The sequence below is a fragment of the Ranitomeya variabilis genome, chromosome 1 (genome assembly GCF_051348905.1).
Source record: "Ranitomeya variabilis isolate aRanVar5 chromosome 1, aRanVar5.hap1, whole genome shotgun sequence".
NCBI lineage: Eukaryota > Metazoa > Chordata > Amphibia > Anura > Dendrobatidae > Ranitomeya > Ranitomeya variabilis.
In genome coordinates this window covers 716241710-716313574 of record NC_135232.1, presented here as the reverse complement: position 1 = coordinate 716313574, position 71865 = coordinate 716241710, and the positions used below count along the sequence as shown (strand labels likewise).

The following is a 71865-nucleotide window of genomic DNA, read 5'->3' as shown; positions in this document are numbered from 1 at the left end:
CACTATATACGGTACATAGGATAAAGGCCGCACCATGATTTACCAAGAATGATTACTCCAGAACATACTGATGGGGAATTTAGATTGTGAGCCCCATCGGGGACAGCGATGATAATGTGTGCAAACTGTAAAGCGCTGCTGAATATGTTAGCGCTATATAAAAATAAAGATTATTATTAAAAATAAAGACTACTAACATTGAAACTGCATCACTGCCATAGATAATGGGGGGGGAAGCGCTACATAATGTATAATAATAATAATAATAATCATCTTTATTTTTATATAGCGCTAACATATTCCGCAGCGCTTTACAGTTTGCACACATTATCATCGCTGTCCCCGTTGGGGCTCACAATCTAAATTCCCTATCAGTATGTCTTTGGAATGTGGGAGGAAACCGGAGTACCCGGAGGAAACCCACGCAAATACGGAGAGAACATACAAACTCTTTGCAGATGTTGTCCTGGGTTGGATTACAACCCAGGACCCCAGCGCTGCAAGGCTGCAGTGCTAACCACTGAGCCACCGTGCTGCCCTATATGAATGAATAAATGTATAAATGAAATATTGATCTGCAAAATTGCTATGAAAAATACTGTAAAAAAAAAAGAAGGTACTTGGTTCATAAATTGGCCAATATATGTGAGCCCAACTGCCACGTCAAGGCGTCCTTCAAAAGTTGGGTCCCTGTCCTTATATGTCACCACTCCTGTGCAAAAAAGCCTACAATTTATGGGTCAGGAATGGACCAGCTAACTACCTAAAATCTCCCGTGGCTGATGGGAGGGGGAGTGCACGGTTTTTGGTTGGCACCTGTTCACACTAGTTTGAATGTGCTGGTCTCTATTTCCATTATATACATGCCCCATGATACGTACAAGCAGTAACCCCCTTCCCCATACATGAAGTGACATGGAGTTCTCGTTTCCCTCTGGATAGACTGAGAGGAGCCTATGTGAAGGGCACACGGGGGGCATGCGTGGGTAAGCAGTCGCTGGTGATTTACCCCTAACAACTTCTGTTTTCCTAGGATGAAGACATTGACCTCAAGCTCCTGACCAAAGTTTTGTCTCCGGAAGTGGACGTGCGGGAGGTGAGTGCCCTGAGGGGGCTTCAGTGGACGATGCACACTGTGTGGTAACCTGGTTCTCCTCTGCAGGATGATGCCCGCTGGGATTGGGATTTGCTGTACACTGAGGTGTCTTCAGAACTGCTGACAGAATGGGACCTGGGTAAGGCAGAGAGGGAGGACAGTCTGCCTGCCTGACAATGCTAATAAACTTCTTACCCTCACAATCAGTGCAACATCATTCACTCTAGTGCACCCAGCCACCAGGGGGCGACTTTCTGCGTAACCCTGAGACTAGCAGACCCATATCCAGATGTCCATCCGCGGCTCCATGGCATTTCAATGTCCTGTTTTCTAGACATTGGTGAGAAGAGGTCGGACCCCAGCGGTCAGCAGGTTTTCACCTTTCTTGCGGGATATGTCAGTGTACAATCTCAGGAATAACTATTATATAGTGAGTCGACCTTATTACCGGGAGTCGGGATCTTTTCGTCTACATCTTGCTTTCTTGGTAATTTCATGGTTGTCAATGACGAGCATCGTCCATGTGATCATTAATAATTGTACAGGACATGCACACGTGGACACAATCACCCCAGCGGTGACTGAAACAACCAGACATTGACACCAGGACGACGTAAACTTCCTGAATGTCAATAACGAAGATCAGACTTTCTTGTTTGTTTTTTTTAAATTTTGGTTCAACAGAAAAAAAAACATTGCTGCATCGGCCACTGCTACCTCGGCCACTGTGGCCACTTTATTTCTGCATCTGTGGTTCCCATTCATATTATCTGTCTCCTTGGTTTGTCATCAGTTTTCCTCTTGTGGCCGCACCCATCTACAGTCCCATATACCTTACATTTCTAAATAGTATATGCCGCTGTAGTAACAGGCCCATCCAGCTGCCGGAGACGTGTTATAGCCTTTACTTTTATCATGTTTGTCTATAATGTTCTTTGTAATCTCCTAAGACAGCTCTCTCCTCAACTTTCTATACTCCATGTTCATTGTTGTGCCCAGCATGATACCAAACAGCACAATGACTACTTTTCACCCATAGTCACTGACAAAATTGTTGACTCCTGTGGTGATAATTACAAGTTGCACCTCCGTGTAACATGTCTCTATGGTCATATGATTTTCAATCTTCTCTAGGAATAGCCGCATTTTTGTCTAGGGCATTTTCATTATTTTGTCTTTTTTTCTGTTGAACCACAATTCAAAATCAATTCCTGAGTCTCTTATTATTCAGTAAATTAACTTTGAAAATTAGTTTTGTCTGATTCAAGTTATTTCAGTGGGGTTTTCTTACTTTATCAGAGGGTACCAATGACTTTAACCATGTGTGTAAAGTGTAGGTACATGTATGGGCTACACACCCCTTTTACAATCCAAGGTTTTTGTTATGCTGAAGAATCCTCTCAAAACTTTTTCCACCTGTAATCTCGTCCATAACACGTTTCATAATTCCATCCCCCTTCACTGAAGCCCCAGTTCCTTCCCCTGCAAACAGCCCCAATGTGCAATGCTGCCCGCACCTTGCCTCACTGTGGGGATGGTGATCTGGTGATGCAGCGTTGGCTTCACATTTTTTAAATTATGACCAAAAAGTTCTCCCTTGGTCTCATCAGACAAAACACGTGTCACAGAGATAACGTGACAGGGAAGCCAGAAGATCGCAGCCCCTGGTCACACAAAATCCTTGCTGTTCGCTTTTGGGAGTTGCCAGTGATAGTTCTACTTCCTGGTTTGGCGTTGGAGGAGATATGTTAGTGTTTGGAGTTGGAAGGTTGTTCAGGAGATTTCGGTGTGGAGTTGGTTTGCATGTGTATCCTCATCCTCTCCTATTTGGTGTATCCTACCTATCCCTCCTCTGTGTTCCATTGTGGTTTTTTTCGTGAGTATATTTGTAGTTTTCTTTCATCCCTGTTTGTCTTCCCTTGTCAGTCTGTTTAGTGTAATTCTATACACTTCAGCTTCTTGCCTCCCTTGGTGCGGGAGGGATCATATAAGGGCTAAGATACGAGCATAGCAAAGTTCGTGACCACGGCATCTCCACCTTCTGGGGTAATCCATGGGGCAGGGATAGACTAGCGCGCCCCCTAGTTTGAGGGATCAGGTAGGCGCCCAGCATCCCTAGTCACTAGGTGACATTATTACTAGCCGTGCCTTTTTGGATCCATGATGGATCATGTGGCTGCTCTGGCAGGGCAGCTACAACAACTCGGCCTGTAGGTGGCGGACTTACGATCTACGGCTTTGCAGCTCCTATTAACGCCAGGCTTATTGCCCACGGCTCTAATCTCTGGTGGAGCCCAAGATCGCTCTGCCGGATATGTTCTCTGGGGGTCAGTATAATTTTGTGGCGTCAGGGAGGCCAGCAAACTTTATTTTAGGCTGCGCCCTCACTCCTTGGGTACCAAGGAGCAACGGCTGGGGATCGTAATCCCTCTTCTCCAGGCTGACCCTCAAGCCAGGGCGTTTTCTTTTCCGTCTGACATTCTGTCACTTGAGACGACTGAGAAATTTTTTCAGGCTCTGGGTCTTATCTATGCCGACCCCGACCGTGTCTCTCTGGCTGAGTCTAAACTACATCATCTTCAACAGGGAGACCGGCCAGAAGAGGATTATTTCTCCAGTTCCAACAGGGAGACGGCCAGCAGAGGATTATTTCTCCGAGTTCCATAGGTGATCTACAAATATTAGGAGGAATGACCTTGCGCTTCGTAGTCAGTTCTTTCAAGGGCTTTCTGATAGGGTCAAGGATGCCTTTGCTCTGTATGAGACCCTGGTTTCCCTGGAGGCAGCCATGTCTCTAGCTATTCGTACAGACCGCTGTCTACATCAGAGACCTAGTTTTTGATACCTCTGCAGTTCAAAGCAGAGAGAGTGTTTTTTGTGTGTATTTGTCCATCCATATGTAACCGCAAACGGCCACCACAAAACTTAGGAGCCCACATTGCAGGGAGGTTAGCAACTCGGGTGTACATATTTCCTCTGTGAGTAGGTCACAATTCTTTTCACCAGCGGAGATCCATTTTGGTGAATGTAAGGTCATTTCCTCCTTTCTGGACAGTGGGCAGAGTTTAATTTGATTGACGGACGGTTTGTCCAGGACCAGCGTCTCAATCCAAATAAATTGCCTAGACCTATACCTGTAATCACTGTAGATTCTGCACTCATGAGTCAGGGGTATTTTACTCGGGTCATTCGAGAGATACATCTGCAGGTAGGGGCCATGCACTCAGAATCGATCTATTGTTAATCAAATCATCTGGGCAAAGTGGTTTTCTAAACTGGACCTCTGGGGCATATAATCTCATCCACATAAGGGAGCGTGATGAGTGTAAACAGTGCCTTCAATACACCTGAAGAAGACTACGAAAATCTTATGCTATTTGGGTCACCTAATGCTCCCTCCGTCTTTCAACCCTTTGTAAATGACATATTTAGTCATCTGACAGGTAGGTTGGTTGTAATCTATCTTGATGACATATTGATTTATTAGCCTGACCTCGCGTCACATCTTGTGCATGTCAGTCAGGTCCTACAGATACCCGGAGACAATATATTATTGGTCAAACCAGGAGATCCCTTTTCTGGTTATTTCTTATCATCCACCAGTGTTTGCATGGATCGGGCGAAAGTCTGGGTTGTACTGGATTGGAATCATCCTGAAGACTTAGAAGCTTGAGGCCATGTTCACACATTGCGGTTTTTACCACGGAACCGCAGCGATTTTGCCGCTGCGGGTCCTCTGCAGTTTCCATTGCGTTTACATTAACATGTAAACCTATGGAAACTGCAAACCGCTGTGCACATGCTGTGGGAAAAACCGCGCAGAAACGCAGCGGTTTATATTCCGCAGCATGTCACTTCTTTCTGCGGAACTGCAGCGGTTCTGCACCCATAGACCTGCATTGTGAGGGTCAAACCCGCAGTAAGGCCATGTTCACACTTTGCAGGTTTTACCGCGGATCCGCGGCGATTTTGATGCTGCGGGTCCGCAGCAGTTTCCATAGCGTTTACAGTTACATGTAAACCCTATGGAAACCGCAATCCGCTGTGCACATGCTGCGGGAAAAACCGCGCAGAAACGCAGCGGTTTACATTCCGCAGCATGTCACTTCTTTGTGCAGAATCGCTGCGATTCTGCACACATAGGAATGCATTGATCCGCTAACTTCCCGCATGGGGCTGTGCCCACGTTGCGGGAAGTAAGCGGATCATGTGCAGATGGTACCCGGGGTGGAGGAGAGGAGACTCTCCTCCAGGCCCTGGGAACCATATTGGTGTCAAAAAAAAAAATAAAAAAAAATGATATACTCACCTCTCAGCGCTGCACGCGGCCGTCCGGTATCAGGGTTGGTGTGCGAGCAGGACCTGCGGTGACGTCGCGGTCACATGACCGTGACGTCGCGGTCACATGACCGTGACGTCACGAAGGTCCTTCTCGCACAGCATCTTTGGAACTGGCCCGCCGCGTGCAGCGCCGAGGAGATCGCAACGTCAGAGGGTGAGTATAACCATTTTTTGTTATTTTTAACATTAATATTGATGCTGCATATTGCTGCATATGCAGCATCAATAGTATAGGAGTAATCCCGCAGCGGAAACCGCAAAACAAACCGCAATAAATCTGCAGGGATAACCGCAGCGGTTTTGCCCTGCAGATTTATCAAATCCGCTGCGGGAGAACCCGCAGAGGACCCCGCAAAGTGTTCACATAGCCTTACAAAGGTTTTTAGGTTTCGCCAATTACTAACGTAAGTTAATCAAGAACTTTTCAGTGGTGGCCAAACCTCTGACGGATATGACCAGGAAAGGAACGGAAGTGGGGGTGGAAGCTCTATTGTCACAGGGCGCATCTCCAAGTAAATGACGTTCGTGTGCATACTTTTCCAAGAAACGTGTCCGCCGAGAGAACTATGACATTGATATTAGCAAACTCTTGGCAATAAAATAGGCCTTTGAGGAGTGGCAACAATTTTTGAAGGGAGCAGTTCACTGATCATAATAATCACTTGTATTTGGAATCGGCCATATGTCTGACACCTAGACAGACAAAATGATTATTATTCTTTACCAGATTCAACTCTGTTGTGACTTATAGGACGGCGGATGAGAACATTAAGACGGATGCTTTGTCTCTTTGTTTTCTGTGGGGAGAGGAGGTATTTGCGAGCTAGTTCCTATAATACAGAAAGTTGTAGTTATTGCTTCTATATGTTCTGATCTGGAAAAGGAGGTGGTAGAGGCTCAGGGAGACGCTCCTGCTGCCTCTCCTTTGAGGTAAACTGTTGTTTATTAAATCGTGACATTACATGGGATTCCATTGCATGTTGTTTCCGATCGTGGAGTTCAATTTATTTCCAAATTTTGGAATCCATTTTGCGCTTGTTTGGGGATCTATCTTTCCTGTTCTTCCGCCTTTCATCCTCTATCAAATGGACAAACTGAAAGAGTGAACCAGAAACTTGAGACTTATCTTAGGTGCTTTGTGTCCGGGAATCGGGATTTTCATATTTACCTCCAGCTGAGTTCGCTGTGAATAACCGTTGTCATGAATCTACTGGCAAGTCCCTCATCTTGGTGGCATATGGTTTTCATCCTCAATTCTGCTCCTTCAATAGGAATTATCCTTCAGGAATACCTGAAGAGGAACGGTTTTCTTCATCTAGTACGTTAGTCTGGCAAGGTGTTCTTAATAATTTTAAGGAGGCTGGGGTCCAAATACAAGTGTGTGGCTGATGAGAGATGCTTGGTGGATCCTGACCTGTGTGTTGGTGATTTGGTGTCGTCGTGCTTGAAAAACATTAAGTTGAAGATTCCTTCTTGGAAGGTGGAACTTGGGTTCAGCAGCCCCCTATAAGATAATTGCCTGTAGCCTTTTGCCTTGCTTTACCACCCACTTTTAAGATTCCTAATATGTTTCACCAATCATTTCTCAAAAAATATATTGTTTCCTCTGAACCATATCTACTACCGTCACCTTCCCCAGTCATTGTCGATGGGAATCTGGAGTTCCAGCTAGCGAAGATAATAGATTCTTGCTTTTGTTCAATGATCTCTTCAATCTTTGGTACATTGGAACTGTTACGGTCCCGAAGAGAGAATGTGGATACCATCATCTGAAGTTCATATGATCAGGTTGATCCGAACATTTCGCATGTCACATCCAGATAAACATGGTTCTTGGCTTCAGGAGGACCCTCTTAAAAGGAAGTGTACTATCATGGTGATGCCGCAACAGAGTGGGGCCGGAAAATTGCAAAGTCTGGTTATATGAAATCCAGCACTGATTAGAACTGCTTCACCATCCTATTAAACAGTGCAGGTTTCCTTGTAGTCATGGCAAGGGTTAATCAGTTAAGTTGATCTCCTGGAGCTTTCCAACCTGCATTTTCTCCGCTGTTCAGTGTTGGCAACTCCCCTCTGATACATACATATATATATTGCCTCTGACACTTGGGAATTAATTGCCAGTGATAGTGTCACGACTCTGTTGTCAGATCTTCCGTAACCAAGGCTCCTTCCCTGTCGCTAACACTAGGTGTGCCCTAGTTGCCCTTTTCCCTGGATTACTTCTGATAGTGAAGACGCTGCGGCCACGTACCTTGCCTTAACTCCTGAATCCACCCTGTGTCTGTACCCCTCCCCTATTCAGGAAAGAGTACCTGATGTGACTCAAGGTCAGGTGAATAAATAAATATGTCAAGATGGATTACAACAAATCTACCTACCAAGTGACTAAAGATGTCATTGACAAAGTGCTGAAAGACAGCAGGAGTAGTAGTCAACCCAAATTGCATCACAAAGTTCTCATCATGTCCATCAGGTATATTGAAGGCTGATTTCCACTATCCCCATCTTTAAAACAAATGAGATTTGAGCCCCCCTGAGATCCAGTTTAGAAAGCCATTTTGCTTCTACAATCTGATTAAAGAAGTCGGAGATTCCTAAAGAAGTTGGAGATGCGAGGGAGCAGATACGTATCCCAGACGTTGATCTGATTGAGTTTGCGGAAATCTAGGCAGGGGCGTAGCCCCTTCTTTCTTCTTTACATACAAAGTCTTTGCAGCAATGGGGGATGACGATGGTCTGATATGACACTTTGCCAAGTTTTCCGCGATATAGTGCTTCATGGCCTGCCTCTCTGGACGAGAGATATTATATAGTCTGCCCTTTGTCAGCTTATCCCCAGGAACAAGATTAACGGCGCAGTCATAAGGATGATTGGGAGGAAGTTCTTGGCACCTCTGCTCTGAGAACACATCCCCAAAGTCAGACCGGTATTTAGACACAGACAGGGTAACCACCCTAGCAAGCCAGGTGTCCAAGCAGTGTCCTTGACAATAATCACTCCACTTTAACACCTGCCAGGTCTGCCTATCTACCACAGGGTTATGCAGAGTGAGCCAAGGTAGTCCAAGAACCACAGGAGAGGGCAGACCCTGTAGCACATAAGTCAATGCCTTCGGAAGGTCAGAGACTCTGGTACGAGATACAGTAGGGCGAAACAAAAGTGTAGTCAGATAGATCGAGGCAGACAGCACAGGTTCACAGAACAAAGTCGGAGTCATGGATGGACAAGTTAAACACGGTAAACAGGCCGAGTTAACAGGAAACAAAATCTGGAGATATGCTTAAACAGGATAGAAACCAAATTCAGGCGAGGAATGGAGGGTGGAGTCTCCTGATATATCACCAGCTAGCACAAGATAGGCTGGGGAAGCAAATCTCTGAAGGACAGAGTGGATAGAAGTTCCTGCAGAGTTTGGCTGTGCCTCCGTATGACTCGCGACCAGCATAAGGCAACTCAGAGCGATGGTCAGGTACTGGGTGAAGCAGAGCGAAACACACGGGGAGTAGGGCGGTGTTTAGAAATCGTGCGAGTGGCCCGTGTAAGATCAGATCTTGGTTTCTGAAGGATGTCCAGTTGTAATGTGCCAGATTTCAGCCCCTTCTTGATGATATCTTCACATTATCCATGGTAGATCTAATGCCTTGGAAATGCTTTTGTACCTTCTCCTGACTGATAACTTTACACAATGAGATCCTTTGCTGTGTTGTGAGCTGTTTGCAGACCAAATGTCAGGAAAATCCTTCTAGAACAGCAGAACTTTCTCTAGGTTTAATCAGAATCGCTGTAAATGAGGCTTTCGATCATTGACTGCTGTATAACATGAGGGTAAATGTGATCAACTGATTCTGAACACAACCATACCCCCCAATTATTGGAGGGTGCTTACACTTATTCAACCACATTATTATAGGTTTCTTATCATCCCTCAAAAAATGATTCCAGTCAGTCTTTCTTTGGATCTCTACAGATTATGGGTGACATTAAATGTGAAGTTCAATTGACTGACAAGTTATGGATCAGGCTGCGGCTGCTTCTAATAGTAGATCGGTTATCGAGGAGCTAGCAGTGAGTGTATGGTATATACACCTCCGATTCCAAAACATGGAATATATATATATATATATATATATATATATATATATATATATATATATATATATATATATATATATATATATATATATATATATATATATATATATATATATATATTAGTGTGTGTATGTATATACATACATACAAACATACATACATACATACATACATACATACATACATACATACATACATACACACACTAGATGGTGGCCCGATTCTAACGCATCGGGTATTCTAGAGTGTTTTTTTTTTAGTGTATAGCACAGCCCACGCAGTACAGCCCACGTTGTATATTGCGCAGCCCACGTAGTACATTGCGCAGCCCACGTAGTATATTGCCCAGCCCACGTTGTATATTGCGCAGCTCACGTAGTATATTGTGCAGGCCACGTAGTAGATTGCGCATGCCACGTAGTAGATTGCGCAGCCTGTTATGATCCGGTGACCTTGGAGCCGCATGAAACTTTCTCTGGAGTAGGTGGAAACTATACTGACCGCAGATCCTGAACTAACACCGCAACTATAAGTAGCCGTGGGGTGTGCCTAACAAACCCTAGACACCTCGACACAGCCGGAGGACTAAATACCCCTATAGATGGAAATAGGAATACTACCTTGCCTCAGAGCAGAACCCCAAAGGATAGGCAGCCCCCACGAATATTGACTGTGAGTAGGAGAAGAAAACACACACGCAGGCAGAAAACAAGATTTAGCAAAAGAGGCCACTCTAGCTAAATAGGAAAGGATAGGACAGAATACTAGGCGGTCAGTATTAAAACCCTTCAAAAAATATCCACAGCAGATAATACAAAAAATCCACAATCTAACTAAAGACGTGGAATGAATATCTGCAACCCCAGAGAATCCAACAAGACTGAGAAAATACTGACACAATCTAAGCTGGACAAGAAAACACAAAAGAATAGCACTGAATCATGAAGCACACAGCATGTGTGCAACAGAAAAAAACCCAGACACTTATCTTTGCTGATTTGGCAGAAAGGCAGGAGGAACCAGGCAGAGGACAAACACCTCCCAACAACAATTGACAACTGGCAAGGACTAATGAATCCTGCACACCTAAATACCCCAGTCAGAACTGCAATCAGCAGAAACACCTGACCAGGACTGCAACTCAGGGACAACTGCATTACCACCTACTACCACCGGAGGGAACCCAAAAGCAGAATTCACAACAGCAGCCCACGTAGTAGATTGCGCAGCCCACGTAGTAGATTGCGCAGCCCACGTAGTAGATTGCCCAGCCCACGTTGTATATTGCCCAGCTACGTAGTATATTGCACAGCCCACTTAGTATATTGCGCAGCCCACGTAGTATATTGCCCAGCCTACGTTGTATATTGCGCAGCCCACGTATTATACTGCGCAGCCCACATAGTATATTGCGCAGCCCATGTAGTATTTTGTGCAGGCCACGTTGCATATTGTGCAGCCCACGTATATAGCAATGTGGGAATGATATCACTGTTAAAAAAAAGAATTAAAATAAAAAATTGTTATATACTCACCTTCCGTTGGCGCCTGGATCCAGGAAGCGGTTACCGACGTTTGGGATCCACCGAAGCTCCTGCCGAGCCGCTGGCGCCGCCGCCATCTTCCTTTCCCAGGATGTATTGCGAAATTACCCAGAACATTTAGCGGTCTCGCGAGACCGCTAAGTCTTCTGGGTAATTTCGCAATACATCGCCGGGAACGGAAGATTGCGGCCGGCGCCAGCGGCTCGGCGATCTACGGAGGGTGAGTATAGCAGTTTTTTTTTTGTTTTTTTTTTATTATTATTTTTAACATTACATTTTTTTACTATTGATGCCGCATAGGCTGCCTCAATAGTAAAAAATTGGGGACACACAGGGTTAATAGCGGCGGTTACGGCGTGCGTTACCCGCGGCATAACGCGTTCCGTTACCGCCGGCATTAACCCTGTGTGAGCAGTGACCGGACAGCGTAAGCGGGCGCCGGGCAGTGAGTGCGGGGAGTAAGGAACGGCCATTTTCTTCCGGACTGTGCGAGTCGCTGATTGGTCGTGGGCGTTTTGCCACGACCAATCAGCGACTTGGATTCCATGACAGACAGAGGCTGCGACCAATGAATATCCGTGACAGACAGAAGGACAGAGATTGAAGAAAACAACCGCACTCAATTTGTATATTTGCATCATGAATGTGAAGAGTCTTTTAATAGGAACACCACAGTGATACAGACAGTAGCTGAGGTAACGTTTCGACCTTATAGGCCTTTGTCAAACATGACGTGTGTCCCCCCTCCGGAGATGTCTCTATGGATTTAAATTTTTCTCTACAACAATGAGGATGTATTGAGCACGCACCTATCATATTGTTCAGTAAGAAGACACGTCCTTTATCTAGAGGTGGATATATATTTAATTTTGGACTGCAAATATTGTGCTATTATTATTCATTTATATAGCACCATTAATTCCATGGTGCTGTACATGAGAAGATATCTGATCATACCACCACACCTGAGCTCTGTGAGAGAAGGAAGTCAATGGTGGAGTCAAATTAGTGCTATAAGAGAGAACCTGCATATATATCGCCGCTCACAGGCGGCTTCATCAGGAGAATTAAAAGAAGCGAGAAAAAAGCAAGATCCAGCATCCAAAAGATTTCCTAGAAGTCCATTTTATTCAGTAAAATGTAAAAACAAGTATAATCCATAACATATCCCCCAAGTACCCTCACTTGTATTCCCTTCCTTTGAGGTCCATGCTGTCAGACTCTACGTCCCCTTCTCCATGCGAGTGGCGGTGGTGTATCGTCCTCCTGGCCCCTCTCATCAGTTCCTGGATCACTTTGCCACCTGGCTTCCACACTTTCTCTCCTGTGACACCCCCACCCTTATCATGGGTGATTTCAACATCCCCATTGCTTCTCCCCTTTCCCCGTCTGCTTCTCACCTTTTATCTCTAACCTCCTCTTTCGGCCTCTCGCAGCATACTAACTCTCCAACGCATGAAGATGGAAACTCCCTTGACTTGGTCTTCTCCCGACTTTGCTCAGTGGATGATTTCACAAACACCCCTCTCCCGCTCTCTGACCACAACCTTCTTTCATTCTCTATCAAGAACTGCCATCCCGCTCAGGTCACCCCCACTTTCCACACTTATAGAAACATACAGGCCATTAACACCCAGAAACTTATGAAGAACTTGCAGTCCTCATTGGCCCCAATCTCCTCCATCTCATGTCCTGATTCTGCTCTGAACCATTACAATGAAACCCTGCAAAGTGCCCTGGATGAAGCTGCTCCTCCTATACATAGAGCAACTCGACACAGACGGCGACAACCGTGGCACACGCTGCAAACACGCTTCCTGCAGCGATGCTCCAGGTGCGCCGAACGTCTGTGGAGAAAATCTAATCTACCCGAAGATTTCATCCATTATAAGTTCATGCTAAAAACATACAACTCTGCCCTTCACCTCTCCAAACAAACCTATTTCAACACCCTCATCACCTCACTGTCCAATAACCCTAAACGTCTCTTCGACACTTTCCAGTCCCTACTCAACCCAAGAGAGCAGGCCCCAACCACAGATCTCCGCGCTGACGATCTGGCCAATTACTTCAAAGAAAAAATTGACCACATTCGACAGGAAATCATCTCCCAATCTCTTCATACCAGGCACTGTCCTCCCTCCCCCACTGCATCTAGTTCACTCTCTGACTTTGAACCAGTTACTGAAGAAGAAGTAAGCAGGCTCCTTGCATCTTCTAGCCCGACCACTTGCACCAGTGACCCCATTCCGTCACATCTCCTCCAGTCCCTTTCCCCGGCTGTCACCTCTCACATAACAAAAATATTCAACCTTTCCCTCACTTCTGGTATTTTTCCCTCCTCATTTAAGCATGCCATCATACATCCATTACTTAAAAAACCCTCCCTCGACCAAAACTGTGCCGCTAATTATAGACCTGTCTCTAATCTTCCCTTCATCTCTAAACTCCTGGAACGCCTGGTCCACTCCCGTCTTACCCGCTATCTCAGATAACTCTCTTCTCGACCCTCTTCAATCTGGCTTCCGCTCTTTACACTCTACTGAAACTGCCCTCACTAAAGTCTCTAATGACCTACTAACAGCTAAATCTAATGGTCACTACTCCATGCTAATTCTATTGGATCTTTCCGCAGCATTCGACACTGTGGATCATCAGCTCCTCCTCACTATGCTCCGCTCCATCGGCATCAAGGACACCGTTCTCTCTTGGTTCTCCTCCTATCTCTCTGACCGATCCTTCACTGTATGTTTTGCTGGTTCCTCCTCCTCTCACCTTCCCCTTACTGTTGGGGTTCCTCAAGGATCAGTCCTAGGCCCCCTCCTCTTCTCTTTGTATACTGCCCCTATTGGACAAACAATCAGTAGATTTGGGTTCCAGTACCATCTCTATGCTGATGACACCCAACTATACACCTCTTCTCCTGCTTTCACTCCGACCTTCTTAGAAAACACCAGTGATTGTCTTACCGCTGTCTCTAACATCATGTCCTCCCTCTATCTGAAACTGAACCTGTCAAAAACTGAACTCCTCGTGTTCTCTCCCTCTACTAACCTACCTTTGCCTGACATTGCCATCTCCGTGTGCGGTTCAATCATTACTCCAAAGCAACATGCCCGCTGCCTTGGGGTCATCCTTGATTCCGAGCTTTCATTCACCCCCCACATCCGATCACTGGCTCGCTCTTCTTATCTGCATCTCAAAAACATTTCTAGAATTCGCCCTTTTCTTACTTTCGACTCTGCAAAAACTCTTACTGTTTCTCTTATTCATTCCCGTCTGGACTATTGTAACTCTCTACTAATCGGCCTCCCTCTTACCAAACTCTCCCCGCTCCAATCTGTCCTGAATGCTGCTGCCAGGATCATATTCCTCACCAACCGTTACACCGATGCCTCTACCTTGTGCCAGTCATTACACTGGCTACCCATCCACTCCAGAATCCAGTACAAAACTACTACCCTCATCCACAAAGCACTCCATGGCTCAGCACCACCCTACATCTCCTCTCTGGTCTCAGTCTACCACCCTACCCGTGCCCTCCGCTCCGCTAATGACTTCAGGTTAGCATCCTCAATAATCAGAACCTCCCACTCCCGTCTCCAAGACTTTACACGTGCTGCGCCGATTCTTTGGAATGCACTACCTAGGTTAATACGATTAATCCCTAATCCCCACAGTTTTAAGCGTGCCCTAAAAACGCATTTGTTCAGACTGGCCTACAGCCTCAACTCATCAACCTAACTATCCCTGTGTGGCCTATTAAAAATAGAAAAAAAAACCAAAACACATAATCAGGTTCCTTGCATCGTGTTCTCATACACTTTATGCAGTTAATAGCACTCTGTGTCTGTACTGCTACATACTTAGGCTGTTAACTGGTTCATGCAGCTTTACATGAACACCCGAGCCTTACACTATGGCTGGTCCAAATAACTAAAGCAATTGTTACCATCCACCTCTCGTGTCTCCCCTTTTCCTCATAGTTTGTAAGCTTGCGAGCAGGGCCCTCATTCCTCCTGGTATCTATTTTGAACTGTGATTTCTGTTATGCTGTAATGTCTATTGTCTGTACAAGTTTCCTCTATAAGTTGTAAAGTGCTGCGGAATATGTTGGTGCTATATAAATAAAAATTATTATTATTAAAACTTAGGCTACTTTCACACTAGTGTCGTGCACTGCACGTCGCTATGCGTCATTTTGCAGAAAAAACGCATCCTGCAAAAGTGCTTGTAGGATGCTTTTTTTTCTCCATAGACTTTTATTAGCGACGCAGTGCCACACGTCGCAACCGTCGTGCGACTGTTGCGTCGGACCGTCGCCACCAAAAAACGTTGCTTGTAACGGTTTTTGGTGCGTCGTCTGCAACATTTCTGACCGCGCATGCGCGGCCGAAACTCCGCCCCCCGCCTCCCCGCACCTCACAATGGGGCAGCGGATGCGTTGGAAAACTGCATCCGCTGCCCCCGTTGTGCGCGCATTCACAGCTAGCGTCGGTGCGCCGCAACGTCACATAGCGACGTGCAGTGCACGACGCTAGTGTGAAAGTAGCCTTAAATAAGAAATGTAGACAGAGCAGTCATAATGACGCGTTTCGATCCATTCTGCAACGCACTGCTATGATCGAAGAAAGAAAACTTTGTTATGGATTGTACATCCTTTTTTCATTTCTGTATAAAATAGACTTTTAGGAGATCTTTTTCGATGCTGGACGTTGCTTTTTCTTGTTCAAATTTCCCTGCTGAACCGCGGGAGTCCGAGCAAATGAATCAATCTCCAAGGAGAGTGAGCTTATTTTCTAATTAAAAGAAGCTGCTTATGATATACGTGTGGTTTCTCTTATGAAACCCTCCTGACAATGGAGTAGCTATGGAAAAAAATCAGGAAAGATTTTTATGACTTCCTCACAATAAGGCTGCTATAATAATCTCTAAAGTGTTTGGAGTACAGATGGAAATTCTGTCCCTATACCACAGACGTACTGGAAGTCCTTGTACCTGGTTGTGAGGAGCTGTGGTTATGGTGGCTCCTTGGATTTCCACCTTTCATGTCCCCCAGCAGAGCAGACATAGGGTCTCCCTCCCACATCAGGGAGTTGTGTCCTTTGCATGGGGGAGATTTTCCAACGAGATTACACCCTGTGATCTTATCTCTGCAGGTCGGGCTCTTGTGCTGTTATTAGCAAATAATAATTAGTATGCGATGAAAGCAATAAGTGCAGCTAATAATTCTGAGGAATGCAGCAGAGACTGCGCGATCTTTTGCTCTGCTGCTTCACATGTTCTGCAGGGGGGGAGTGGAATGGGGATGTTTAAGAACAGGCCATGTACTTTCCACATACCGGTAAGTCAGCCACTAAACACTAGTCTGCAGGGGTGGCGAAGTGTCGCACACTGGTCTGGGGGGAGGCGAGGCACTGCACCGCATGCATGTCTGCGGGGGTGGCGAGGTGCTGCACACTGGTCTGTAGGGGAGGCGCTGCACCACACGCTGGTCTTGGGGAGGCAAGGTACTGCATGCTGGTCTGTGGGGGGAGGCGAGGTGCCGCACGCTGGTCTGCAGGGTAGGCGAGATGCCGTATGCGGATCTGGAGGGAGATGGTACACGCCGGTCTGTGGGGAGGCAAAGGAGCCACTTGCTGGACTGCGGGGGAGACGAGGTGTCGCAGGCTGGTCTGCGGGGGAGACGAGGTGTCGCAGGCTGGTCTGCGGGGGAGACGAGGTGTCGCAGGCTGGTCTGTGGGGGAGACGAGATGTCGCACGCTGGTCTGGGGCGAGGCGAGTTGCTGCATGGTGGTCTGCAGGGGAGGCGAGGTGCCACATACTGGTCTGTGGGGGAGGAGAGGCGGCACACACTGGTCTGTGGGGGAGGCAAGGTGTTGGGATGCTGGTCTGCGGTGAAGGCAAGATGCCGTATTCTGGTCTGCGGGGAGATGCGAGGTGCTGCATGCTAGCCTGGAGGGAGGCAATGCGGCACATGCTGGTCTGCAGGGTGTGGCAAGGTACCGCACGCTGGTCTGCGGGGGAGATGAGGTGTCACAGGCTAGTCTGCGGGGAGATGAGGTGTCGCATGCTGGTATGGGGTGGGGTAGGCGAGATGCAGCATGCTGGTCTGGGGCAGAGGAGCCGAGGTTTTGCATGCTGGTCTGCGGGGGAGGCGAGGCGGCACATGCTGGTCTGCGGGGGAGGCGAGGTGCCGCATGCTGGTCTGTGGGGGAGGCGAGGTGCCACATGCTGGTCTGGAGGGAGGCGAGGCGGCACATGCTGGTCTGCAGGGGAGGCGAGGTGCTGCATGCTGGTCTTTGGGAGAGGCGAAGTGCCGCATGCTAGTCTGCGGGGGAGGCGAGGTGCTGCATGTTGGTCTGGAGGGAGGTGAGGTGGCACACACTGTTCTGCAGGGAAGGCGAGGTGATGCATGCTCGTCTGCAGTGGAGGCAAGATGCCATATGCAGATCTGGGGAGGAGGCGAGGTGGCACACGCTGGTCTACGTGTTAGGCGAGTTGCCGCATGTTGGTCTGTAGGGGAGGCGAGGTGCCGCATGCCAGTCTGCGGGGGAGGCGAGGTGCCACATGCTGGTCTGCAGAGGCAAGGTGACACATGCTGGTCTGCGGGGGAGGCAAGATGCTGTATGCTGGTCTGCGGGGGAGGCGAGGTGCTGCATGCTGGTCCGCGGGAGTGGGGGGCCATGTGCGCACACTTTCCTGTACAGTTTACAGAACTGATCTGTTGTGCCATAACCCATATTGGTGGGTGAGGGGAGGGGGGGCAGTTCATGGCGGAGTATCTAAAAACCAGACCTGAGTCGGAAGCTGAGCTTGAGAAGTTTGTCTACCAGAACGTTAGATTTATGGGGGGGGGGGTACCTCTCCAGATTGTGGTTTGGCAGCAGCCACCTGGTATGGCTGTCATTTTTTCAGAGGAGTAGTCAGGAAGGACAGTTGTTATGAAACCGCACAGATAAAGAAGAATTCTGGGATTTTGGGCAGAAGTTTTGACCTCATCATCTAGTGAGGAGACACCATTTCATGAGGAGCAGTACCATGCTTCATCCTGCTGACCCTCGCATCTGTCAGTGGCTCCCCCCGAGGCGCGCTCTGCGCTGACAGGCGGCTGCTCTGTGCTCTGTGGCTGCAGGATGTGTTTCACTCTCCACCTGCAGGAAATGGCGGCTTCAGTTACCAGTTGTCAGTTTCACCTGTCTGCACCCCACAGTCTACCGGTGTGATGGGGGGGAGGGAGGACCATGGCATCTCTGCAAAGTCTTCTAATATACTTTGACCATAATGTGTACAATACAGTACAGCTGGGGTCACCCCCATATGTCTCCTGCATCTACAGTACCGCCGGGGTCACCCCCATACGCATCCTGCAGTGCAGTACAGCCGGGGTCACCCCCATACAAACCCTACAGCACAGTACAGCCAGGGTCACCCCCCATACATACCCTGCAATACAGTATAGCTGGGGTCACCCCCCATACGCACCCTGCAATACAGTACAGCCGGGGTCACACCCATACGCATCCTGCAATACAGTACAGCCGGGGTCACCCCCATACAAACCCTACAACACAGTACAGCCGGGGTCACCCCCATACACACCCTGCAATACAGTACAGCCGGGGTCACCCCATACAAACCCTACAGCACAATACAGCCGGGGTCACCTCCATATGCGCCTTGCAGTACAGCCAGGGTCACCCCGATACACAACTTGCAGTACAATATAGCCGGCGTCACCCCATACGCATCCTGCAGTACAGTACAGCCAGGCTCACCCCCATACGCATCCTGCAACTAAAATACAGCCCGGTCACCCCCATATGCCCCCTGCAGTACAGCCGGGGTTGCCCCCATACACACCCTACAATACAGTACAGCCGGGGGCACCCCATACGCATACTGCAGTAGATTACAGCCGGAGTCACCCCCATACACATTCTGCAGTACAGTGCAGCTGGTGCCACCCCATACGCATCCTGCAACTACAGTACAGCCGGTGTTACCCCCATACACACCCTACAGTACAGTACAGCTGAGGTACACCCATATATATCCTGCAGTACAATGCAGCCGGTGGCACCTTATACGCATCCTTCAGTACAGTACAGCTGAGGTCACTCCATACGCATCGTGCAGTACAGTACAGCCGGGGTCACCCCATACGGATATCCTGCAGTACAGTACAGCCAGGGTCACCCCATACGGATATCCTGCAGTACAGTACAGCCGGGGTCACCCCATACGCATCCTGCAATACAGTACAGCCGGGGTCTCCCCCATACGCATCCTGCAGTACAGCCGGGGTCACCCCCATACGCATCCTGCAGTATAGCCAAGGTTACCCCCATACACACCATACAGTCCAGTACAGCTGGGGTCACCCCATACGCATCCTGCAGTCCAGTACAGCTGGGGTCACCCCATACGCATTCTGCAGTACAGTACAGCCGGTGTCACCCCCATACGCATTCTGCAGTACAGCCAGTGTCACCCTCATAAGCACCCTGCAGTACAGTACAGCTGGGGTCACCACTGTACACACCCTGCAGTACAGTAGAGCCAGGGTCACCCCCGTACACAGTACAGTATAGACGTGATCACCCCCATACGTTCCCTGCAGCTGGGATCAGCCCATATGCACCCTACAGTACAGCCAGGGTCATCCCCATACACACCCTACAGTACAGCTGGAGTCACCTCATACGCGCCCTGCCGTACAGTACAACGGGGGTCACCCCATAAGCCTCTTGAGGTACAGTACAGCCGGGTCACCCCCATACGTGCCCTGCAGTACAGTACAGCTGTGGTCACCCTCATACGTGTCCTGCAGTGCAGTACAGCCAGGATCACCCCATACGCAGCCTACAGTACAACAGGGGTCACAGCCTACAGTACTGGCAGGCACGGTACCGCATAGGGAATGTGCCTCGGATTGCGGAGCCCCTATGGGAAAGATAGCAGGAAACACCGTGCAGTGCCAATTCCCCCCTCCCACTACTCCCCCAGGTGATGCCATAATTGGGACGCCCAGCTGACCAATGGGAAGAAAGAGGAAGGGGCGTCCGGCCACACCCACAAGGGTTAAATCCAGGTGCCGGGGTCGGTGCCTTCCTCTTTCTCCCTGGCTGACCCCCTGGAAGCGTTTGTCCTCTGGAAGCATAGCTATTAGTGATGAGCGAATATACTCGTTACTTGAGATTTCTCGAGCATGCTCGGGGGTCCTCCGAGTATTTTTTAGTGCTCGGAGATTTAGTTTTTCTTGCCGCAGCTGAATGATTTACATCTGTTAGCCTGCTTGATTACATGTGGGTATTCCCTAGCAACCAGGCAACCCCCACATGTACGTATGCTGGCTAACAGATGTAAATCATTCAGCTGTGGCAAGAAAAACTAAATCTCCAGGAAATACTCGGAGGACCCTCGAGCATGCTCGAGAAATCTCGAGTAACGAGTATATTCGCTCATCACTAATAGCTATGTCTGAAGCCATGATTGAGGCCCTGCGGCAGAGAGCTGCACAGGAAGGTGAGCAATGGTTACGGTCTTTTATTTCTGGCTTGGGTGCTCACCCTCCTGTGCCCTCTCATGGCTCCCTAGCCTCCCCTCAGGCCCCCTCACCATCCCCCAGGGCTCTGTCCTCCCCTAACCTGTCCCCGGGTCTCACGGGCCACGTCCCCAGGCCTCTCACCGTCCCCTCTCCAGGGTCGCCAGCCCCCCTTCCCCGTCTGCGGACTCACCACTGTCGACAACCGCGCTGGCAGGCAACCCGTCCTCCCCTGGTCGGCATGCGGCACCATCTTCATCCATCGGTGCTCCTACCACCGCCGTTGTGCTGTTGCCCCCGGGTAGACGCTCCGCGCATAGCTCCCGACTCCCCGAGCGTCTGCATGTCGGTGTGGGGCCGGCGCTTCAAAGCTGCCGTGTCCGTGCTGCTGTTCAGTCTGTCGCTCTGGCGGGCGCAGCAGGCGTCGCGGGGTCGTCGCCAGGCGTCACCGTTGGCGGAAAGGGGCCTGATCAGCGTGCTCATCCGTGATGGGCGCCCTCTTCAGTGGATACAGCCTTCACCTCCCTCATGTCCGGGCAGGCACCGTCCACTTCCGGCCCGCAGGTCACAACCCCAACCCAGAGGGCTGTGCGAACTGCAGATACCCCTCCCACTTCCTCCCTGCAGGCCTGGGGCGCTGCGCAAGCCAGCAAAGAACCCCCCCATCACCCCAGTTATCCTCGCAGCGCGCCAGCCATGCTACCAACCTCACCCGGCCGGTGCCCACGCCAGAATCGCGGTACAGCCAGCCAACTCAGGCATGCCGCGGGTACCCTTCTGCGGTGGGGAGCCCTCCCCTCCCTTATGTCGGTCCGGCCCCGTCACCCCCCGCCCACTTCCTTCCTGCTCCCCCAGGCCCCTGCACTCACTCTGAGCGCAGTGTGAGCCTGTGGGGCCCCAGTCCACCAAATCAGTCGGCGGGGCGCTTCACAGGCCGTGCTCCCTAGCCCCCGCAGCCAGGTGCCGCTCATCTGCTCACCACCCCAGCACAGACCATCGGCCAGCTGCGGCCTGGCCCACAACGTCCCTCCGGCAGACATAGCTGCAATGCCTGCACGGGAGCCGCGGGGTCAAGCCGTTCACCCAGCAATGCGGTGGCAGAGCGCACTGACGGGCCTGACCCAACCAACCAGCGCGCTCCGCAACCATTACAGTATGACATAAGCATGGTCGCACGCAACATGTACACACCACTAATAAACGGTGCACCGCCAACACCCACATACACCCAGACACAAATTGACCTTTTTAATACACCCTCCCCGGTCCCTTCCAGCACACCCCATGCAGCTAATGTTACCGCTTTAGCGCCAACGCTGTCACCACAACCCCCCCTTTAGTCCGGAAATAACCGCCCCAGACACATTCCCTATCCACAACAGTCGTAGGCATATATGCCGCAGACCGTCCCCATCCTCCTCCGAAGACTTCCGACATTACATTCGCCGTCCCTCTAATTCCCGCTATTCCCCCTTAAGACGTAGACGCAGCACATATAGGTACCACCACAGGTCCCGGTCCGCTAGATGGCGCTCACCATCCACATCAGGACGGTCCGACAGTTCAGAGGGCCGCGATAGGCGGCACCGTAGAAGACGGCGGTCACCCGGAGGACCCATCGACAGTGCCGGAGCGACACCATCAGCGGTAACCGCTCAGGCACGCGACGAGCTTCCGCTGTCACGTGCCTCATCCTCGGCTGCCGGCAGGGGATACCCAGCTCCATCTCCTCGGGCTACCGGCCAACAACAGCAAAGCATCGATGCAACGGGAGTCGGAGGAGTCACACATGTCCCGTCACACGGCTGCCTACAACCATGTGCCGCATCATTGGCTACCAGCCAGGGAGCCCCATCTCCACCTCCCTGGCCTTCCTGCCAACAAGTCGTCGCTACAACGGGAGTTGGAGTCCCTCTGCCACCGGGAGACACTCGGCCTGCGTCAGACAGTGGTAAAGTGTTCCGAACTCAGCGAGCACCACGCCATGCACATCGCAGGAGAAGGAGAATTAGCATCCACTATCAGGGCGCTAGTCCACCAGCTGACTCGCCCTGCCGGATCAACTGACGCAAGCACAAACCAATCAGCTAGCCTTCACAAAGACACATTTTTCTGTGGAATTAACCCCCTAGGTACTCATGTAGACTTAGAGATTAAACAGAAAATATGGGATAATGATTATGTGGATATATGGTCACTATTATCAGCAGACCAACAGTCCGTAGATAAGGAGCGGAGGACAGGATACAAAAGAAACAGACCAAAGATAGCCCAAACCATGAACAACTGGCTTCAGGCCTTCACAGTCCAAGGCTGCATTATGGGTCAAAAACACCCGGAACGCTGTTCCGAGGTATTTATCTACCAGGACCTGTATATAATTTATATAAGTCTCACGGCGGGTCAGCATGGAGGCGGTATGACGAAGAATTCCGCAGGCGGCTGGCCATGCAACCCGACCTAGGCTGGGGCCTTAAAGCGACAGATGTTTGGTTGCGACTTATGCTATCCCAAAAAAAGCCCCCCTTTTCGTCATCGGACACTAATTACCCAGCCACCGCAGGCCAAAATTGAGTGGTCGTACGGAGACCAGGAGCCTGCTTGCTATATAACGAGGGGTACTGCCGCTTCCATGGAGCCTGTAAATATAAGAACGACTGCTCCGCCTGCGGAGGCGGACACCCTGCAGCAAGATGTACACGCCAAGCACCTACAAGGCATAACTCCGGTGAATGTAACCACAATGGGCCCCTGGCTAAGCCTCTACCCCAATAAAGAGGCGGCACAGCACCTTGACAAAGGTTTCAAATTCGGTTTCTATATCCCCTTTAATTTTAGTCGCGCTCCAACATCGGCGAATAATCTGAAATCCGCTTGGAATTCCCCGAGATCTTATGGCAAAAAATCGGAAAAGAGATAGAACTAGGCAGGATGGCGAGCCCATTTACATCGCTGCCATCCAGGAATTTTAGAATCTCACCTTTAGGCATCGTCCCAAAAAAAGAACCGGGAAAATATCGGTTAATACATCACCTCTCATACCCTAAAAGCAATTCGGTCAATGACACAATACTCCCAGAAGAAGCGTCCGTAACTTACGCTTCTTTTGACAGGGCAGTTGAACTCATACGCACAGCTGGGCCCGGTGCCCTGCTGGCAAAATTGGACATAGTCAGCTTTCCGCCTATTACCCATTCACCCCGAGTGCTTCCACCTGTTAGGTTGCAAGGTGGACCAGCTCTATTACTTTGACATGTGCCTACCGATGGGCTGCTCCATCTCCTGTCACTATTTTGAACTTTTCAGTACTTTCCTGGACTGGTTAGTACGTTATGAAACCGGCAGCAATTCGACGGTTCATTACCTCGACGATTTCTTGTTCGTCGGACCAAGAGCTTTGCTCCTTCCTCTTCCAAAAATTTAAATTTCTAACCAGTCCCTTCGGGGTACCGCTCTCAACAGAAAAAACGGTCAGCCCGTGTAATGTGCTGCCTTTCCTTGGCATCGAAATAGATACCAACGCAATGGTCTTTAGACTGCCAGCGGATAAATTGCAAAAAACTCTGCAAATGGTAGAAGACTTCTACAGAGTTAAAAAAAAGTCACCCTCCAATAGATGCAGTCCCTGCTAGGTTTGCTAATCTTCGCTTGCTGTGTAATGCCGGCGGGCAGAGCCTTTTCACGCTGATTATCGCTGGCAACGAAGGGCATCTCCCAGCCAGGCCATAGAATCAGACTTACTCGCACACTGAAGGAAGACTTGCTAGTCTGGAAAACATTCCTAAATTCCTACAACGGTCATACTTGCGTCATGTCTCGAGAAGCGCTAAGCAAAGATTTAGGGCTAGCAGCGGGAGGAAATCTCAGAGACGGTTTTGTGGCAATCTACCAAGACCAATGGTGCAAAGGCAGCTGGCCAGTGTTATGGACCACAGCCGGCTGGGGCCGCGACCCAGCCCTGCTAGAAGTCATTGCGATCGTAGCTGCAGTCGAGCTCTGGGGCACACAACTAGAGAACAGAAACATCAGATTCTTAACTAAATACCCGGGAACAGCAAAGAGCTTAAACAGCATGTTTTCTGCTTCCCCACCTATACTTGCTCTCCTGTGCCACCTAGCATTACCATGCTTAAAACACAACATCTGGTGTCGTGCCACAGTAACGTCGGTCAATCAAAACCTTGTTAACTCTGTTATTTTCCGATTGGCAGGCCTTCAAAGCTCTCCTCCCGAACGCGCAACCATTGGGGGTTCAGTGTCCAACACTTATTTTGGACACGGTAGCCAATCATTGATGCCATTGATCTGTGCATCGGTTACACCGGCTACCTGGCAGGTTTACAGTAAGGCGTGGGACGAGTGGTGCTCATTAATTCACAGAAGACCGGTCGATAGGTGCGATCGGGCGAGGTGCTGGTTGATCTCCTGAATCTGCTCAGGCAAAGAGGCGCGTCAGGAACAGCGGCGCAGCGTTGTCTTTCGGGAATAGCTTTTTTCTTCCAGCTAATGGGGTGGACAGATGTGACGAAGTATTTTTTCATCAGACAAGCCGTAAAAGGCTGGAAAAGGCTCCAACCTAGTCAGGAGTGTCGTCGTCCCATCTCTTTGAGGCTATTGTGCGATATTTTTGCAATTTCCCCATCGGTATGCAAGTTCCAATACGAGTCAATCCTAGTATTGGCTGCGTTTGCCATTGTCTTTTTCGGAGCACTATGCATTAGCGAGCTAGTACCGCGTTCAAAAACCTCATCGGAAGGCGGCCTAATCAACGAAGACCTCGTCATATGCAGCGACGCATTGCGCATTAGGGTGCACAAATCTAAATGCGACCCTGCCGGTAGAGGGACGTGGGTCCTCTTTAAGTCGTCGGACGGGTCCGTATGCCCAGTTAACGTAGTCAGGCGATACACAGCAATAAAACACACGAGTAGATTTTTTCTGTCTCATACAGACGGCTCCTCCCTTACTAAATACCAGTTCCAAGCAATTTTTAATCGGTGTCTCGAAGCTGTCGGCGTCGATCCGACTGAATACGGGACACATTCTTTCCGTATAGGGCCGCTACCGAAGCAGCTAAGGCCGGGATTCCAGAGGTCGAAGTGCAGTGTTTGGGTCGATGGAAGTCCACATGCTTTGCCAGATACATAAGACCCGACTTGCTTTGATACATAAGACCTGCAGTTTGGGTGGTTGGACACTCGTACGTCCACTGGGCCAAGAAAAGGGCCGAACATTGGCCGGGCAGTGCGAATTTAGGCTTCAGGAACGTAGAGGTCAACTGGAGAGGTATAAGAGGGCTGCAATGGCAAAACATCTTCACAGAAGTAGTTGACATCGCTAAGAGGGCCAAAGGGCCCGTGATTCTAGTCTTGCATGCCGGCGGCAATGACCTAGGTAAACGGAGAGGTATCGAGCTCAGTTCAACGATGAAAGCTGATATCGAGCGTTTTTTCTATCTGTTACCGGAGATGATATTGGTATGGTCGGAAATAGTGCCACAAGCTGTCTGGCACGGAGCTAAGGACCCAAAAGTCATAGAACGTTCAAGGAAGAATGTCAACCTGAGAGTGGCAAGATTCGTAAATGGAAAATTTGGCATCGTAGTTCGCCACTACCAACTGGAAGGTGACAAATCAGGGTTGCTGAGGTCTGACGGTATTCATCTCACGGGCTTGATATATTTTTGTCAGGTCTGCAGGACGGAATCGAACAGGCCCTAATGCTTGTGGGTGGGGGTCGGAGTCATGTGTAGGTAGTACACATGATCCTCCGTGGTGGAAGTGGAGGGAGGGGCGAAGGTTCGTTGTCACGATATGGTATGAAATATCATATAAGTTTAGTTTCTCTTTTCAGCCCAGGATGTGGGCTAAGAAACCCCCCTTCTCTTTTACTTCAGAGTTGAGCTTGCCTTGCCAATGTACATGGGGGAAGAGCGTTTTATTTCCTAAAGGAATGTTTACGACCAGGTAAAGCTTCCTCCAGCAAGAACTGGATTCTAAGTCTCTAGAACCATGCGGTCCCTTGTTCCATTTTTGTAAGATATTAGGCAAACGATTTAAAATACGAACACAAAAATATATCGTCATAATCACGCTCGGAGGATCTACCCATCACTCTAAGCATCAGCGTCTAACTCCATCGGGTGAAGAAGTAGGGATTGCTCTGTATATAATAGGACATATTTGATCTCCTTAGAAAGCCCACGGTAATCTGAGATGAATGCTGGGTTTGTCAGGACTATGATATGTTCAGCAGCGGAATTACAAGTCTTAGAAAGATTTAGCTTATACTTAGTCAGAATGCAGAGAGAGGAGGGACTGGGATAGCCAGCCTTTTTGGTGATGTCACCAAGCTAAGCTATAACTGTTTTGGCCGGACTCCAGCAGTCAGTCTGTTGCTGGAAGAACATGTGGGTCTGACCTGAAGAGCTGTACCTCATGCATTGGGATTTTTGGGAGCCCCTCCCACTAGCATGGTGTTTGCCTGAACTGATATGAACTAAGAACATGTGAGTTATCTTTTCTTCCTTTAATCCTTTTATTTTCATAATTACCTTGTACATATTTGCAATTGTCTCATTTGTAACATCTTTGTATAATTTTGATAAAGCACTGCCTAACCTTTCTGGAGTATAATATTTAATGCTAGTTCTTCCTTCCTGCTCTAAAAACGTACCCTGTCTCTTTAAGGGAAATTACGCTACTGTTTTGGGTTAGCTCCGGACCAGTTTAATCGGAGCTGGTGGCAGCTTACCGTGTGCAGGCTTTTGGGGGGGTCACTGTAGCGACTGCGGCTTGATAATTATTGTTCCTGCCTGAGTGGGAGTAGTTATCGCGTCGCTGCAGCGCGCCCAATAGCCAGTACATAGCAGGCAGCCTTTCTGGCGACTAATTACCCTAGGTGCAGTACCTAATCTGACCTGAGAGTAAAGGGGGCGCCAGAGAGCTGCAAGTGTTGAGTGAAACTGTAAGCGGGATACACAAATCCCTGCAGTTCATGGTATATTGAAGAGCAGTGGGATACCTAAAATAAGCCCCTGCTGTAAACTAAGAGGTCAATAGCATTGTGGCAGTAGAGGGATAACGAGGATAAGCCCCCTGCACATGTGATAGCCGTCTGCTGGTCTAAAGTCACCCCAATCCGTGACCTAATGGTGGCAGTGGTCAGGAATCCCTGTGGCTTTTCGTGACAAACTGCGGGCCACGGCTAAGGGATCGTGACAATTGGTGACAGTCACGGTGTGAATCGTGACATTCGTAGCTGCTCATTGGCTGCCCGCCTGTTATCCAAAAAAAGAGAAAAAAATCCAGCTTCCAAAAACTTACAAATTTATTAAGGATAAAAGGCAAAGTCCAGTTCAATCCAATAAATTACATAGTGAAGAGTAGCAAGAATGGGTGCACGGCTGTTGCGAAATGTAATTGCCCCTCCCTGCTTATCAAATTAATAAACTGTGACCGACTTGTTCAACCCATCTAGGCCTGTTTGCGTTGTGTTTTCGGGATTGGTGTTTTCTGCAGTCAGTACAGCCGTGGTCACCATCATATGTGCCTTGCAGTACAGTAGAGCCGTGGTCACCCTCATATGCACCCTGAAGTACAGTAGAGCCAGGGTCACCCCATAGGCACCCTGCAGTACAGTACAGTCGGGTCACCCCCATACACGCCCTGCAGTACAGTACAGCGGGAGTCACCCTCATACGCACCGTGCAGTACAGTACAGCCGAGGTCACCCGTGTACACACCTTACAGTATAGTACAGCCAGGGTCACCCCATACACATCCTATAGTAAAGTGCAGCCAATCACTCCATACGCATCCTGCAGTACAGTACATCTGGGGTCACTCCATATGCATCCTGCAGTACAGTACAGCCTGGGTCACCCCATACACATCCTGCAGTACAGTACATCTGGGGTCACCCCATACGCATCCTGCAGTGCAGTACAGCCAGGGTCACCCCACCATACATGCCCTGCAGTACAGTACGGCCGGGGTCACTCCACATGCCTCCTGCAGTACAGTACAGTTGGGGTCACCCCATACGCGCCCTGCAGTACAGTAGTGCTGGGGTCACTCTCATTCGCGCCCTGCGTACATTTGAGCCGCGGTCACCCCATAGGCGTCCTTCAGTACAGTACAGCCGGGTCGTCCCAATACGCGCCCTGCAGTGCAGTACAGAGAGTCACCCTCATACGCACCCTGCAGTGCAGTACAGCCGGGGTCACCCCTGTACACAACCTACAGTACAGTACAGCAGTGGTCACCCCCATACGTGCCCTGCAGTGCAGTACAGCCGGGATCACCACATACGCACCCTACAGTATGTTACAGTCGGGGTCACCCCATACGCATCCTGCAGGAAAGCACAGCCGGGGTCACAGCTGAACACACAGTACAGTACAGTCACCCCCGTACACAACCTACAGTACGGGGGTCACCCCCATTAGTTCCCTGCAGTGCAGTACAGCTGGGATCACCACACGCACCCTACAGTACAGCCAGAGTCACCCCCATACACACCCTGCAGTACAGCCGGGGTCACCCCATACGTATCCTGCAGGAAAATACAGCCGGGGTCACCCCATACGCATCCTGCAGGAAAGTACAGCCGGGGTCACCCCTGTAACACTCTACAGTACAGCCGTGGTCACCCCATACGCGCACCGCAGTGCAGTACAGCTGGGGTCACCCCATACACATCCTGCGGTACAGTACAGCTGGAGTCACCCTCATACTCACCCTGCAATACAGTACAGCCGGGGTCACTACTGTACGCACCCTACAGTACAGTACAGCCGGGGGCACCCCATACGCATCCTGCTGTACAGTTGAGCCAGGGTCAACCCATAGGCACCCTGCAGTACAATACAGCGGGAGTCACCCTCATATGCACCCTGCAGTACAGTACAGCCGGGGTCACCCCTGTACACACAGTACAGTACAGTACAGCCGGGGTCACCCCCATACACAACCTACTGTACAGTACAGCCGTGGTCACCCCCATATGTTCCCTGCAGTGCAGTACAGCCGGAAACACCCCATACGCATCCTGCAGTAAAGTACTGTTGGGGTCACCCTCGTACACACCCTACATTACAGCCGTGGTCACCCCATATCCGCCCTGCAGTGCAGTACAGCCAGGATCACCTCATACTCATCCTGCAGTACCTACAGTACAGCGGGAGTCACCCTCATACGCACCTTGCAATACAGTACAGCCTGGGGCACAATTGTACACACCCTACAGTACAGTACAGCCGGGGTCACCCCATATGCGTCTTGCAGTGCAGTACAGCCAGGATCACCCCCATACGCATCCTGCAGTACTGTACAGCTGGGGTCACCCCCATACGCCTCCTGCAGTACGGTACAGCCGGGGTCACCTCCATTTGTGCCCTGCAGTACGGTACAGCTGGGATCACCCCCATACCCGCCCTGCAATACAGTAGAGCCGTGGTCCCCCCATATGCGCCCTGCAGTACAGTAGAAGCAGGGCAACCCCCATAGGCGCCCTGCAGTACAGTAGAGCTGGAGTCACCCCCATATGCGCCCTGCAGTACAATACAGCCGGGATCACCCCCATAAGTGCCCTGCAGTACAGTACAGCCGGAGTCTCCTCCATACGCGCCCTGAAGTACAGTATAGCGGGAGTCACCCCCATATGCATCCTGCAGTACAGTAGAGCCAGAGTCACCCCATATGCGCCCTGCAGTACTTTACAGCCGGGGTCACCCCTGTAAACGCCCTACAGTACAGCCGTGGTCACCCCCATACGTGCCCTGCAGTAAAGTAAAGCTGGGGTCACCCCATACGCATCCTGCAATACAGTACAGCCGGGGTCACCCCCATACGCGCCCTGCAGTGCAGTACAGCCAGGATCACCCCTATATGTGCCCCACAGTACAGTACAGCCGTGGTCTCCCCCAAACGTGCCCCGCAGTACAGTACAGCCGGGGTCACCCCATACGTGCCCACCAGTACAGTACAGCTGGGGTCACCCCCATACGTGCCCCGCAGTACAGCCGGGGTCACCCCCATACATGCCCCGCAGTACAGTACAGCCAGGGTGACCTCCATAAGCGCCCCACGGTTTAGTACAGCCGAGGTCACCCTCATACGCACCCTGCGGTGCAGTACAGTCGGGGTCACCCCCATTAGCTCCCTGGAGTACAGTACAGCCTGTGTCACCCCCATGTGCCTCCTGGAATACAGTACAGCCTAGGTCACCCCATACGCATCCTGGAGTACAGTACAGCTTTGGTCACCCCCATAAGTGCCCTGCAGTACAGTACAGCCTGGGTCACCGCATACGCATCCTGCAGTACAGTACAGCAGAGGTCACTGTGGGGATTAAGGGATTTTGGCATCTGAAGGGTCAGTGTGATGGCTGAGCGCTTCTCCTCCAGTAATGTCCATTACCCTGCACTGGAGAGAGTGAAGGTCCCTCTGCTCCCGCAGTCCCTTGTCTTCTGACTAAAAGCTGCTCATTACCAATGTTCACTCAACTCTCAGCAGCAAATTCATTCTCCTCCCACGAGTCCAGTGGTCGCCCAGCTCTGTCCCTTGTGGCCCCTCACAGCACAAACATAACTTGACCATTAAGCAGCTGATTTCTGCTTGACAGCTGCACGCTCAGGGGTCCGAGACTGTAAAGTTCATTCACCATATATCTAGCATTTCAAAACATCTGCTCTAAAAAATGCTTGACCAACACATTGTTAATGCCCTGTAGTGGGCAGATGGGGTCACCACGGAGGGTCAGTGCCCTTTAGTGGGCAGATGGGGCAACCTCGTAAGGTCAGTGTCTTGTACAGGGCAGATGGGGTCACCCCAGAGGGTCGGTACCCTGTACTGAATGGATGGGGTCACCATGGAGAGTCACTGAGTCAGTGCCCTGTATTGGGCATATGGGGTCACCTCCCAGAGTCAGTGCCCTGTACAGTGTGGATGGGGTCACCATGCAGAGTCAGTGCCCTGTACAGTGTGCATGGGGTCATCTCGGAGGATTGGTGCCCTGTACTGGGTGGATGGGGTCAAATCAGAGGGTTGGTGCCCTGTACTGGGTGCATGAGGCCACCTCAGAGGTCAAGTGCCTTTTACTAGGCGTATGGGGACATTGTGGAGGGTTTTTGCCCTGTAATGGGTGCATGGGGTCACTTTAGGCTGTCAATCATGTCTCTGCTGCCTATCTCCCGTCTATGATATTGTGATCCCATAATGGCTTTCTCAGCAGTGCCCCTCCCTTGCCAAGTTGTGCCTTCCTCCTCCTATTTATCCCCTGGCAGTTGAGCCGTGTCCCGCACTTCACATCTTTCATCTCCAGGTCTCTTCAGTATTCCTAGACTCTCTCCCGGTGGACTCCACAGTGCTGGAATGTGACTGTGAGGTGAGGTCTCTATCTGCAAGTATCTGAGTCACCGCTGCTCTCCCCTGCCTCTGTCCCTTATGTTTCTTGTGTCTCTGCTAACTCTGTTCCCGATGCCTCTGTCCCCACTGCTCCCCGTGCCTCTGTCCCCACTGCTCCCCATGCCTCTGTCCCCACTGCTCCCAGAGCCTCTGTCCCCGATGTTCCCCATGCCTTTGTCCCCACTGCTCCCAGAGCCTCTGTCCCCGATGTTCTCCGTGCCTTTATCCCCATTTTTCCTCATGCCTCTGCTACCTGTATCTCTCTATCCCAGATGTTCCTCTTTCCCCGTGCCTCTGTCTGCGATGTTCCCCGTGCCTCTGCTCCCGCTGTTCCTCATGCCTCTGTCCCCACTGCTCGCCGTGCCTCTGTCCCCACTGCTCCCCATGCTTCTGTCCCAGCTGCTCCCCATGCCTCTGTCCCAGCTGTTCCCCATGCCTCTGTCCTAGCTGCTCACAGTGCCTCTGTCCCTGATGTCCTCATGCCTCTGTCCCCACTGCTCCCAGCGCCTCTGTCCCCGATGTTCCTCGTGCCTTTATCCCCATTTTTCCTTATACCTCTGCTACCTGTATCTCTAGCCCAGATGTTCCTCTGTCCCCAATATTCCCAGTGTCTCTGTACCTTATATTCTCCGTTCCGATGTTCCTTGTGCCCCTGTCCCCGATGTTCCCTGTGCCCTTGTCCCCGATGTTTACCTTGCCTCTGTCCCCGTGCCTCTGTCCCTGATGTTCCCCGTGTCTCTATCCCTGATATTGCCCATGCCTCTGTCCCTGGTGTTCCCCGTTTCCTCGTGTCTCTGTTCCTGTTTTTCCCTGTGTCTCTGTCCCCGATGTTCCCTGTGCCCCTGTCACTGATGTTCCTCTTACCTCTGTCCCCATGACTCTGTTCCTTATGTTCCTCATGCCTCTGCTGCTGTTTCTCATGCCTCTGTCCCAGCTGCTCCCCATGCCTCTATCCTGGCTGCTCCCAGTGCCTCTGTCCCCAATGTCCCCTGTGCCTCTGTCCCCACTGCTCCCAGAGCCTCTGTCCCCGATGTTCCTCATGCCTTTATCCCCTTTTTTTCCTTGTGCCTCTGCTACCTTTATATCTATCCCAGATGTTCCTCTGTCCCTAATATTCCCTGTGTCTCTGTCCCCAATGTTCTCTGTTCCGATGCTCCCTGTGCCTCTGTCCCCGATGTTCCCTGTGCCTGTCCCTGATGTTCCCTGTGCCCGTCCCCGATGTTCCTCTTGCCTCTGTCCCCGTGCCTCTGTCCGATGTTCCCTGTCGCTGATGTTCCCCTTACCTCTGTCCCCATGCCTCTGTCCCCGATGTTCCCCATGCCTATGTCCACCGTGCTTCTGCCCTTGATGTTCCCCGTGCGTGCCTCTGTTCATGATGTTCCCCGTGCTGCTGTCAATGATGTTCCACGTGCCTCTGTCCATGATGTTCCCTGTGCCTCTGTCCCTGATGTTTCTCATGCTTCTGTTCTCCGTTCCCCTTGCCTCTGTCCTCCGTACCTCTGTCCCCGATGTTCCTCGTGCCTCTGTTCCCGATGATCCTCATGCCTCTGTTCCCGATGTTCCTCGTGCCTCTGTTCCCCGTGCCTCTGTCCCCGATGTTCCTCGTGCCTCTGCTCCCGATGATCCTCATGCCTCTGTTCCCAATGTTCCTCGTGCCTCTGTTCCCCGTGCCTCTGTCCCCAATGTTCCTCGTGCCTATGTCCCCGATGTTCCCCTTGGCATTGTTCCCTTTGCCTCTGTCCTTGATGTTTCCCGTGCCTCTGTCCCCGATGATCCCTGTGTCCCTGTCGCTGATGTTCCCTGTGCCTCTGTCCCCGATGATCCATGTACCCGTCGCTGATGTTCCCCTTACCACTGCTCCCCATGCCTCTGTCCCATCTGCTCCCCATGAATCTGTCCCAGCTGCTCCACATGCCTCTGTTCTGGCTGTTCCCAGTGCCTCTGTCCCCGTGCCTCTGCCCCACTGCTCCCAGTGCCTCTGTTCCCGATGTTCCTCATGCTGTTATCCCAATTTTGCCTTATGCCTTTGCTACTTGTATTATTATTATTATTTATAGCGCTGTTCATTCCATGGCGCTTTACATGTGAAAAAAGGGGCATACATAGACAAGTACAGTAAACATGAGCAATACAAGGCACACACAAGTACAAAAGGAGAGAGGACCCTGCCCGTGAGGGCTCACAGTCTACAGGGGATGGGTGAGGATACACTAGGAGAGGGTAGAGCTGGTCATGCCGTAGTTCAGTAGACTGAGGATTACTGCAGATTGTAGGCTTGTCGGAAGAGGTGGGTCTTCAGGTTCCTTTTGAAGGTTTCCGTGGTAGGTGAAAGTCTGATGTGTTGGAGTAGAGAGTTCCAGAGTATGGGGGAAGCACAGGAGAAGTCTTGTATGTGGTTGTGGGAAGAAGAGATAAGAGGGGAGTAGAGAAGGAGATCTTGAGAGGATCGAAGGTTGCGTGTAGGTAAGTACCGGGAGACCATGTCACAGATGTATGGAGGAGACAGGTTGTGGATGGCTTTGTATGTCATAGTAAGGGTTTTGAACTGGAGCCTCTGGACAATAGGAAGCCAGTGAAGGGCTTGGCAGAGAGGAGATGCTGGGGAATAATGGGGAGAAAGGTGGATTAGTCGGGCAGCAGAGTTTAGGATAGATTAGAGTGGTGCTAGAGGGGAGTCCAGAGAGTAGTAGGTTGCAATAGTCAAGGCGGGAGATGATGAGTACGTGCACGAGCGTTTTTGCAGTTTCTTGGTCTAGGAATGTACGGATCTGGGAAATGTTTTTGAGTTGGAGTCGGCAAGAGGAGGCAAGGGCTTGGATATGTGGCTTGAAAGAGAGGGCAGAGTCGAGTATCAGCCCGAGGCACCGAGAATGCGGGACTGGAGAAAGTGAGCAGCCATTGACATTGATGGATAGGTCTGGTAGAGGGGTAGAGTGAGATGGGGGAAAGATGATGAATTCTGTTTTGCCCATGTTCAGTTTTAGAAAGCGAGCAGAAAAGAAAGATGAAATAGCGGACAGACATTGTGGGATTTTGGTCAGTAAGGATGTGATGTCAGGTCCAGATAGGTGGATCTGCGTGTCATCGGCGTAGAGCTGATACTGAAAACCGTGGGATTCTATCCTGTATCTCTATTCCTGTTGTTCCTCTGTCCCCATATTCCCCATGTCTCTGTCCCTTGTATTCTCTGTCCCCGATGTTCCCTGTGCCTCTGTCCCCGATGTTCCCTGTGCCACTGTCCAAGTTGTTCCCTGTGCCCCTGTCGCCAATGTTCTTTGTGCCCCTGTCACCAATGTTCCCTGTGCCCCTATCGCCAATGTTCCCCTTGAATTTGTCCCCGTGCCTCTGTCCCTGATGTTCCCCGTGTCTCTGTCCCGATGTTCCCTGTGCCTGTCCCCGATGTTCCCTGTGCCCGTCTCCGATGTTCCCCTTACCTCTGTCCCCATGCCTCTGTCCCCAATGTTCCCCGTGCCTGTGTCCACCGTGCTTCTGCCCCTGATATTCCACCATGCCTCTGTCCCTGATGTTCCCCATGCCTCTATCCATGATGTTCCCGTGCTCCTGTCCATGATGTTCCAAGTGCCTCTGACCATGATGTTCCAAGTGCCTCTGTCTATGATGTCCCAAGTGCCTCTGTCCATGATGTTCCCCATGCCTCTGTCCATGATGTTTCTCGTGCTTCTGTCCTCTGTTCCCCTTGCCTGTCCTCGTACCTCTGTCCCCGATGTTCTTTGTGCCTCTGTTCCCGATGTTCCTCGTGTCTCTGTCCCCAATGTTCCTCGTGCCTCTGTCCCCAATGTTCCTCATGCCTCTGTCCCCAATGTTCCTTGTTCCTGTCCCCGATGTTCCCCTTGGCATTGTTCCCTTTGCCTCTGTCCCTGTTGTTTCCCATGCCTCGATCCCTGATGTTCCTTGTGCCTCTGTCCCTCATGTTCCCGATGCCTCTGTCCTCGATGTTTTCGTGCCTCTGTCTATGCTGTTCCCCTTGGCTTTATTCCCCGTGCCTCTGTCCTTGATGTGCCCCGTACCTCTGTCCCCGATGTTCCCTGAGCCCATGTCGCTGATGTTCCCCTTACCTCTGTCCCTGATGATTCCCGTGCCTGTGTCCCCCGTGCTTGCTTCTGTCCAGATGTTCCCCATGTTCCTGTCCTTGATGTTCCCATGCTGTTATCCATGATGTTCCTTGTGCCTCTGTCACTGATGTTCCCTGAGCCCCTGTTCCCAATGTTCCTTGTGCCGCTGTCTCTAGTGTTCCCTGAACCTCTGTCCCCGATGTTCTGTGCCTGTGTCCCCTGTGCTTCTGCCCATGATGTTGCCCCATGCCTCTGTCCCTGATGTTCCCTGTTCCACTGTCGCTGATGTTCCCCTTACCTCCATCCCCATGCCTCTGTCCCTGATGTTCTCCGTGTCTGTGTCCTTTATGTTCCTTGTGCCTCTCTCCCCGATGTTCCTCGTGCCTCTGTCCCAGATGTTCCTTGTGCCTCTGTCCACTATGTTTCTCGTGCTTCTGTCCCCGATGTTCCCTGTGTCTCTATCCCTCATGTTCCCTGATGTTCCTCTTGCCTCTGTCCCTGATGTTCCTGATGTTCCTCGTGCCCCTGTTCCCGATGTTCCTCGTGCACATGTTCCCGATGTTCCTTGTGCCCCTGTTCTCGATGTTCCTCATGCCACTGTTCTCGATGTTCTTCGTGCCCCTGTTGTCGATGTTCCTCATGTCCCTGTTCTCGATGTTCCTCGTGCTCCTGTCCCTGATGTTCCTTGTGCCTCTGTCCTCGATGCTTCACGCCTTTCTGTATTCTCTTAGGGCCACGGACAATGAATGTGACCAAACTTGCGCCTCTGATTCTATGAAGTTCTGCAAGTGCTGGTAAGATGGGGACATTGTACTGATAAGAGGCATTCAGCTGGTGGGGGACAGAGAAGGAATAGCGCAGGCAGTGTGAGAAGTATTAGTGCCAGATTATGTACGTGAAAAAGTAACTGCCCCCTCCATGTATAGCAGTGTCTCCTGGTCATCTTGACTTTCTCAGCCTGTTGAGTCGCCATATTGAAGCTGTCAATGGTGATATTAGATGACTGCAGGGTAAATGAGTTATCGCCTATCCATCATGGCGGATAATACTGACTCCATTGATAAGATCATGGCTTCTGGAGACCCCGATAAATTTCAGTCACATATCTACCAACAGTCTGCAACTATCACGATGTAACAGGAGGGTCAGCAACAATTACTTTAAAGCCCGCTCATCCATTCACCTGAAACCTGCAGAAAAGCAAGTTCCGGTCCTGGTCCTGGTTTAGGTCTTGGCTTACTTCCCACCCATCCCGGATTCAGCAGGAGAGTCCAGAATGTCGGCGGTATCCAGCGATGAAGCAGGAAATATGTAGCCATTCAGCCTGGGTAGAGACCTGGATGAATCTTAAGATGATAGTGCCCCTCAGAGAGTGCCACCATGACTGCTCGTAGTGTAGAGAGTCCTATGCTCTTCTCTCCGGCACATGTACTGGTCGGTCCCTGGTTATAGTCCTGTTTTCACTCCATTACACACAATCGTGAATAAATTGAAAAAATTTCAGTTTCATGACTAACCTGAGCCACATACACATTGAGGCACCGTGCTGCCCCCATGTCACGACCCCTTTGAGCCAACCTTCTAGATACTGTAATAAGCAAAAACTTTATTAACACACAATTACAACCATAAAACATAAGTAAAACCATGTAGGTCCCACAACTTAATCCCATAACATGCATACAATAATTACATATCCTCAAGCCATATATATACTAATAGCAATTGTAATGGGTAACCTTAACCCCTTCAAGACCTTGCCCTTTTTTCGGTTTTGCGTTTATTGTTTTTCGCTCCCCTCCTTCCCAGAGCCATAACTTTTTAATTTTTTCGTCAATATGGCCATGTGAGGGCTTATTTTTTGCGGGACAAGTTGTACTTTTGAATGACATCATTGGTTAAGCATGTCGTGTACTAGAAACCGGGAAAAAAATTCCAAATGCGATGAAATTGCAAAAAAAGTGCAATCCCACACTTTTGTTTGGCTTTTTTGCTAGGTTCACTAAATGCTAAAACTGACCTGCCATTTTGATTCTCCAGGTCATTACGAGTTCATAGACACCAAACATTTATACGTTATCTTTTATCTAAGTGGTAAAAAATTTTTCCAAACTTTGCTAAAAAAAAAATAAATTGTGCAATTTTCCGATACCCGTAGCGTCCCCATTTTTCGTGATCTGGGGTCAGGTGAGGGCTTATTTTTTGCGAGCCAAGCTGACGTTTTTAATAATACCATTCTGGTGCAGATACTTTCTTTCAATCGCCCGTTATTACATTTTAATAATATGTCATGGTGACCAAAAAAACGTAATTCGGGCGTTTTGAATTTTTTTATCGCTACGCCGTTTGGCAATCGGGTTAATCCTTTTTTTTAATTGATAGATCGGGCGATTCTGAACGCGGCGATACCAAATATGTGTATGTTTGACTTTTTTTTTTATTGTTTAATTTTGAATCGGCGAAAGTGGGGTGATTTAACCCCTTAATCCCATATGACGTACTATCCTGTCAAGGTGACCTGGGACTTAATTCCCAGTAACGGAATAGTACGTCATATGCGATCGGCCGCGCTCACGGGGGGAGCGCTGCCAATCGCGGCCGGGTGTCAGCTGACTATCGCAGCTGACATCCCTCACTATGTGCCAGAAGAGGTCACGGACCGCCCCGGCACATTAACCCCCGGCACACTGCTATCAAACATGATCGCAGTGTTCCGGCGGTACAGGGAAGCATCGCGCAGGGTGGGGGCTCCCTGCGTGCTTCCCTGAGACGATCGGTACAAGGTGAGCACATCGTGAGCGTCTCCTCCCTGCAGGCCCCAGATCCAAAATGGCCGCGGGGCTACTTCCGGGTCCTGCAGGGAGGTGGCTTACCAAGTGCCTGCTCAGTGCAGGCGCTGGTAAGCCAGGAGCCCTGCATGTCAGTTTGCTGATCTGACACAGTGCTCTGCAAAGTGTCAGATCAGCGACCTGTCACTATACAGTGATGTCCCCCCTGGGACAAAGTAAAAAAGTAAAAAAAAAAAATTAAATGTGTAAAAAAAAAATAAAAAAAAAATAATTCCTAAATAAAGAAAAAAAAAATATTGCTCCCATAAATACATTTCTTTATCTAAATAAAAAAAAAAACAACACAATAAAATTCACATATTTAGTATCGCCGCGTCCATAATGACCCGACCTATAAAACTGTCCCACTAGTTAACCCCTTCAGTGAACACCGTAAAAAAAAAAAAATAAAGTGTTGTTTTTTTGCCTCGTTTTTTTTATTATCATACTGCCGAACAAAAAGTGGAATAACACGCAATCAAAAAGACGGATATAAATAACCATGGTACCGCTGAAAACGGCATCTTGTCCCGCAAAAAAACGAGCTGCCATACAGCATCATCAGCAAAAAAAATAAAAAAGTTATAGTCCTCAGAATAAAGCGATGCAGAAATAATTACCTTTTCTATAAAATAGTTTTTATCGTATAAAAGCGCCAAAACATAAAAAAATAATGTAAATGAGGTATCGCTGTAATCGTACTGACCCGAAGAATAAAACTGCTTTAACCATTTTACCAAACGTGGAATGGTATAAACTCCCCCCCCCCCCCCCCAAAAAAAAAAAAAAAGAAATTAATGAATAGCTGGTTTTTGGTCATTCTGCCTTTCTGCCTCACAAAAATCGGAATAAGAAGCAATCAAAAAGTGTCACATGCCCAAAAATGGTACCAATAAAAACGTCAACTCTTCCTGCAAAAATACAAGACCTCACATGACTCTGTGGACCAAAATATGAAAAATTATAGGTCTCAAAATGTGGTAACACAAAAAATATTTTTTGCAATAAAAAGCGTCTTTTAGTGTGTGACAGCTGCCAATCATAAAAATCAGCTAAAAAACCCACTATAAAAGTAAATCAAACCCCCCTTCAACACCCCCTTAGTTAGGGAAACATAAAAAATTAAAAAAAAGTATTTATTTCCATTTTCCCATTAGGGCTAGGGTTAGGGCTAGGGTTAGGGCTACAGTTAGGGTTAGGGCTACAGTTAGGGCTGGGGCTAAATTTAGGGTTAGGGCTGGGGCTAAAGTTAGGGTTAGGGTTGAGGCTAAAGTTAAGGTTAGGGTTGGGCTAAACTTAGGGTTAGGGTTGGGGCTAAAGTTAGGGTTGGGGCTAAAGTTAGGGTTAGGGTTTGGATTACATTTACGGTTGGGATTAGGGATAGGGGTGTGTCAGGGTTAGGGGTGTGGTTAGGGTTATGGTTGGGATTAGGGTTAGGGGTGTGTTTGGGATAGGGTTTCAGTTAGAATTGGGGGTTTCCACTGTTTAGGCACATCAGGGCTCTCGAAACGCGACATGGCGTCCGATGTCAATTCCAGCCAATTCTGCATTGAAAAAGTAAAACAGTGCTCCTTCCCTTCCGAGCTCTCCCGTGTGCCAAAACAGGGGTTTACCCCAACATATGGGGTATCAGCATACTCAGGACAAATTAAACAACAACAATTGGGGCCAATTTCTCTTGTTACCCTTTAGAAAATAAAAATTTGGGGGCTAAAAAAACATTTTTGTGGGAAAAAAATTAATTTTTATTTTCATGACTGCGTTATAAACTGTAGTGAAACACTTGGGGGTTCAAAGATCTCACAACACATCTAGATAAGTTCCTTGGTGGGTCTAGTTTCCAATATGGGGTCACTTTTGGGGGGATTTCTACTGTTTAGGTGTTGTGAACTATACTTCTTGGCTCCCTCTTGTGGTCACTAGTGGTTTGGCACTTGAATTGTCTTTTCCCAGGTTGGTACTCACCTGGTTCGTTAGGCCTGGGGTGTTGCTATTTAAACTTCCTGGATTCTCAGTCCAGTGCCTGGCATCGTTGTAATCAGTTCATTTCTGTTTGCTCCTGTCTTCAGGTCCTGGTTCTTTGCAAGATAAGCTAAGTCCTGCTTTCTTATTTTTGTTTATTTGCATTGTTCATATTTTTGTCCAGCTTGTACAAAATGTGATTCCTGATATCGCTGGAAGCTCTAGGGGGCTGATTTTCTCCCCCCTCACCGTTAGTCGGTTCGGGGGTTCTTGGATATTCAGCGTGGATATTTTGCAGGGTTTTTTGCTGACCATATAAGTCATCTTACTATCTTCTGCTATTAGTCAGTGGGCCTCTCTTTGCTAAAATCTAGTTCATTCTTACGTTTGTCTTTTCTTCTTACCTCACCGTTATTATTTGTTGGGGGCTTGTATTATAACTTTGGGGTCTTTTCTCTGGAGGCAAGAGAGGTCTTATTTTCCCTGATAGGGTTAGTTAGTTCTCCGGCTGGCGCGAGACGTCTAGAATCAACGTAGGCACGTTCCCCGGCTACTGTTAGTTGTTTGTGCTAGGATCAGGTATATGGTCAGCCTAGTTACCACTTCCCTATGAGCTGGTATTTATGTTTGCAGACTTTGCTGTAATCTCTGAGATCCTCTGCCATTGGGATCATAACAGTATGCCAGGCCTTCCAGGAGCTGAAGCGCCGGTTTACTTCGGTGCCTGTTTTGTGCCAGCCTGATGTCGCACTTCCCTTTCAGGTTGAAGTGGATGCTTCTGAGAACGGTGCTGGGGCTGTTTTGTCGCAGAGAGGCTCTGGTTACTCTGTGATGAGACCATGTGCTTTTTTCTCTAGGAAGTTTTCGCCTGCTGAGCGGAACTATGATGTTGGTAATCGGGAGTTGTTGGCCATGAAGTGGGCATTTGAGGAGTGGCGTCATTGGCTCGAGGGTGCTAAGCATCATGTGGTGGTCTTGACTGATCACAAAAATCTGATGTATCTCGAGTCTGCTAAGCGCCTGAATCCTAGACAGGCTCGTTGGTCATTGTTTTTCTCTCGTTTTGACTTTGTGGTCTCGTACCTGCCTGGTTCGAAGAATGTTAAGGCTGATGCTCTTTCTAGGAGCTTTGTGCCTGACTCTCCTGGAGTCTCGGAGCCAGCTGGTATTCTTAAAGAGGGAGTAATCGTGTCGGCCATATCTCCTGATTTGCGACGTGTGTTGCAGAGATTTCAGGCTGGTAGACCTGACTCTTGTCCACCCGACAGACTGTTTGTTCCTGATAAGTGGACCAGCAGAGTTATTTCCGAGGTTCATTCCTCTGTGTTGGCAGGGCATCCGGGAATTTTTGGTACCCGAGATTTGGTGGCTAGGTCCTTTTGGTGGCCTTCCTTGTCACGGGATGTGCGGTCATTTGTGCAGTCCTGTGGGACTTGTGCTCGGGCTAAGCCTTGTTGTTCTCGTGCTAGCGGGTTGCTTTTGCCCTTGCCCGTCTCGAAGAGGCCTTGGACACACATTTCCATGGATTTCATTTCTGATCTTCCGGTGTCTCAAGGAATGTCTGTCATCTGGGTGGTGTGTGATCGTTTTTCCAAGATGGTCCATTTGGTGCCCTTGCCTAAGTTGCCTTCCTCTTCCGATCTGGTTCCTTTGTTTTTTCAGAATGTGGTTCGTTTACACGACATTCCTGAGAATATCGTGTCCGACAGAGGATCCCAGTTTGTGTCCAGATTCTGGCGATCTTTTTGTGCTAAAATGGGCATTGATTTGTCGTTTTCATCTGCCTTTCATCCTCAGACTAATGGCCAAACGGAGCGAACTAATCAGACACTGGAGGCTTATTTGAGATGTTTTGTTTCTGCGGACCAGGATGATTGGGTGACCTTCTTGCCATTGGCTGAGTTTGCCCTTAATAATCGGGCTAGTTCCGCTACTTTGGTTTCGCCATTCTTCTGCAAATCTGGTTTTCATCCTCGTTTCTCCTCGGGTCATGTTGAGTCTTCTGACTGTCCTGGGGTGGATTCCGTGGTGGATAGATTGCAGCGGATTTGGAATCATGTGGTGGACAACTTGAAGTTGTCACAGGAGAAGGCTCAGCGTTTTGCCAACCGCCGCCGCGGTGTGGGTCCCCGACTTCGTGTTGGGGAATTGGTTTGGTTGTCTTCTCGGTATGTCCCTCTGAAGGTTTCCTCTCCTAAGTTTAAGCCTCGCTTTATTGGTCCTTATAAAATTTTGGAAGTTCTTAACCCGGTTTCTTTTCGTTTGGATCTTCCGGTGTCGTTTGCCATTCACAACGTGTTCCATAGGTCTTTGTTGCGGCGGTACGTTGTGCCTGTGGTTCCTGCTGTTGAGCCTCCTGCTCCGGTGTTGGTTGAGGGCGAGTTGGAGTACGTGGTGGAGAAGATCTTGGATTCTCGTCTCTCTAGACGGAGGCTTCAGTATTTGGTCAAATGGAAGGGCTATGGTCAGGAGGATAATTCCTGGGTGGTCGCCTCTGATGTTCATGCGGCCGATTTGGTTCGTGCCTTCCACGCTGCTCACCCTGATCGCCCTGGTGGTCTTGGTGAGGGTTCGGTGACCCCTCCTTAAAGGGGGGGTACTGTTGTGAACTATACTTCTTGGCTCCCTCTTGTGGTCACTAGTGGTTTGGCACTTGGATTGTCTTTTCCCAGGTTGGTACTCACCTGGTTCGTTAAGCCTGGGGTGTTGCTATTTAAACTTCCTGGATTCTCAGTCCAGTGCCTGGCATCGTTGTAATCAGTTCATTTCTGTTTGCTCCTGTCTTCAGGTCCTGGTTCTTTGCAAGATAAGCTAAGTCCTGCTTTCTTATTTTTGTTTATTTGCATTGTTCATATTTTTGTCCAGCTTGTACAAAATGTGATTCCTGATATCGCTGGAAGCTCTAGGGGGCTGATTTTCTCCCCCCTCACCGTTAGTCGGTTCGGGGGTTCTTGGATATTCAGCGTGGATATTTTGCAGGGTTTTTTGCTGACCATATAAGTCATCTTACTATCTTCTGCTATTAGTCAGTGGGCCTCTCTTTGCTAAAATCTAGTTCATTCTTACGTTTGTCTTTTCTTCTTACCTCACCGTTATTATTTGTTGGGGGCTTGTATTATAACTTTGGGGTCTTTTCTCTGGAGGCAAGAGAGGTCTTATTTTCCCTGATAGGGTTAGTTAGTTAGTTCTCCGGCTGGCGCGAGACGTTTAGAATCAACGTAGGCACGTTCCCCGGCTACTGTTAGTTGTTTGTGCTAGGATCAGGTATATGGTCAGCCTAGTTCCCTATGAGCTGGTATTTATGTTTGCAGACTTTGCTGTAATCTCTGAGATCCTCTGCCATTGGGATCATAACATTAGGTGCATCAGGGGCTTTGCAAATGCAACGTGACACCTGCAGACCAATCCATCTAAGTCTGCATTCCAAATGGCGCTCCTTCCATTCCGAGCTCTGCCATGCGCCCAAACGGTGGTTCCCCCCCACATATGGGGTATCAGCGTACTCAGAACAAATTGGACAACAACGTTTGGGGTCCAATTTCTCCTGTTACTCTTGGAAAAATACAAAACAGGGAGCTAAAAAAATAATTTTTGTGAAAAAAAGGATTTTTTATTTTCACGGCTCTGCATTATAAACTGTAGTGAAACACTTCGGGGTTCAAAGTTCTCACAACACATCTAGATAAGTTCCTTGCGGGGTCTAGTTTCCAAAATGGTGTCACTTGTGGGGGGTTTCTACTGTTTAGGTGCATCAGGGGCTCTTCAAATGCAACGTGACACCTGCAGACCAATCCATCTAAGTCTGCATTCCAAATGGCGCTTCTTCCCTTTCGAGCTCTGCCATGTGCCCAAACGGTGATTCCCCACCACATATGGGGTATCAGCGTACTCAGGACAAATTGGATAACAACTTTTGGGGTCGAATTTCTCCTTTTACCCTTGGAAAAATAAAAAATTGGGGGCGAAAACATCATATTTCTGAAAAAATATGATTTTTTATTATGACGGCTATGCATTATAAACTTCTGTGAAGCACTTGGTGGGTCAAAGTGCTCACCACACATCTAGATAAGTTCCTTAGGGGGTCTACATTCAAAAATGGTGTCACTTTTGGGGGGTTTCAATGTTTAGGCACATCAGGGGCTCTCCAAACGCAACATGGCGTCCCATCTCAATTCCAGTCAATTTTGCATTGAAAAGTCAAACGGCGCTTCTTCCCTTCCGAGCTCTGCCATGCGCCCAAACAGTGGTTTGCCCCCACATATGGGGTATCGGCGTACTGAGAACAAATGGCACAACAACTTTTGGGGTCCATTTTCTAATGTACCATTGGTAAAATAAAACAAATTGGAGCTGAAGTAAATTTTTGGTGAAAAAAAGTTAAATGTTCATTTTTATTTTTATTTTTTTTTAAACATTCCAAAAATTCCAGTAAAACACCTGAAGGGTTAATAAACTTCTTGAATGTGGTTCTGAGCACCTTGAGGGATACAGTTTTTAGAATGGTGTCACACTTGGTTATTTTCTATCATATAGACCCCTCAAAATGACTTCAAATGTGATGTGGTCCCTAAAAATATTGGTGTTGTAAAAATGAGAAATTGCTGGTCAACTTTTAACCCTTATAACTCCCTAACATAAAAAAAATTTGGTTCCAAAATTGTACTGATGTAAAGTAGACATGTGGGAAATGTTACTTATTAATTATTTTGTGTGACATATCTCTGTGATTTAAGGGCATAAAAATTCTAAGTTGGAAAATTGCAAAATTCTCAAAATTTTCGCCAAATTTCCTTTTTTTTCACAAATAATCGCAAGTTATATTGAAGAAATTTTACCACTATCATGAAGTATAATATGTCACGAGAAAACAATGTCAGAATCGCCAAGATCCGTTGAAGCGTTCCAGAGTTATAACCTCAGAAAGGGACAGTGGTCAGAATTGTAAAAATTGGCCCGGTCATTAACGTGCAAACCACCCTTGGGGCTTAAGGGGTTAAACTTTTTTTTTTTGCTATGCTTCAATAGCCAATAGAGGCTAGAAGTTGGCACAACTCGATTGGCTCTGCGATAGTCAGATTGCCCCTATGTAGTAGATTTACTGCATTGCTATGAGCGCTGACCACAGGGTGGCACTCATAGCAATCCGGCATCAACAACCATAGAGGTCTCAAGGAGACCTCAGGTTGTCATGCCGACGCATCGCTGACCCCCGATCATGTGACGGGGTCGGCGATGCGCTCATTTCCAACCCGATGGCCGGAAGCGGTAGTTAAATGCCGCTGCCAGCATTTGACAGCGGCATTTAACTAGTTAATAGCGGCGGGTGAATCGTGATTTCACCTGCCGCTATTGCGGGCACATGTCAGCTGTTCAAAACAGCTGACATGTCCCGGCTTTGATGCGGGCTCACCGCCGGAGCCCACATCAAAGCAGGGGATCCGACCTCCGCAGTACTAGTACGTCGGAGGTCGTGAAGGGGTTAATAAATAGAGGCTCCTGAACAAGAACCCTATAATCGAAAGGGGCAATGTCTGGGGCCACAAATCAGGAATGCTGGACTAAGAAAATGCTGTGCATAATCTGTGGCACAACACCTAAGTTCATAGCCTAGGAAAAAATCACAGGATCCACCATTTACAATAGGTGATGTCACAGCTCACCCCCTCTCCCTTCTATACAATGACTGATAACACAGGATTTACCATTCACAATAGGTGATGTCACAGCTCACCTCCTCCTGTACAATGACTGATAACATCTCCATATACAGTAGATAACACAGGATCCACAGTTCACAATAGGTGATGCCACAGCTCACCTCCTCCTGTACAATGACTGATAACCTCTATATACAGTAGATAACACAGGATCCACCATTCACAATAGGTGATGTCACAGCTCACCTCCTCCTGTACAAGGACTGATAACCTCTATATACAGTAGATTACACAGGATCCACGATTCACAATAGGTGATGTCACAGCTCACCTCCTCCTGTACAATGACTGATAACACCTCCATATATAGTAGATAACACAGGATCCACCGTCCACAATATGTGTGTCACAATTAATTTATGGAGACGTGACAGCTCTGGTTCTGCTTTAATTTAAACATTGTATTGACTTTTGGGCCAGCAAGGGTTAATGTCAGTTTCTTTGCTGGCAGCCGTTTTGTTGCTAGTCAGCTGATGTGAGTGGTTACCACTCCCACCATCTTTTAAATAGACGCATCAGCTGACTGTTGGTAATAGAGTTTGTCTCTGAAGACCAGCCTAGAAGTTTGCAGCTCTGTGCCAGCGGTGCATCGGCTGCTTCTGTGGAGTTACTGGTTCCATATCCTCTGCTGTGTGGAGCATTGCAGCTGAGGCTAGAGATAAGTATCATTTTTCCTTTCTTTGTCTGTCTTGTGCTTGTCACTATCCCCTATGTTAATACCATCTGCAGTGGTGATGCTAGCATCCTTCCCGGGCCAGTGCACTAGCCAGGGTATTGTGAGGTGACAGCTAGGGACTAGGCAGGTGTCGGCGGTGCGGGGAGGGACCCGCATAGAGCGATAGGGAAGCTTAGGGATAGGCACAGGTTGAGGTTAGGAGGTGCCCCATCCCTAGCTCCATACTGTTAGGGCCTTCCTCTCCCTTTTTCCACCCCGTTGTTTGTGTGTGTTGTGCCGTCTGCCGGACTTACTCATCCCGAGTGTGACAGTGTGATGTCACAGCTCACGTCCTCCTGTACAATGACTGATAACACCTCTATATACAGTAGATAACACAGGATTCACCATTCACAATAGGCAATGTCACAGCTCACCTCTTCCTCCTCTACAATGACACCTCTATATACAACTGATAACACAGAATCCACCATTCACAATAGGTGACTTCACAGCTCACCTCCTCCTGGACTGATAACACCTCTATATACAGTAGGTAACACAGGATCCACCATGCACAATAGGTGATGTCACAGCTCACCTCCTCCTGCACAATGACTGATAACACCTCTATATACAGTAGGTAACACAGGATCCACCATTCACAATAAGTGATGTCATAGCTCACCTCCCCCTCCTCCTGCACAATGACTGATAACACCTCTATATACAGCTCATAACACAGAATTCACCATTCACAATAGGTGATTTCACAGTTCTCCTCCTCCTGGACAATGACTGATAACACCTCTATATACAGCTGATAACACAGAATCCACAACTCACAATAGGTGATGTCACAGCTCACCTCCTCCTCCTGTACAATGTGTGATAACACCTCTATATACTGTGATTGGTTCCTGGGTTATCAGCAGTCTTGTGAATGTAGAAGTGTCCTTTGTTGGCGAGATTCGGTGTATTGTGTCTTTGTATATATAATGGTCTGTTACTGAACAAAACTCCCTTAGAACCCAGGGATGACTGTCCTCTAGAGCCATGGATTTGTTTATAGTAATGGTGTTGGGACAGACATGTGACACTGAGTAGAGAGTGAGGAGCTGCCGTGCTGCACAAGGTTATATATGGCGTATACATCTGATGTGTCCTGGGGTGCACAATGTGGTGGACTGATGCTGATCCTGCAGAGAAATGCTCATATAATAGCTAAGCTCCATTCATAAGATGATAACCACGGTTCTGTCCTGTTGCCTCTTCTCTCTTTAGCCTCTTGGTGCAGATGACCTCAGACCAGCGACCTCTGATCCCAGACCAGCGACCTCTGACATCTAGCTGGCGTTTAAAGCCAGAAATGTGTACTTCATGTTCCATGACCCATCACAGCTCAGACTCTGACGCTAGCGGGGCTCATAGTCTGCCTCTGAGCTGTCTGGACTCCCCCCCACAGTGCGAAAGAAGCTCGCAGTACACAAAGTGTGGCTACATCACGTGTCCAAAGAGGCTTTGCTTGGTGTGCGGCGATGTGGCATCTGGGTACCACTATGGCGTGGCCTCCTGTGAAGCCTGCAAGGCCTTCTTCAAACGTACGATCCAAGGTAGTGACTGATGAGAAAGTCCCTGTTGTTACTGTCACATGACAAAGTCCACGTGTTCCATTTCACCTCTGATCTGTGTAATGCCCCCTGCAGGTAACATTGATTACAGCTGCCCAGCATCCAGGCAGTGTGAGATTACCAAACGACGCAGGAAATCCTGCCAGTCCTGCCGCTTCACCAAGTGTCTGAAGGTTGGAATGCTGAAGGAAGGTGAGAACTGCTCATGCCACCCCTCCACAGAGGCACAAGGTACTTGACAACTCTGTCTCAATGTATAGGAGTGCGCCTGGACCGGGTACGAGGCGGGAGACAGAAATACAAAAGATTCCCAGAAGCAGATGGTGGTATCCAAGGAGCACAGAGTCAGCTCAGCCGCAAGAAGCCAAGTAAGTGCCCGGAGGTTCATGGCCCCAAAATGTGTGTCTGATATAGAGAAGAATGGAGGTGAGGAGACGTCTCCTATGGAGAAGATTAAGGGTGGTCGGACATCAGATATATTGAGGAGATAGGGTGGGAGAACATCTCATTTGGAGAAGAATGGGGTTGGGGGTACATCTCATATGGAGAAGATTGAAGGTGGTTGGACATCAGATATATTGAAGTGATAGGAGGTGGAGAGACATCTCTTACGTGTATAATGAGAAGATTGCAGGTGGTTGGACATCAGATATATTGAAGTGATAGGAGGTGGAGAGACATCTCTTACGTGTATAATGAGAAGATTGCAGGTGGTTGGACATCAGATATATTGAGGAGATAGGAGGTGGGGGGATGTCTCATATGGAAGATGGAGGTGGTTGGACATCAGATATATTAAGACGATAGGAAGTAGAGAGATGTCTCATGGAGAATGAGGATGGTTGGGGATGGGATATGACGGATAAGGAGAAAGTTAGGGGAACGTATATGGAGATTACGTATGGAAGGACGTCTGATATGGAGAAGATTGGGAGTGGGGGGGACATCAGATATTGGGGGTGGGGGGACGGCTCATGGAGAAGCTTGGGGATGGAAGATAACGGATATGAAGAAGAGGGTAGGGGGACGTCTCATTTGGGGGTGGGAGGACGTCTCATATGGAGACAATTGGGGGTGGTTGGACATCAGATATATTGAGGAAATTGAGGATGGGGACTTCTCATATCGAGAAGATTGGGTGGTTGGACATCAGATATATTGAGGAGATAGGAGGTGAGGGATGTCTCATATGGAGAAGATTGGAGGTGATTGGACATCAGATATATTGAGGAGATAGGAGGTGGAGAGACTTCTCATATGGAGAAGATTGGGGGTGGTTGGACATGAGATATATTGAAGAGATAGGGGGTGGGGGGTGTCTCATATAGAGAAGATTGGGGTAGGGGGATGTCTCATATGGAGAAACTTGGGGATGGGAGATGACGGATATGGAGAAGGCTGGGGGGACGTCGTATATGTAGATTAGGGGGCGAAAGATGTCTTATATGGAGAAGATTGGAGATGGGGGATGATGGATATGGATAAGATTGGGGTGGGGGGATATTGGATATAAAGGAGATAGGGGGTGGGACGACTTCGGATACGTAGAAGACGAGGGGACGTCTGATATGGAGAAGTTCAGGGATTACGAATATAGAGAAGTTTGGGGCGGGTGGGATCTCCGATATGGAGAAGATTGGGAGTGGGGGAACATCGGATATGGAGAAGATTGGGGGTGAGGTTACTAGAGATGAGCGAACTTGTTCGAAAAACGTTCGCCAATCTCAAATTTGGAACGTAGCACATTCGGATTCGTGTTCAGAATCCCAAGCATTTTTTCTCAAAGTCGGCAAAATTCGGTCATAGATCGGTAAATGATCGCGTTTCCACTAATGTTTTTGTTTTGCCTTTGTCTAGGATAGTGAATCTATATGATGAGCAGAGGGGACATGTTTTATGAGGAGAGGGAGTGTGTTTAGGTCAGAGGAGCGGCGGAGTGTCTTTTTTTCTGTAATAAATTAATGTGTGTACATTCCGGCAGCCAATCAGAGTGCAGAAACAATCCACAACGTCATCACACAAGGTCTTCTGTGATTGGCTGCCGAAGTCACATGTCTGTGTCCATATAAAAAGCAGACATCTTGTTTTGCTGGCTCCATTTTCTCAGTGTCACAGTGCAGAGAGGCCGCTCCTGCTACTGCTGAAAGTGAACAGGATCCTGTCCTGTGTGAAATCGATCTTCCAGCATCCAACTAGATTGTAATAAAACTGTGTTGCTGTCAGGAATCAGGAGGCCACATTTGCTCATTAAAATCGTTAGGTATAAGAGTGTCGTGCAGGCACACTATCTAAGAAAATAAATAGTGATTGTTTATTTAGTGACAGGTGATTCACAGGTGTAGCCCTAAGGTTGTGAAACAGCTGTTTAAAAAAGGGGAAGGGTACATCCAACATGAGTGAGAAAAAGTGAGGTCGTGGTGGAAGGAGGATTAGGCTTGGTGTTTGACGTGTACGTGGGATAGGTGTTACTGTTACTGAAAGCTCAACTGAACAAACACTGTCTCGTCCTATCCAAAGAGAACCGACAACATCTCTTATTGGACGGGCTCCTCCACTCTCTTTCTTTGGCAGCCGCATAGTCGTATGCCTTTTAAGATGAGGCTCAAAAAGAGCATGTGCTCCTGTGGATGGCAAGCTCTAAATTAAGTGGCCTCTCCTCCTTTCCCTCCATCTTAACGCTACACACAATACTATCCTCAGAGGTGGTATCCCAATCACCCTTGTTTCCCCCTGCATTACAATTTTCCAAAGGCGAACTGACTGTGGGGAATCACAGATGGTCCATTCTGCAAAACTGATAACACATTCTATTCCATGGGCATCAGAGATCTGCTCCAAAGATTCACAGAATCCAGAGAAGCAAAGCTGTGGCAACACAGCATTGTATCTTAAATAACCAGACATCCATATTCAGGAAGCCAAAAAGAATAGACCGTTATCTATATGTTGACTTTTGAATTTTCTGGTTGGTGAGGAAAACAGACTTTTGTTCGTGTAAGCCTGTAGTGTTGACTTGTAAGTTGACAATTTGCTGTAACATACTGTGCTCTTATCCTGGATGACTAGTGATACAGGGTCATGAAGCAATGATGTTTGCCGATATATTGATTACACATTGTCTAGGCCAGCCAGTTTGTTGACTTGCAAAATAGAGGAAGAAAAATTATACGAATAGATTACATAATCAAACTGCAATGCTCTATTAATTGGCCTCCCCCTTACTCGACTTTCCCCTCTCCAGTCTATTTTTAATGCGGCAGCCAGTGTTGTCCATCTGGCTAATCGTTACTCAGATGCATCCGCTCTTCGCCAGTCATTACACTGGCTGCCCATTCATTACAGGATACAATTCAAAGTACTTGTTCTCACCCACAAAGCTCTCCACAGTGCGGCACCCCCATACATCTCCTCCCTCATTTCGGTCTATCGGCCTAGCCGACCGCTGCGCTCTGCAAATGACTTTCAACTAACCTCTGCACTAATCCGTACCTCCCACTCCCGACTCCAAGACTTCTCCCACGCTCCGCCAATCCTCTGGAATGCTCTACCCCAAGATATTAGGACCATCCACAACTTGCATAGTTTTAGGCGCTTGCTCAAAACACATTTGTTCAGAGCGGCCTACCACGTTAACTAATCAAAGTCATTTTATGTTTGTGTGTGTGTAGCCCATTCACTATCTCCATCTACCCCCCACCCCCTAAAGATGGCTGGACCATCATTGTAAATACTTCGTTGTAAATACACACCTGTGCTTTGTATCTCCCCCACCTCATTGTAGATTGTAAGCTCTCACGAGCAGGGTCGTCTTATTTTGCTTTATTGTATTGTGAACTGAATTCTGAACCGCCGCACAACCAGCTCTGCCCTCTCCTAGTGTATCATCACCCATCCCCTGCAGATTGTGAGCCCTCGCGGGCAGGGTCCTCCCTCCTTATGTACCCGTGTGCCTTGTTTTTTGCTCATGTTTAATGTATTTGTCTATATTTGCCCCGTATTTCACATGTAAAGCGCCATGGAATAAATGGCGCTATGAAAATGAATAATAATAATAATAATAATAATTGTGAACGTTGTTACCTATGACTGTTGTGTTTGAAACTGTTAAACTGTAAAGCACTGCGGAATATGTTGGTGCTATATAAATAAAGATTATTATTATTATTATTATTATTATTATTATTATTATTAATGGGAGTTGGTCTTATCACCATTCTTCACCTTTACCTGTGAATGCTGGTTGAAGGACACTTGTTAAGTATAAAAAGAGTTTATATGCCTCTGTAACATGAGACAAAGCCAAGGGATCCAAAGAACCAGAGACTCTCTACATGACAGCAGCAAAGACATCATGGCTCCATTATAAGGGACAAAGATTTGTCATTCTGCAGGATGCCAGCTTATTGGACCACAGCCTTGGCTGGAAGAATACATATATGCTCCATTGACCTTCACTGACCCATGGATAAGATTCTGAAAGCCAGGAATGGGATCGTCCTGTCGCCTGGCTGCATGGAGATGTTCTGAGAAGCAAGGTTGTAACCCTCTGGTCAACTAGCCTTGTACCTGAATTGACTGTAATTTTCCTAAGCTTATTGTTACCTCCTCTCTGTGTACATGCCACAGGTCAGGTAGTCAGCCCTGGAATCTCTCAAGTAGCAGCTGCTCTTACCCCGGTGATTCAACAGAAGGTTGAGACTCTGTAATTGTGCACCATCTTTGGGATTTGGCTGGAACTGTTCTATGTGTTATTTGCCTGTTCGTGGTTCAATATAGTATTGTCACAGTGTTTTACTCTCACCCTGTTGTCTGTGTAGCATTATGCCCACGTTAAAAGGAGAGCGCGCGTTCAGTGGGATGATCCCTGGTCCATGCAGTTTTTGACTGGGGCGCCCGCTGACCCCCTGTGTCTCCACAGTATGGTGGCAGCAGTGGGATACTACTCAGCCTGGCGGATCCAGGGGAGCTGCAGAGGACTGGTATTCTCAGACACCATCCAAGGCTCCACAACCAGGGAGGCATACAGACAGACCTAGTAGACCATTGATGAGGCATGCACAGCAGGTTTCGGATGCCACTATGTCCAACCCCACCAACTCTGCCTTAGGAAGAGGACCAGAGTGGATGTATAACCCCAAGAAACAGCAACTACAAGAGCTGTTCCAGCTTCAAAGGATTGAATGGGATTTAATCCAGGAACCACGGGATATGGTGGATGCCATGTGTGGACACAATGGTTACGAGTAGTTTCTCCTCAATTACTTGTGGAGTTTTTATTCACAAGGAAACATGGAATATGCTCTGAAGAAATTGGATGGTAGAAAATTTTGTTCTCCTGAAGGTAAGATCTCTTATATTTGTGACTGAGCTTAAAGACATGCTGTGGACTGTCCCTGATAAGTGGAGAAGGATGATAGGATTCCGATCATGTCTGGCTAATTAAGATGTTGGAGCAATCAGACAACACAGCATTATATCTTAGTTAACCAGATGTCTATATTCAGCAAGCTAAGAAGGATAGTCTGAAAAAAATTAAGAGACCACCACATCAAAACCCTGTCATAGGCAGCCCAATCTCCAGACCTGAACCCCTTTGAAAACCTCTAGAATGTAATCAAGAGGATGATGGATAGTCACAAGCCATCAAACAAAGAAGAACTGCTTAAATGTTTGCGCCTGAAGCAGTGTGAAAGACTGGTGGATAGCATGCCAAGACGCATTAAAGCTGTGATTAAAAATCATGGTAATTCTACAAAATATTGATTTAACTCTTCCTGAGTTAAAACATTAGTATTGTTGTTTCTAAATTATTCTGAACTTGTTTTCTTTCCATTATTTGACGTCTGAAAGCACTGTTTTTTTTTTATTTTGACCATTTCTCCTTTTCAGAATTTTTTTTTTTTATTGCTTGGAAATTCGGAGACATGTTGTCAGAAGTTTATAGAATAAATTAACAATTTACATTTTACTCAAAAATATAAAGAGAAAAATCAGACAAACTAAACATTTTGCAGTGGTCTCTTAATTTTTGTCAGAGCTGTATATGTTGACTTTTGAATGTATGTGTTTCTTTCTGGTTGGTCAAGAAAACAGACTTTTGTTTGTGTAAGCCTGTAATACTGACTTGTAAGTTCACAATTTGTTGTAACATATTATCCTGGATGACTAGTGATACAGGGTCATTGCACAATGATGCTTGCTGATATGTTGATTACACATTTTCCAGGCCAGCCAGTTTGTTGACTTGCAAAATAGAGGTGGAAAAAGTATGCAAATAGATTACATAATCAAACAATGTGAGTTATTTTTATCACCATTCTTCCCCTTTACCTGTGAATGCTGGATTGAAGGACTCTTTTTAAAAATAAAAAGAGTTTATATGCCTCTAAAATGAAACAGAAACAGCCAAGAGATCCAAAGAATCAGAGACTCTGTACAGGACAGCAGCCAAGACAACATAGCTCCATCACGAGGAATACAGATTTGTTATTCTACAGAATGCCAGCTTAGTGGACCACAGCCCCAGCTGGAAGAATGCAGATCTGCTCTATTATTATTTATTATTATAGCGCCATTTATTCCATGGCGCTTTACATGTGAGGAGGGGTATACATAAAAAAAACAAGTACAGTAATCTTAAACAATTCAAGTCACGACTGGTACAGTAGGAGAGAGGACCCTGCTCGCGAGGGCTCACAATCTACAAGGAATGGGTGAGGATACAATAGGTGAGGGTAGAGCTGGTCGTGCAGCGGTTTGGTCGATCGGTGGTTACTGCAGGTTGTAGGCTTGTTAGAAGAGGTGGGTCTTCAGGTTCTTTTTGAAGGTTTCGATGGTAGGCGATATGTTGTGGTAGAGAGTTCCAGAGTAGGGGTGATGCGCGAGAGAAATCTTGTATGTGATTGTGGGAAGAGGAGATAAGAGGGAAGTAGAGAAGGAGATCTTGTGAAGATCGGAGGTTGCGTGCAGGTAAGTACCGGGAGATGAGGTCACAGATGTTTGGAGGAGACAGGTTGTGGATGGCTTTGTATGTCATGGTTAGGGTTTTGTACTGGAGTCTCTGGGCATCACTGACCCATGGATGTTTGTGAAAACCAGGAATGGGACCCTCTGGTTGCCTGGCTCCATGGAAATGTTTGGAGGAGCCAGGTTGTGACCCTCTGGTCAACTGGCCTTGTACTTGAATGGACTGTCAGCTTCCTAAGCTTGTCGTTTGTGAAAACCAGGTTGGGACCATCCGGTCACCTGAAACCTATGGATACGTTTGAAGAAACCAGGCTGGGACCGTCCGGTCACCTGGCACCATGGACACATTTGGGGAAACCAGGTTGGGACCATCTGGTCACCTGGCAAAATGGATATGCTTGGAGAAACCAGGTTGAAACCATCCGGTCACCTGGCACCATGTATATGGTTGGAGAAACCAGATTGTGATCATCCAGTCACCTGGCACCATGGATACATTTTGGGAAACCAGGTTGGAACCATCCAGTCACTTGGCCACGTACCTCAATGGACTGTCATCTTCCTAAGCTTGTTGTTATCTTCTCTCTGTGTGCGTGCCACAGGTGGAATAAAGGGCCCTGGAAGCTGAAGCCAGGTTGTGACCCTCCAGTCAACTTGCCTTGTACTTGAATGGACTGTCATCTTCCATAGCTTGTCATTACCTCCTCTCTGTGCATGTCACAGATGGGGTAGTCCAAAACATCCAAAGAACCAGAGGCAGGACAGCAGCCAAGACATCATGGCTCCATGACGAGGGTCACAGATTTATTATTCTTCAAGATACCAACTTACGGGACCTTGGCCCTGACTGGAAGAATACTCATCTTCTCCATTAACCATCGCTGAACCATGGATACATTTCTGAAAGCCAGGAATGAGACACATCGGTCACCTGGCTCCATGGAGATGTTTGGAGAAGCCAGGTTGTGATCCTCCAGTCAACTGGACTTGTTCCTGAATGGACTGTCATCTTTCTAAGCTTGTTGTTACCTCCCCTATGTGTGCATGTCATAGGTGGGGCTAGTCGGCCCTGGAAGCTCTGAAATAACAACTGCTGTTATCCAGGCGAGTCAGTGGAAGGGTGAGACTCTGTAACGTGCACAATCTTGGGTATTTGACTGGGACTGTTCTACATGTTATTTGCCTTTTTGTGGTTCAATAAAGTATTGCCATGCTGTTTTACCCTACCCTCTATTGTCTGTGTAGCATTACACCCATGTTAAAAAGAGAGCTGGTGTTTGGTGGGATGATTACTGGTCCATGCAGTTTCAGCTGTCCCCCCTGTTTCTCCACCAAAGCATCTCTACCGATTTCCAATATGTTTTCATGTTGGATCCGGGGCCAGATGAAGTAGGGTCTGAGCAGAATCCAGACCCTCGTCACCAGATGTTAACCCCTGGGGGTAGAGGAGATCCTGATGAGACTCAGATACCAGAGGTGCATGCGGACTGTACTGTGGTGTCAGGGCAGGAAGAGGAGGAATGTGAGTTTCGGGCAAGGAGTGGAAGAACAGAGAGTATGACGATGGGGCTGTAGATCCCACTTGGTGTGAACCCAGAGGCACGCAGCTGAGTAGCTCAGCAGAAGAGGAAGACGATGAGGTTACTTTGCAGCTTGCCACACAGACACATAGTGATGCAACCATGACAAGCACTGCATTCTCAGCCACAACTGTGGCTTTGGCCAACACCGGTCACGAGTCTGCAGTTTTTTGCAGGGGCAGCAAGGGTTGCCTTGCCTGGGCCTTTTTTGAGACCGCATAGGATGACCCAACTGACGTTATCTGTCACATTTGCAAAAAAAAAGGCAAAAATTGTAAGAATTTACTTGTGCATGTGCCGGCTCATGCATGTAGTAATCAACATACCTTACTCTGGGAATCTCACTGCACTAAAATGAGGAGTAGTGGGCCTCGCAACCACCAGCCACACCATCAACAGCATCTGTTTCTTCTTCCTCCTTCATCACTGTGCCAAGTCTTCTCACACAGGTCTCCAGACGCAGAAACCACACTTGTTTACCCCCTACAGTAGGGGTGAGTGAGAGCTCGTCAGCTTTTATGGAAGTGGAGATACCTGCTGTTTTATGTCACCTAGCACAACACATCTTTCTCAATCCACCATAACATCTCTGCTTGCACCTCACTCACAGTCTAGCAGTTTGTCCTGTTCTCTGTACTCCATCCTCTCTCAGCACAGCAGTCAGCCCTTGGTCCCGCAGTTGTGGTCACATAAAATAATGTTTTCTTCTACACATGGCAAAGTTAAAAGCTTGAACTCCACCATCTCCAATCTGTTGGCCAACGAAATGCTGCCTTTCTGCCTGGCAGATACAGACTGTTTTCGAAAGTTGATGGCCATCGCAGTCCCCCTGTACCTGTTGCCCAGTTGCCATTAGTTATCTAAGAAAACAGTGCCTGCGCTACCCAGCATATCGCAGACAAGATCACTCATTCCTTGAAAAAAATATATGTCTGCCAGAGTGCATTTCACCACTGACACCTGAATGAGAAAACATGGCCAGGGGTGTTAAATCTCACTGACTGGGCACTGGGTGACTCTAGTCGCTGTAGAGGCAGGCGTCAAGGAGCTGCTCCACAAGTGTTTGAATCCCCAAGGCTTGCGAGACAAACCTCTGTATCTAACACTTCCTCCACTGTTTCTGCCTCCACCTCCTCTAGGGCCTCCACCTGTGTCCTCAACCCCTGCCTTAATGAGATACGCGTTCCAACAGTGCAGATAGAATCTCCTCCACCTCCGTACTGCACAGCCATGGCTCACTGCATTAAAATTAGTATGCCTTGGAGATCGCAGTCACACAGCTCAAGAGTCGTGGACAGCTATCCAGGCTGAGTTAGAGCAATGGCTGTCTCCACTGAATCTGGAGCCAGGGAAGGCCGTGTGCGATAATGGTGTAAACCTGGCAGCGGCCCTACATCGGGGAAACCTCACACACGTGCCTTGCATGGCTCATGTCCTCAACCTAGTGGTACAGTAGGTATCCCGGTCTGGGTACGCTGCTGCAGAAAGCACGTTCGCTATGTGCTCGCTTCCGACTATCACATACCACAGGTCATCGACTTGCATTGCTACAGAGGTCTTTTGGTCTACCGGTTAATTATTTGATTATCAATGTTCTGATGCGGTGGAATTCCACTCTGCACATGTTGCTGTGGCAGCAGCGAGGGGCCCTGGTGCAGTATGTCCTTCTTCATAGCTCGGGCCAACAAAGTATGGACATGGTGCAAATCATGCTTGTGGAGTGAGCACAGATGAAGGACATCTGCACCCTTCTGCACAGTTTTGAAATGGCTACTAAGATAGTGCTGACGATGCTGTCATTAGCATCTCTATTCCGGTCGTTTACATGCTGAAGCACATTGTGAATAGTCTGCGCGAGGAGGTGGTGGTCCCAGAGGAAGAGGTGGAAGCAGAGGAGGTTGCAGAAGGGATATCAATATCTGTAAGTTCCAGACCATCATGACACAGGCCGGTGCCATGGGAGGGTGGATTACAGCAAAGGAGAGGGTCATGGTACCAGACAAACTGTTAAGGTGCAGGAGCCAAAGAACAATTTGAGGAGGAAGAGGTGATGGACGCCAACAGTCAGGAGGTGAAGAGGATAATGATTCTCTCTCTGTTGTCTGTGGTTGGCAGGAGAGGATGGAGGAAGCAACCTTGAGTGTTACCCCGCCAGCAACACACCATGGACTTGGACCTCATTTAAGTGCCTGATACATGAACGTCTTTTTGCTGCACTATATTCAACATGATCAAAACATATGTACCAAGCTAACACTCACAGATGGTGCCACTAATCAAAGAAACAATATATATCAAGGTGCAGGGATGTGTACAATGAAGGTTTAATGAAAAAGCAAGGGCAATCAAATAAAAAAGAAAGCACTAACAGAACCAAAATACTAAAATTACTAAACTTTATTAATTGTAACAGTAAGACACATGGTATAAAATCTGAAATGAACAACAGGGAAATGACAATGGTACACCAGAACAAGAGTGGAGCACAAGAGTGGAGCCACGATAGTTAAACAGGTAAACAAAAAACACAGGCTCAGATCAGTTCAGATATATAGGTCTGCTCAAAAATGCAAGTGCATGGTGCAAAAAGGGAACATCCATAAAGGTAAGTATAAATGGAATATATCCAATTAAAGGGTGTAATTTGAAACACAAAGAACATTCATAAAGGCAGAACAGCCATAGCCAAAAAGTCAAATGGAGCAAAGACCGTACACAGAGTAGTAAAAGCCTGAGGTATTTACCTGAGAAAACATGGCGCCACCCACCCCTCTACTCTGTGTATGGTCTTTGCTCCATTTGACTTTTTGGCACTATGCACTTGCACTTTTGTGCAGACCTATATACCTGAACCGATCTGCTGTGCCTGTGTTTTTTGTTTACCTGTTTGACTATCGTAGCTCCACTCTTGTTCTGGTGTACCATTGTCATTTCCCTGTTGTTCATTTCAGATTTTATACCATGTGTCTTACTGTTAAAATTAATAAAGTTTTGTATTTTTAGTATTTTGGTTCTGCTTTCTTTTTTATTTGGTTGGCCTATATTCAACATGATGCCCAGATAGGTTTAGAAATAGTGCTGACTACTGGGTTACCAATCTTCTAGATCCACTGTACATTAGTACATTTTGCCAGATTTATCCCTGTATCGCATGCTGGAGTATCGAAACCCGCTTGTAGACAATAATAAGAGTGGTTTACTCCAAGACAGCAGTGAGGCACACTGCGTGCATCGCAGCTCTAGACTTCCATCCCCGGAAACATCAAGTCGTCATCACAAAAACACTAGCATCAGCAGCAGCAGTGTAAAGGCTGAGTCACACATAACGATATCGTTAACGATATCGTTGCAACGTCACGCTTTTGGTGACGTAGCAACAATCCCGCTAACGATCTCGTTATGTGTGATAGCGACCAACGATCAAGGCCCCTGCTGGGAGATCGTTGGTTGATGGGAATGATCAGGACCTTTTTTTGGTCGCTGATCACCCGCTGTCATCGCTGGATCGGCGTGTGTGACGCCGATCCAGCGATGTGTTCACTTGTAACCAGGGTAAATATTGGGTTGCTAAGCGCAGGGCCGCACTTAGTAACCCGATATTTACCCTGGTTACCATTGTAAAAATTAAAAAAAAAACAGTACATACTCACATTCTGATGTCTGTCACTTCCCCCGCCGGCGTCCACAGGGTAAAAACTGCTTCCGGCAAGAGCGCTGCTAATATGCACGCGCTGCTGCCGAGAGCTTCCCTGCACTGAGTGTGTCAGCGACGGCCGTAAAGCAGAGCACAGCGGTGACGTCACCGTTGTTACTGCCGGCGCTGACACATTCAGTGCAGGGAAGCTCTTGGCAGCAGCGCGTGCATATTAGCAGCGCTCCTGCCGAAAGCAGTTTTAACCCTGTGGACGCCGGCGGGGGAAGTGACAGACATCAGAATGTGAGTATGTAGTGTTTTTTTTTTTTTTTTACTTTTACAATGGTACCCAGGGTAAATATCGGGTTACTAAGCGCGGCCCTGCACTTAGTAACCCGATGTTTACCCTGGTTACCCGGGTGCTGCAGGGGGACTTCGGCATCGTTGAAGACAGTTTCAACGATGCCGAAGTCGTTCCCCTGATCGTTGGTCGCTGGAGAGAGCTGTCTGTGTGACAGCTCCCCAGCGACCACACAACGACTTACCAACGATCACGGCCAGGTCGTATCGCTGGTCGCGATCGTTGGTAAGTCGTTTAGTGTAACGGTACCTTTAGTTGCATAAGCAATTTCTGTGAGTCATTTCACACATTTTTTACACCAGCCTGTGCACCAGCAGAACAGAGTATAAGTCTGACACGTTGTAAACAATTGGTGAGGATGGTGCAGTAGTATCTGGAGCTCAATATCAATACCATTAGGGAGGGTTTGGACCCTTTTGCATTTTGGTCTTCAAAAATGGAACAGTGGCCTGAGCTTGCCTGTCACACCTGGAGGTTTTGTCATGCCTGTCAGCCAGCGTTCTCTCAGAACGTGTCTTCAGCGTTGATGGCGGTCTCCTGATGGATAAGCGCGTTGTCTCCTCAAAGTGTAGACTGCCTAACTTTAATCAAAATGAACAAGTCATGGATCTCCAATGACTTTTGCACCCCAGTCACAGATTGGGCAGAATAGGCAATGGTGTCGTTTTTAGTGTCATGTATTGATTTTGCGTTATTGCAGTCTGTGCCATCTTTGTGGTGTCTTCTGTGCCTGCTGTTGCTACTGCACAAACAATTTTTTTAAAATGTGTAGACTCCAAGTTCGGTCTCCATCTGGTGCGTTGCCTGTAGTGTCGGAGGCCTATTATATTGTTTAACTCTATGGAAATTGATGCCACTTTAGTGGTGTGTGACAATCATTTTTTTTTTAATGTGGAGACTCCAGGTTTGCTCTCCATTTTGTGGGCTGCCTATAGACGTAGGGCTCCCAGACAAGCAGGCCCGTATGTACTTTCACTCAACTACCTGTGTTACTGTTCTTACATTTTTCTACCAATTTTACTGTATGAAACTGATGTTTGTGCCTTCTGAGTGTGGCTGGGAGAAAAAAAATATTTGAGCTGTTGCTTGAGGTATCAAGGCTCTCAGCTAAGAAGGCTTACACCACTCCCTTATCCATTAGGTCTTCATTGAAACTTCAATTCCAAGCTGTAAATGCTGGGCTTGACCCTGATACCTCATGCATGGCACATGGCTGACTGCTGCTGTGCCATTAGCAAATTTCTACTGTGGGTCAATTGATGCCAGTTTTCATTGTCTGCCACTAATTTTAGCTGTTTGGTAAGCTTTTTGTCACCGCTTAAGCTATTGTGTATATATTTAGTTTTGCTTCCCAGTGAATTTAATGGGATTCGGGTACATTCGTTGAACTGTTTGGTGAACAGGAAGGTTCGCTCATCTCTAGAAGGGATGTCACATATGGAGAAGATTGGGGATGGGGGAACTCTTATATGGAGAAGATGAGGGATAACTTATATGGAGAAGGTTGTGGGTAGGAGGATGTCTGATATGGAGAAGATTGAGAATGCGGTATGTCGGATATGGAGACGATTGGGGGTTTGGGGATGTCGAATCTATAGAGAAGATTGGGGGTGGGGGAACCTCTTATATGAAAAAGATAGAGAATGGGGAAAAGTCGGATATGAAGAAGATTGGGGGTGGTGGTTTGTTGAATATCAAGAAGATTGAGGGTCTGGGAACACCTGAGAAACATGGGACTGGGTGGGTGTAAGATATAGAGTAAATATCATCTATCTGCTTTCTGTGCTTGCAGATTTAGGGACTTCGGTTGTATCACAGCTTCTGGAGGCAGAACCAGAGAAGATTTACGCCACGCCGGACCCTAGTCTTCCTGATACCGATATTAAGGCTCTCAGCACCCTTTGTGATCTTGCTGACCGAGAGCTAGTGCTGACAATTGGGTGGGCGAAACATATTCCTGGTTAGTCTGTACTACCTCATGTCTACAATCCACCGCCTCCTGTCTCTGACCACCGTGCTCTTTACAATTCGCTCCCTTCTTTCTCTGACCACCCACCCCTCTACAGTCCACCCTCTCTTGTCTCTGACCACCCTCCCCTCTAAAGCCTGCCCCCTCCTGTCTCTGACCACCCTCTTGTCTCTGACCACCTTTCTCTCTACTGTCTGCTCCCTCCTGTCCCTGACTGCCCTCCCCTCTACAGTACGCCCCTCTTGTCTTTGACCGCCCTCCTCTCTAATATCCCCCCTACAGTATGCCCCTCTTATCTCTGACCATCCTCCTCTTTAATGTCCCCCATCTTGTCTCTGACCGCCCTACCCTCTACAGTCTGCCCCTCCTGTTTCTGACCTCCCTACCCTTTACAGTCTGCCCCCTCCTGTCTCTGACCGCCATACCCTCTACAGTCCGCCTCCTCCTGTCTCTGACCACTTTCCCCTCTACAGTACACCTCATACGTCTCTGATCACCCTCCTCTCTAATGTCCCCCTCCTATTTCTGACTGCTCTCCCCTCTACAGTCCCCCCTATTGTCTCTGATCACTCTCTCCTCTACAGTCCCCCTCCTGTCTCTGAGCGCCCTCTCCTCTATAGTCCCCCCGTCTCTGACTGTCCTCCCCTCTACAGTCCCCCTTCCTGTCTCTGACTGGCCTCCCCTCTACAGTCTCCCCTCCTGTCCATGTCCACCCTCCCCTCTATAGTCCCCCTTCCTGTCTCTGACCACTTTCCCCTCTACCGTATACCCCTCTTATCTCTCACCACCCTCCTCTCTAATGTCCCCCCTATTGTCTCTGACCGCTCTCCCCTCTACAGTCCCCCCTATTGTCTTTGACCACCCTCTCTTCTACAGTCCCCCTCCTGTCTCTGAGCACCCTCTCCTCTACAGTCCCCCCTCCTGTCTCTGACCGCCTCCCCTCTACAGTCCCCCCTATTGTCTCTGACCTCTGCACTCTTCTCCAGGCTTCTCCTCCCTCTCGCTGGCGGATCAGATGAGTTTACTCCAGGGGGCGTGGATGGAGATCCTGCTGCTGGGTGTGGTTTATCGGTCCCTCCCATTTGGCGATCAGCTGGTGTATGCAGAGGATTACGTCATTGATGAGTTGCGGTCTCGGGTCTGTGGACTCCGCCCTCTCTATCTCTGCATGCAGCGTCTCGTCCACAGATATCGCAGCCTCCGCCTTGACAAGGAAGAGTATGTCACCCTAAAAGCGCTGGTGCTCACCAACTCTGGTAAGGGGTTTCCTGCCTATTCTTGAGCTCAACACTTTGCTGCACCATCTGCCTTTGCCAGAGCTGTACCGTGGCTGCTTTCTGTGGCGCACTCCAACACCTCCCATCTTTTCTCTCCTAGATTCGCTGCACATAGAGGATGCTCAGAGTGTGCAGAGACTGCAGGACCTTCTCCAGGCAGCTCTGCACGAACATGACACCTGTCATCACCAGGACGAGCCGCGGAGAGCCGGGCAGCTCCTCCTCACCCTCCCGCTGCTGCGCCAAACATCCAGCAAAATGGTGCTGCACTTCCACGGGGTGCGGGCGCAGGGTGCAGTGCCCATGCACAAACTGTTCCTGGAAATGCTGGAGGCAAAGTGCGATCTACAAGTGTGGCACCCACAGTAGACCTGCTGACATCCGCACACCCCCCCGTACACAACACAGAGGGTAGCGGCGACAGTGATTCACCACTGTACAGAAACCAGGGAAAACGGGCACAGAGATCAAAAACGGGATGTAACGAGCACAGAGACCACCTCCTGTACACAAGACAGGGTATGGGGGGGAACAGAGGCCAACCGCTGTACACAAGATTGGGCGTAAAGGACACAGAGACCACCCCCTGTACACAAGACAGGGTAACGACCACAGAGAGCCACCACTGTACAGAAACCATTTGTAACGGGCACAGAGATTTTAAAAAATGGGGCGTAACGGGCACAAAGACCACCCCCTCTACACAAGACACGGCGTAACAGGCACAGAGACCACCTTTTGCACACAAGACAGGGCGTGGGGGAACAGACCATCCCCTGTACACAAGACGGGGTGTAACGGACACAGAGACCATTCCGTGTGTACACAAGATGGGGCATAACGGGCACAGAGACCACCCCCTGTACACAGCATGGGGTGCAACAGGCACATAGATGAAAAACATGGCATAACGTGCAAAGGCATCAACACCTGTACACAAAATGGGTCATAATGGACACAGACATAATCACCTATACCGAAGATGGGACGTAATGGGCAATTGTACAGAACAAAGAGTGTGGGCTATAAATCAGGGCTTCTCATTTCCTGGCCTCAGCTGAGTGATGAGACTCAGGAGCCACAGAATAAACACTAAGGAAATCCTCTGACATAACTAGTGGGAGGACGGACAACATGGGAGGAGAAGGATGAATGTCTGTATATAGTGTGTAATAAACGGATCAGAAGTCTCTGCAGTGTTTACATATCATAAAACGTCATATGGCAAAGCTCCCCTTAAGGTACCGTTACACTAAACGACTTACCAACGATCACGACCAACGATCACGACCAGCAATACGACCAGGCCGTGATCGTTGGTAAGTCGTTGTGTGGTCGCTGGGGAGCTGTCACACAGCTCTCTCCAGCGACCAACGATCAGGGGAACGACTTCGGCATCGTTGAAACTGTCTTCAACGATGCCGAAGTCCCCGGGTAACCAGGGTAAACATCGGGTTACTAAGTGCAGGGCCGCGCTTAGTAACCCGATATTTACCCTGGTTACCATTGTAAAAGTTAAAAAAAAAACAACAGTACATACTCACATATTCCGATGTCTGTCACGTCCCCCGCCGTCAGCTTCCCGCACTGACTGTGTCAGCGCCGGCCGTAAAGCAGAGCACAGCGGTGACGTCACCGCTGTGTTCTGCTTTACGGCCGGCGCTGACAGTCAGTGCAGGGAAGCTGACGGCGGGGGACGTGACAGACATCGGAATATGTGAGTATGTACTGTTGTTTTTTTTTTAACTTTTACAATGGTAACCAGGGTAAATATCGGGTTACTAAGCGCGGCCCTGGTAAACGGTAGTTTACATTAATGAGGTTCTTGGTTAAAACAAGTTATCACTAGTGATGAGCGAATATACTCGTTACTCAAGATTTCTCAAGCATGCTCAGGAGTCCTCCGAGTATTTTTTAGTGATCGGAGATTTAGGTTTTATTGCCGCAGCTGAATGATTTACATCTGTTAGCCAGCATAAGTACATGTGGGGGTTGCCTGGTTGCTAGGGAATCCCCACATGTACTTATGCTGGCTAACAGATGTAAATCATTCAGCTGCGGCAAGAAAAACTAAATCTCCGAGCACTAAAAAATACTCGGACGACACCCGAGCATGCTCAGGAAATCTCGAGTAACGAGTATATTCGCTGATCACTAGTTATTACCCATCCATGGGCTCCACAGGATAGGTGATCGCTTAGGTCTGACCATTAGAAACTGCACCGATCGGAAGAATGGGGAAGTTTTATCCCTGACAGGACACTTTTATCCCTATTTTAAAATGCAGCGGCAGGTGGGATGTCTGACCGCAGCTCCATTCATTCTCTTTGGGGCTTCCAGAAAAAAACAAGAGCAGCCACTGAGGGAATGAATGGATCAGTGATCTAGTCGAACATGCCACTCCAGTCTAAGGGTACGTGTCCACGTTCAGGATGGCCAGCGGTTTGGACGGAGCGGCAAACCCGCTCCGCCCAAAGCTCCGCCCCCTTTTGCAGACGCGATGATGCCGGATGTGTTCATTGCACACATCCGGCATCATCGCACCCCACACATAGGGCCCTGTGTTTTACCTTGCTGCGGCACAGCATCGCCGCAAGGTAAACGGACATGCTGCGATCTGAAAAGACGCGCCGCATGTCTGGAATCGCAGGGTCGCCGGATGCGTGTTTCCACGCATAGTGGAGATGGGATTTCATAAAATCCCCTCCACTATGCTGTAACATCTGGACGCTGCGGCTCTGCGCAGCGTCAAACACGCAGCTTTTCCTGAACGTGGAAACATACCCTAATGGGGATAAAAAGTTCCACATTTTGCTGAATGGGTCCAAGCAGTCAGACCCCCACTAATCAATACATTATCACTTATCCTGTGGAGAGGTGATTACTTTTTTCCACAGGAAACCCCCTGTAAGTGCATCTCAGCCGCTGTGTACAAAGCATTAAAACTCTAATGGAAATAAAGAATCTTCTCCTAATATCAGAGAGAATAAATGACCGCCATACACAACACAATCCACTATACCAAGACCAATATTACCACATACAGGAAGAAATACCACCACACCATGACCAGACCACATACTGACCGAATAATACTACATACAAGGGACAACTACCGCCACACCAAGACCAGATCACATATTACCACCACATACAGGAAAGATATATATCTTGGTACCATGTTAGCCAGTAGATAGAAAATATTTAGAATTGAGAGTCCTCAGTGGTTTATACCTTTTAATGGCTAACTGAAAAGATGGTAACAAATTGCAAACTTTCGAGACTACACAGGTCTCTTCATCAGGCAAAAACTAAAAGAAATTCTGAAGAATCACATAATTATGCACAACACAGCACAGAAAAAAAAAAAAACATGGATGAGACAGGTGACATGAAGCAGAATTACCATGAGTGATAAACAGTTATGTCCACAAATATTGGGCCAGTTCTTAGATAAGGAATGTTTTATTGTCTTCTGATTGGGGTCTGGTTCTGTTGTGATGACCCCTCAGTCTGAGGGGCAAGTTCCTTAGTTGATGTAAAAAGACATAAATCCATGCGACACATTCATTCCTGCAGTGAGAGTGTCAAAGGTCATCATCAGCTTATACTCCCAGACTCTTCAGTCTCTCTTAGATTTGAAGCTACCTTTTAACACAAGTAATTTCATGTCCATAATGTTATGATTTGGGAGACAAAAATGTATTGCCACAGGTAGATCCATTCTTTTTTCTCTTATTGTGTGGCGGTGAGAATTCATTCTCGTTCTAAGCTTTTGCCCTGTCTCCCCCACATACAGACCCCCAGTTGGACATTTAGTACAAATAATTAGGTACACCACATTAGAAGTGACGCAGCTGAAAGTACCTGGGATCTTGTAGTCCTGATGTGAATTGGGGATCTTTATCTTGTCCGTGGTCATTATAAATGGACAGGTTTTACATTTTTTCTGATTGCAAGGAAAGGTTCCTGCAGCTGTTGGAGAGGACAGGGAGCTCTTGACAATGATGCTTCTTAGATTTGGGGGCTGCCTAAAAGACAGTAGTGGGGGGTCTGGAAAAATGGATTGTAATCGGGCATCTTTTTGTAGTATAGGTTGTAATTTCCGTGCAGCTACCCTTAGCACCTCCAGATTTGGATTGTAGGTGACTACTAGAGGTACCCGGTTATTTTCTTCTTTAGCTTTGTAATGTAGCAGGTGATTCCTTGATATTCTGGTGGCTCTTGTAATCTGGTTTTCAATTGTTCTTGGATGGTAGCCCTGATTCAAAAAGGTCTTTCTGAGGCGACCAAGGTGTTCATCCCTATCCATTGGGTTGGAACATATACGATTGTATCTGATGGCTTGGCTGTAGACAATGGAGTTTTTATGTGTTTTGGATGGAAACTGTCCCATTTAAGGTATGTTGGACGGTCCATTGGCTTCTGATACAGGGATGTCTCTATTTTATTGTTCTGCAGCTTAATGATGGTGTCCAAAAAGTTAATTTCAGTACAGGAGTAGTTGAGTGTCAAGTTGATGGTAGGATGAAATTGATTAAACTGTTCATGGAACGTCTTTAGCTGTGGCTCAGACTCCGTCCAGATGATTAAAATGTCATCAATGTAGCGGTACGACGCCAGAGGCCTGATGGGACATGAGGACAAAAAGTCGCTTTCAAGCTTAGCCATGAAAAGATTTGCATACTGTGGGGCCATTTTACTTTCCATTGCTGTGCCAGTCTCCTGTAGATAGATCTTCTTGTCAAATTCAAAGTAATTGTGGGTGAGGATGAATTTTATAAGTTTCACCACAGAATTTGCATCAGTCCCTGTGTTTTCCAGGACGAATTTGCAGGCATTTAATCCATCCTGGTGTGGGATATTGGAGTACAAAGATTCCACATCCTTCTGGTAGAGGACCTATTGCAGATAGTTTATTCAATAGGTCAGTTGTGTCCTGAATGAAGCTGGGTGTATCCTTTACCAGGGGTTTAAGAATACCCTCTACCCATCCAGATACCTGCTCAGTAAGGGTGCCCACAATTATTTCAAGTGTGGGCACCCTTACTGAGCAGGTATCTGGATGAATAGAGGACTCTCATTTCTAAATATTTTCTACCACCACATAGTGACCGAATAATATGACATATTAGGGCAGCACGGTTCAGAGGTTAGCACTGCAGCCTTGCAGCGCTGGGGTCCTGGGTTCAAATCCCACCAAGGACAACAATTGCAATGAGTTTGTATGTTCTCCCCTTATTTGCATGGGTTTCCTCCAGGTACTCTGGTTTCCTCCCACATTTACAAAGACATAATACTAGGGAATCTAGATTGTGAGCCCCATCGGGGACAGTGGCAATAATGTCTGTAAAGCACTGTGAAATTAAAAGCGCGATAAAAATGAGTAAAAATAAATAAAAATAAATATTACCAGCATATAGGGACCAAATGATACCACATACATGGAGAAATACTGCCACGCCGTGACCAGACCACAAATTACCATCATATAGTGCCCGAATACTACAATATTGATTATGAATACTAACAACACTGTTATTACCACCAGTGACAATATACACAGTACCTCTGTATATAGTGTCAGTGTACAGGTAATAGTGATCACAGGTGACATTATACACAGGAGATCTGTATATAGTGTACATATAATACAGTGATCACCAGTGAGATTATACACAGGAGCTCTGTATATAGTGTCAGTGTACATGTAATACAGTGATCACTGGTGACATACACAGGAGCTCTGTATATAGTGTCTGTACATGCACTACAGTGATATTATACACAGGAGATCTGTATATAGTGTTAGTGTACAGGTAATACAGTGATCACCAATGACATTATACACAGGAGCTCTGTATACAGTGTCAGTGTACAGGTAATACAGTGATCACTAGTGACATTATACACAGGAGCTCTGTATACAGTGTCAGTGTACAGGTAATACAGTGATCACCGATGACATTATACACAGGAGCTCTGTATACAGTGTCAGTGTACAGGTAATACAGTGATCACCAGTGACATTATACACAGGAGCTCTGTATATGGTGTATAGTGTACAGGTAATACAGGGATCACCGGTGACATTATACACAGGAGCTCTGTATATAGTGTCAGTGTACAGGTAATACAGGGATCACCAGTGACATTATACACAAGAGCTCTGTATATAGTGTCAGTGTACACATAATACAGTGATCACCAGTGACATTATACAAAGGAGCTCTGTACACAGTATACAGTATATAGTGTAAGTGTACAAGCAACACACTGACTCACCGGTGACATCTGTAGTTGAAGTCTTTTTTCTTCATTCAGTGCAGACCGCCATTACTTCTTCCAGCAAAGACTCGTCTCTGCAGAAAATAACAGCTATAGCTGATCACTTCCAGTGCACATTTCCCACTATTTTCCTCGACTTCTATACTATGTCAGATGAAGAAAAAAAAAACAGTGCCACCCTGCACAGTAGCAGGACCCCCTTTTGTTCTCCCCATGGAAGACAGTAAGCTCAAAAGTAAATTACAGCAGTAATAATGTCCCCTACAGTAATAAAGTCCCCACTTGCCACCATAAACCAATAATGTATGTTCCTCATCCTGACCTCAATACAGTAATTATGTCACCCCTTTATTTAATAAGGTGCCAGATCCTTGGCCCCTTTATTTAATGTCTCCATCTGTACCCCAATGTCCACCTTAATAAGGTCCCTATCCTGGGCCCCTTCCAGTAATAATGTCCTCATCCTGGGCCCCTTTATTTAATGTACCCTCCCTGGGCCCTATGTCCGTCCCTATGGCCACTACCTTGCCCAACTACAGAAGGGGGGATTCTTCTCACCTTCTTGCGCTCCCCAGCATCCTCTTGTGGCTTCATATTCGGCGTGGTCGTTACAATGGCTGCCTACTGCTGCTGTGACAGGGTGATCTGCTCTGTGACAGGCCGTGAGCTGACGTCACATAGCAGTAATATTGAAAGGCCGTCGGCATATCAAAGGCTGCAGGAGTCATTTAACAAAACTGCTATGTGACTTCAACACATGGCCTGTCACAGAGCAGAGCGCCCTGTCACAGTAGCAGCCGGTATTCATCTTGATGTGCGTTGTCGCCAGGGTCAGCTCCAGGTTTTCATGGGCCTCGGGCGAAAGAGTATCAGTGGGCCCCTTTAACAC

At 48.1% G+C, this 71865-nt stretch overlaps 2 protein-coding genes and 1 long non-coding RNA gene across 5 annotated transcripts in view; 2 read left to right on the top strand and 1 right to left on the bottom strand.

Moving 5' to 3' along the window:
• The window catches only part of IFT43 (intraflagellar transport 43), a 7405-nt gene extending 5058 nt beyond the window's left edge, over window positions 1-2347 (top strand). For both annotated transcript variants that reach the window (XM_077267542.1, XM_077267541.1), the window contains exons 8-9: window positions 1034-1096; window positions 1163-2347. In XM_077267542.1, coding sequence (XP_077123657.1) covers window positions 1034-1096; window positions 1163-1270 — 171 coding nt within the window. In that variant the 3' untranslated portion in view covers window positions 1271-2347. The remainder of the gene's footprint in view (window positions 1-1033; window positions 1097-1162) is intronic.
• A 28997-nt stretch (window positions 2348-31344) lies between these two features.
• ESRRB (estrogen related receptor beta) lies at window positions 31345-65878 on the top strand. Of its 2 annotated transcripts, XM_077267535.1 has the most exons (8): window positions 31345-32012; window positions 36837-36899; window positions 48555-48883; window positions 48977-49093; window positions 49162-49269; window positions 63235-63402; window positions 64398-64667; window positions 64789-65878. In XM_077267535.1, exons 2-8 carry the CDS (start codon window positions 36880-36882, stop codon window positions 65055-65057), a joined length of 1281 nt encoding a protein of 426 aa, XP_077123650.1. In that variant the 5' UTR covers window positions 31345-32012; window positions 36837-36879; the 3' UTR covers window positions 65058-65878. The 2 variants fall into 2 exon arrangements, with proteins under 2 accessions (XP_077123650.1, XP_077123649.1); XM_077267534.1 differs by lacking the exon at window positions 31345-32012 and having other exon boundaries at window positions 35627-36899.
• A 1826-nt stretch (window positions 65879-67704) lies between these two features.
• On the bottom strand, window positions 67705-71663 carry LOC143760482 (uncharacterized). Its single transcript, XR_013212257.1, has 3 exons — window positions 71535-71663; window positions 70974-71050; window positions 67705-69590 (listed from the first exon to the last, which is right to left on the bottom strand). It is a non-coding gene; the product is annotated as an uncharacterized LOC143760482 (long non-coding RNA).
• Between the last annotated feature and the right edge of the window lie 202 nt (window positions 71664-71865).

What these genes read in the sequence shown, in the direction of transcription:
- ESRRB (XM_077267534.1), top strand. Translation starts at nt 36,583, where the DNA reads ATGTTCCTCTTGCCTCTGTCCCTGATGTTCCTGATGTTCCTCGTGCCC. An exon ending in GGTTGGAATGCTGAAGGAAG is followed by an intron (nt 49,094 to 49,161) that starts GTGAGAACTGCT and finishes CTCAATGTATAG; the next exon opens with GAGTGCGCCTGGACCGGGTA. An exon ending in GTGGGCGAAACATATTCCTG is followed by an intron (nt 63,403 to 64,397) that starts GTTAGTCTGTAC and finishes ACTCTTCTCCAG; the next exon opens with GCTTCTCCTCCCTCTCGCTG.